This window comes from Macaca thibetana, chromosome 5 (assembly GCF_024542745.1).
Source record: "Macaca thibetana thibetana isolate TM-01 chromosome 5, ASM2454274v1, whole genome shotgun sequence".
NCBI classification, from domain to species: domain Eukaryota; kingdom Metazoa; phylum Chordata; class Mammalia; order Primates; family Cercopithecidae; genus Macaca; species Macaca thibetana.
In genome coordinates, this window is record NC_065582.1 from 87,989,935 (window position 1) to 88,062,023 (window position 72,089).

Genomic DNA, 72,089 nt, shown 5'->3' on the forward strand with positions numbered 1-72,089 from the left:
AAACACACAACCACAAACAATAATATATGTTTATTGTCAAGTATCAGAAAATATAATTTAAAAAAAGAATAATGGGGGCAGAGAAGAAAATAACTAATACAAGAAAATTTGGAAAGCAGTATCTATAAAGTCAAAGAATTGTATATAAATACTGTATATGAGTTTGTACCTTTTTTTTGCTTATAACAATATGGGTTAGCAATTCTGAAACTGCTTTTTGTGTATATTAGGATTGCACAAATAAGTAAAGCATGCTGTAGATAATGAGATCTAGGTTTCTTGCAGTTGGAGAGAAGGGTTACAAAAAAGGAAAAGGAAAAGACTAGAATGAACCCTGGGTCTTGGATTGATTGATATTGGAGGTATCAACATGAATTCATAATTTTTAATATATTTATATAGATAGATACAGAGATAAATGTAGATGTGTGTATATGTAGAATATATACCTGTAAATACTCTATATATTATATACATGTAGGTTAAATATATGTAGTTAAAATACATGTAGGTTGAAAATATATACATGTATATATTTTCTTTTTAAAATTTTTTAATTTTTTTATTTCAATAGGTTTTTAGGGAACAGGTGGTGTTTGATTACATGAATAACTTCTTTAGTGGTGATTCCTGACACTTTGGCGTACCCGTGACCTGTACAGTGTAAACTTTTTCCAATGTGTAGTCTTTTATCTCTTGCCACCCCAACCCTTTCTCCTGAGTCCCAAAGTCCAGTGTATCAGTCTTATGCCTTTACATCCTAATAGCTTAGCTTCCACATATGAGTGAGAACATATAATATTTGATTTTCCATTTTCTGAGTTACTTCAGTTAGAATAATAGTCTCCAGTTCCATCCGGGTTGCTGCGAATTCCATTTATTTCATTCCTTTTTATGGCTGAATAGTATTCCATTATATATACACTATTTACATTCCCACATATATATATGATAGAATATATACATTATATGTGATGGAATATATACATCATATATATGCTTATCTGCTCATTGATTGATGGGCATTTGGGCTGGTTCCATATTTCTGCAATTGCAAGTTGTGTTGCTATAAACATGCACGTGCAAGTATCTTTTGTGTAGGATGATTTTTTTTTCCTCTGGATAGATAACTGGTGTGGAATGTTTGGATCAAATGGTAGATCTACTTTTAGTTCTTTAAGGAATCTCCACACTGTTTTCCACAGTGGTTGTAGTAGTTTATATTCCCACCAACAATGTGCAAGTGTTCCCTTTTCATCAAATACCCACCAACATCTATTGTGTTTTTATTTTTTGATTATGACCATTCTTGCAGGACTGAGGTGGCATCATATTGTGGTTTTGATTTTCATTTCCCTGATAATTAGTGATGTTGAACATTTTTCTATATGCTTGTTGGCCATTTGTATATTGACTTTTGAGAATTGTCTATTCATGTCCTTAGCCCACTTTTTGATGGGATTGTATCAGAGATACATGTAGATTTGTGTATATGTAGGTTAGCATATATACATGTAAATACTCTATACATTTTGAGACCATTCTCAAAAGATAATATACAAATGTCCAACAAGTATATAGAAAAATGTTTGACATCACTAATTTTTCTTGCTGATTTGTTTCAGTACTTTGTAGATTCTGGATGTTAGTCCTTTGTCAGATGTATAAATTGTGAAGATTTTCTTCCACTCTGTGGGTTGTCTTTTAACTCTACTGATTATTTCTTTTGCTCTACAGAAGCTTTTTAGCTTGATTAAGTCCCATCTATCTGTCTTGTTTTTGTTGCATTTGCTTTTAGGTTCTTGGTCATGAAGTCTTTGCCTAAGCCAACGTCTAGAGGGGTTTTTCCCATGTTATCTTCTAGAATCTGTAAGGTTTCAGGTCTTAGATTTAAGTCTTAGATCCACTTTGAATTGATTTTTGTATAGGGTGAGAGATGAAGATCCAGGTCTTGGAGCCGTGGACACCAGCATCTGCTCTGGTGGAGGTAGCACGGGGGTGAAGTGGACTCTGTGAGGGTCCCTGGTTGTATTTTTGTTTAGTGCACTAGTTTTGTGTTGGTTGGCCTCCAGGCAGGAGGTGGCACTTTCAAGAGCGCAGCAGCTGTGGTCCTATAGGGAGGATTCAAACTTGCCCTACTTAACCTGGTTAAGTATTCAGGTTTTTCAGGCAGTGGGCAGGGCCTTATAACTCCCAGGAGATTATGACCTTTGTCTTTGACTGCTAAGTGGGTAGAGAAAGATCACCAGATGGGGGCAAAGATAGGCATATCTGAGCTCAGACTCTCCTTGGATGGGGCTTGCTACAGCTGCTTGGGGGATGGGGGTGTGGTTCCTGGTCCAGTGAAGTTATATTCCCAGGAGAATTAAGGTTGCCTCTGCTGAGTCATACAGGCCTCCGGGGAAGTGGGGGGAAAGCTGTCAGTTACAGGCCTCACCTGCTCCCATGCAGCCTGCAGTCCAAAAGGCTGGTCTCACTCCCACCGTGCCCTCCCAACAGCACTGAGTCTATTCCCAGGCAGTCAGTGACCAGGACTGAGAACTTGCCCCAGATCATGAGCCTCCCCCCTGAGAAAGCAAGCAGTCTCAGTTTTTCAGTGTCTCAGGGAGCCTGCAGGGGTGATCCAGCTCCTTCAAAGGGTCTGTGGATTCTCCTGGCTTTCCTGGTATGTTCCTGCAGTAGTTCTTGGAGCAAAAGTTCATAATGTGAGTCTCTACATGTTGCTCGGTCCATTTGAGCAGGAGCTGCAAGCTACTTCTGCCTTCTATCCGCCATCTTCTTCCTGATGCATATATTTTCTAACCCTGTACGCGGAGAGGGCCTAGAGGAAACATGAGTCCAGTAGCAGTGATCACACCTAATTTCCCTGTGGTTTCTGATTACTCAGATTTCTGGAGAAATGGTTGATTCTGAGGCCGAGTTAAGGAAAATATGATAAGATCCTAGAAAATATTTTGTATCATAAAATAAGAAAGTGAACACAAATTAGTAAAACGAACAAACAAACAAACAAAAAAACTGGTAAAATATGAATAATGTCTGTAGTTTAGCTAATAGTATGCCCCAGTATTAATTTTTTGGTTTTGAAATTGTACTAAAATTATGTAAGATAGGGAAAGCATAGAGAGGGATACGTGATAAGTCTGTCATCTTTTGGTAAGTTTTCTGCAAGTTTAAAATTATTCCAAATAAAAAATTTTAAAAACACAAAACCGTGTCAAATCCTACTTCTGAAAAAAATTTAACAGAATCCTTTTTGACTTTCTATGTGTATGTACCTATGTTTTTTAAACAAGAACAACAACAACAAAATATTGCTTGGTGTTTAAGAGCACAGATGCTGGAGTAAGAGGGACTGAGTTCAAACCCCAGTTCTTCTAACTACTAGCTTTGTTACCTTGGAAAAATGTTTCTCCAGTCTTTGCATCTGTAGCTCTTTTGAAAAATAGGAAAAGTAATAATAATAGCTTTCTCATCAAGCTGTTGCAGGGATTACATGAGTTACTACATTTACAGCAGTTAACACAATGTCTAGCTCATAGCAAGTTCTCAATAAATAATGGTAAAAATCACTTACTGTCTTGTAACCCTGGACTAGATAAGTATTTCAGGGCTCTGAATGTTTAATGTGTGTGAGTTACTTGGGTGGGTAAGAGAGACACTTTCAGACAGACGGAGCTAAAATCATAGGTGTGAAATCTAGAATCACACAATAAGACATTAATATAATTGTGCCTTTTAATTAATGGAAAGTATTGAATTGGAACCTCTGTGCTATCAGTTCGGACACTAAATGTACCTACACAGCTGCAGTTGATTTGTGTCTTACATGTTTATTTTCTTCTTTCATGAGTATTAGTTAAATAACTATATAGAGTAAGATTATATGGAAACTGTATAATAAAATACCAAATATGCTTGACTCCCACCAACTTCCTTCCCCAAAATTCAGAAACAACAAGGAATCAAAACAGAAACAGGGGAACAAACCTTACTGCTGCCAACAGTACTGGTTGCCAGAAGCCATAATCCAACCAGCCTGGAAATCTCTTGCCTAGATGCGACATGCTGAATTAGCCGATCCCCAAAGGAGATCTCTAATGAACTGAGTATATTTTAAGAATCTGGTCAGCATTCTTGGAAGTTAGTAAAACAGAGCCAATGCTAGAACCTCATCTAATTACCTTTTCCAAATCTTCAAGTAAACAGTGACTCACTGAAAGAAGGAAAAACAAGGCCATTTTCTTTCTGGCAAACATTGATACTCTACTCTGTGAGTTAAGATTGGTGGGAACATGAGAGCCACATACTTAAGCACTGTAAAGATTAAAACAGTAATTGCAGCATATTGCTGGCTTTTCTCCTTGTCATTCATTCCATCCATATTGTTCAGGCAAAAGCATTATTGAACAGATGGACTAAGTCCTGAAGGTTGGAGAAAAACATAATAACTCAGCTGACAGCCAGATTGGGAGAGAAACACCCTGTGGTGGGAACTCCTTACTTTGAGAGACACTTTATCAACAACATCCATTGGTATTTTAGGAACACAGCAGCTGATTTGACCCAAGTAGTCGCTCAGGGAAATGGGTGAATTTGAAGCTAACAACATAAACATCAGCTTATTCATAATAAATGCATGACCATGGAGTTTTTGTCAAAATAAATTGCCTTCTGTTGTTTTATCCCACTTAGACTTAAACATATTCATGAGTAATGCCAATATTGGAGATGTTTGAATCACCAAATTTTACTTTTAACTGTTGTCACTGAAACCTAGAAAACCCACCACAACCATTTTTTAATGAACTTTCCCAAAGTACAGGGAATGTGTTGTTTCTAGCTCTGAAATACCTGTTCGATTGCTCTCTTTATCTTTTACCAATGTCTTCATCTTCTCTCCTGTGCACTAGTGCAATGCTTCTCAACTAGTCTTTTATTCCCTTCCCTTAAATTCATAACTATGTCAAATCCCTTAATCAAATCCTTTGAAAGGCCTCCATTTTGCACAGACTGAAATTCAAGCTTCTTAGAATGACTTGCAACTATTTCACAATCTGGTCTCAACCTGCCTTTCCAATCTCAACTACCTTTTTTTTTTTTTTTTTGAGATGGAGTCTCACTCTGTCTCCCAGGCTGGAGTGCAGTGGCGTGATCTTGGCTCACTGCAACCTCCACCTCCCAGGTTCAAGTGATTCTTCTGCCTCAGCCTCCCTAGTAGCTGGGCATGCACCACCACACCCAGGTAATTTTTTTATTTTTAGTAGAGATAGGGTTTCACCATGTTGGCCAGGCTAGTCTCAGATTCCCGGCCTCTGGTGATCCACCTGCCTAAGCCTTCCAAAGTGCTGAGACTACAGGCGTGAGCCACTGTGCCCAACTCAACTACCAATTATTTTTTGTATCAATGTTATATAACGCACAGATGTCATATACTCTTACACCTCTGTGCCTTGCTTCTCATTTTTCCTTCTACTGGAATGGCTTTCTCCCTTACTTCTAAAATTGTAACTTGATGGCATTCTAATTATTCTTTCCATCTCAGCTCAAATATGTTTTCTCTGATGCTCTCCCCTCTCTACTCTCCTGGTTTGAATTAATTACTGGCTTATTGCTCTGCTTATACAACTACTACCAAATATATCATAAAGCATTGTATTTAGTTATGCATATACCTGCCTCTATAGATTATGAGTTGTTTGAGGCAGTTTCCATCTTACTCATGTTGGTTCATCTCTGCTTTTCTATACTTAGTAGAAGTGTAATAAATGTTAAGTGTATGTATGATCAAACGAATGAATGAAAAAATAAATATATAGCAAAATATTGCAACCTAGGGCCTTACATACTCCTCAGAGACTTAGGTAAATGCGACTAAATCTATTGATGTTTGGATGAACCTTCTTCAATCTATGGGACTGTCCCTTGCATTGTGGACATAAAGCATGTAAATGGTGCTCTGGAGTTATCGTGACAATCCAAAACATTGCCACACATTTCCAAATGCCCTCTAGCTGCTGTGAGGGTAATATCACCCAGGTTGTAAACAGTTGCCAGCTTAGCCTCTTCACTGTGCTTCATAAGAAATCCAAACAGACTTATGATCTTGTGAGTAGAAGTATAGAGTGGAATAATATTATGCATTACACAGCCTTCTCTTAACTTATTGACTCTACTTCTCTGGGTTTTTTTCCTCAAGGTTCTAAGTTCCAACACTTGACACTCCTGCTGCTTTTTGTTTCATAGGAACTATTATCCAGTCCCTACCTTGCCAATGCTTTTTTGTAGAGAAAATGGGCCAACTGGATGGTCTGGTTTTTCTTCCATGATTTTCTATTGGTTAAAGCCTTATCATTTTATTATTTAAAATATTACATATTATACTAATAGTTCTAAATTTCTTGTAGGCATTCTCAAATATTACTTATAAGTTCCTGAGACAGCTCATTCTAGTTAAAGGACTGTTATGAATGGAAATATTTATGTCCCCACAAAATTCATATATTGAATGAAGTCCTAACCCCTAGGCTGGCATATTTGGAGATAGGACCTCCAAATTTACTACTAAAGAAGCGATTCGAGGTTAAATGCATAAAGACGAGGCTCTGCTCTGAAAGGATTAGTGTTTTATAATAAGAGACAGCAGAGAGCTTTCTATCTCTGTACACACACACTAAGTAAAGGCCAGGTGAGCACCCAGTGAGATGGCAGTTGCCTACAGACCAAGAAAAGAGGCTTCAGGATGAATCCCATCTTGCCACCACCTTGATTTTGGACTTTTCAACTTCCAGAAAAGTAAGAAAGTAAATGTCTGTTGTTGAAGCCGTCCAGTCTATGGTATTTTGTTATGGCAGCTCAAGAAGACTATTGCAGGGCTCATGATTTGTTCTTTAGCTTTAGGCTTAAGAGAGCTGATTGATGAAGTTCTGAACTGACATCTGCTAATTAGAATGTAATATTATAGAACTACTGAACTATTACAGCAAAGTCTAAAGCACCTTCTATTCTCCACCAAGTCCTATTTGGACTCCCTTTCATGCCTTGGGTTTCTCTGTAGATCACTGCTTGGTCCATACAAATGCCCTTCCCATGGGGTTACTCTGCAGCATGTCTCTGCCCAGCCTCAGTCGAATGTTCTGATATTGATGTTTTCTTGCTTTACAAGGTTGTGATGATAGTTTTAATTTGCATAAGCTGAGACTCAGTCTGCAGAAGCCCTGCTCCCACAGGTATTTGCTGCCTTTCTTCTCATCTCTATCCCTAGGCATACAGGAGCACTTGATGGGAGTTTCTATATTGAAGTAGACAAAGTTAAAGCATGGCTACAAAGAGTGCTGGGCAGTCTTCTGGAATGAGTTCGCAATGACTGTGCTGCTGTTGGCCAAGAGAAAGCTCAGTGCATTGAGAAACATACCCAGCACCAGACAGTGAATGCTTCCTGTGTGGATTCCTTGACAGAATGTGTACTCCTGAGGCACAGATTGCCTGAGAATTTCATTATGCTGACATGGGAAAAAGCTAGATGACCAATCTCTGCAAATACGACCACATTTCTCTCTCTTCCTTGCGCCTTTCTCCTGGAGGGCCTGTGGATGATCTCTCACTGCCTGCTTGATCTTTTGATCACAAAAGAGAAAAACTCTGATGATCTGAAACTGAAGATAACTTAAGTATATTGGCATCATTAGATCTCTAGGTCTTCCAATCCATTTTTATAATTCTCATGCCAAGCCTTGCTAACTAACTGCATCTCTTCCCACCCTCAGAATTTTGTTTAATCTGCTTCATCGCCATGGAACCTTCCCAGGTGGACTCCATCCTGATTGTCAGTCACTTCACAGTCATCTCAATACTTGTGTTTAATTATACCTTGCTTATGTTTCTAACTGTGCTTTTATTTTCCTTTTGCTGTGTTCTTATGAATTGTGTGGATGTTTGCCTTTCCTTCGCTAACAACAGCAACAACAGTGACAATATGACAACACCATCATTTGTCGAGTCTAACTATGTCTCTGAGTTACACACTTTAGAAACAAATGGTATTTTGTTGAAACCTCATGATAATGCCCTTCGATATTTAAAAAATCATTTTATCTGAGAAGTGATATATTAATGCATGCACACTGTGAAATATTTAAACAAACAGAATTGTTTATAATGAAACTGAAAGTTCCCCTCCCACTCTCCTCCTCATGGTTACCATTCATAATGGTGGGATGTGATTCCTTCAAGATCCTGTGTGTGACTGTGTGTATATATGTGTGTTTATATGTGATTTCTTTGTTACTTAACAATATATCTTAGAAGTAGCATGAGGAAAGAATAATTTTTCTCATTCCATAGGCAAAGAAACACAGGCTTGGAGAGGTTAACGAACTTTATCTTATTAGCTAGTAGTTTCTATTGTCTGACAGGTTCTTTGAAGAGAGTATAATCTTTCTGTTGTATGTTCAGTTCCAGTGCCTTCTAATGTAGTTTTTATAGATACCTTATGGTATATCTTCAATGCATCCTTTATACTCTCATTCTTGAAGCTGGATCCTTGTTTCTGTCCACGTGCCTGAGTCTCATGATTTGGGTCATGCTTTACTTTTGTTTTGCCTTATTTAGGTAGTGCTCCCCCACTGGAAGGATCTTTCCATCTGCTGACAGGCTTCCTGATGCTGCCTCTCTGCTTCTAGAATGTTACTTGCTCCTGAATTTGCTGTATTTTTGGATTTGACATTTGACTTATTGGAGCTACTTTTTAAAATTGTCTTTCTGATCATCTGTGATATTGTATTAGTTGTGCTGGGCTTTTTGGAGTGCCTAAAGCTGAATCGACTTTCTTCACTCCTCTCCCATTTCCCTATATATGCCTTACTTCACAGGCTGAATCTTGTTACAGGTGCCTTGCAGTATGTTTGATCCCACCAAAATTCTGCCTGCTTTGCCTTGAGGTGAAATGCAACTTTAGGACAACATTAGATCTGTCTTCAACATGAACTGAGATGACAGTACATTTCATGGAGAGAAACAACACAGACAAGGTTCTGGAATAACATAAAACAGATAAAGCGAACTAACAATTGACATATTTACTTCTCATTTCTTTAACATTTATGGAATGATTACTGTACTCAGGCTAATCAGCAACATTTTCCTTCCCATCCTGAGCTTGATGGTTTATTTATTTATTTATTTTTTAGTAAAGAATAATACTTGTTTTTTTTCTTTTTTTTTTTCGAGATGGAGTCTTGCTCTGCCACCAGGCTGAAGTACAGTGGTGCGATCTCGGCTCACTGCATGCTCCTTGTCTTGTGCTGGCATTCAAGGGGATGCTTTCAGCTTTTCCCCAAGACATATTTCTTTATGAAATACAGTTTGTCTGTTTGTTTGTTTGTTGAAACGGAGTTTTGCTCTGTCGCCCAGGCTGAGTGCAGTGGCCTGATCTCAGCTCACTGCAGTCTCCACTTCCCGGGTTCAAGCAATTCTCCTATCTCAGCCTCCTAAGTAGTGGGATAACAGGCGTGTGCCACCATGCCCAGTTAATTTTTTTATTTTTAGTAGAGATGGGTTTCACTATGTTGACCAGGATGGTCTCGATCTCCTGACCTCATGGCATCCACCCTCCTAGGCCTCCCAAACTTCTGGGATTACAGGCATAAGCCACCACACCTGGCCAATACTTCTTTTTTTAAGAAATAAGTTTGTTATCCAGATATTGAAGGATTTTTTAAAAATAGACCTTCAAAACACTCAGGAGGCTTTTCTAGTTTAGTAAATAGTCTTTCTTCATTTCTCAGAAACTCTTATTAATCTTGCTTCCCTATTTTTTATTAGTGATATGCTGATTTCATAGTCACCTCAAACAGGAACAAGGGAATCATCATTGATGTTCCCTCTTCTTTACCCTCTATCACTGCCATCCACACCCTGGACAGGAGCTCATAAGTACACCCTTACTGATCTTCCAGACTCCAGTGTGCCATATCCTTCATTATCTCTCTGCCCCTATGTGATGTATGCTTCTCCTGTAAGCATTGCTTTTATTATATCATTTCTATAATAATACTCAAAAAGCATAAAATGCTTCCTTATTGTCTACCAGAGATAAGCTTAAATGGATAAGAATTACTTACTCTTTTCTCCCATGTGACCAGTCTGCTACCATTTAGTGTGTCAGATTTGATCAGAAAATTTTTGTTTCTGGCCTTCATTTGTAGTTCAAATAATTATTCTTAGAAACAAATCAGAGCCCCTGATTTCAAACTTCAATCTAGTTCCCTTGGAGAGTTGGCCTTCAATAATCCATAACCCTCAGTAATCGAACTCTATTCTAATATCCAATCTTAGTCCATCTATTCCCCAAATGAGAACCTTTTCAATGTCCTGTGAATACACAATGCATCTTTCTGCTGCCAAACCTTTGATCATGCTCTATCCTCCCCTGCAACACTTTCTTTTTCCTCCTGATAGATGGGAAGGTGATTGACTATAACATCTGTCATTCTTGGCTTCTACTAGCACTTCTTGCACCTTTGTGGGAATTGCAAAAGGATGCCCACATTGGATGGATCAATTATATAAAGGCACAGCTTTCCTCTAACTCTTACATTTCTCTACTGGGATGCTTGGCTTATTGTGCTAGTAAGGGTTGGATTTTAGCTCTCTCTCCCTCCCTCACCAGGTGCCTTTGTGTTGGATACACACTGCATGATAGTGTATAGCAGCCCTGTTCAATCCATCATCCCAGATCCAATTTTGTTGACCTGGCTGGTGAAGAGAATTTGCTTTTTTCCTCCAGTCTTTCGTTAGGGTATTGAAATTCAATTCAAGTTTCATGGACCAGCTTATAACTTAATTCCTGGATGAGGACACCAACCCTTGAAATGCTCTCTTTGCTGAAGAGCATGTACCTAATTGCTGTCATAAAATTTAATTCATGGTTATGGTATTGCTTAGTTTCTGAGTACGTCTTGGGTTGGATATATCTTTCGTGATTAGGAGATTTTCATAAGATTAAGAATAGGAGTTAGTCCTTTTCTCTAGTCAGTAACATATTAAACATAAAACTAAGCACATACATTATTTTGTTAAATCAAAGTTGCCATTTATCTTAGTCTATTTCCTGTTGCTTATAACAGAATACTTTAAACTGAAACAGGGTAATCATTTATAAAGAATAGATATTTGTTTCTTATAGCTATGGAGGCTGGAGATCCAAGGTAAAGGGGCTGCATCTAGTGAGAGCCTTCTTGTTGGGAGGGAGCCTCTGCAGAGTACTGACACAACAAAAGGCACCAAATGGTGCAGGGGCTCAGCATGTTAGCTCAGTTTCCTCTTCCTCTTGTTACAAAGCCAGTCTCACTCCCATATAACCAATTCATCCGTTAGTTAGTGAATGTATTAATCCATTCATGAAGGCACAGCACATATAACTAAATCAACTCTTCAAGGCTCTGCCTCTCAATAGTATGACATTGGGGATTAAATTTTAACATGAGTTTTAGAGGACAAATATTCCAACCATTGCATGACTAATTCTAAGTCATGCAATGGTAATATTAACCATCTATGATGGTTAATATTACAAGTCAACTGACTGGATTGAGGGATTCCTAGATGGCTGGTGAAGCATTGTTCCTCAGTATGTCTGTGAGGGTGTTGCCAGAGGAGATTGACTTTTTATTTATTTATTTATTTTTTTGTGAGACAGAGTCTCGTTCTGTCGCCCAGGCTGCAGTGCAGTGGCACAATCTCGGCTCACTGCAAGCTCTGCCTCCCAGGTTCACGCCATTCTCCTGCCTCAGCTTCACGAGTAGCTGGGACTACATGCTCCCACCACCACGCCCGGCTAATTTTTTGTGTCTAACATTTAAGTCTCCTTTCTAAACTTATGGCTAGCCAATTTTGCACCATTTATTTAGGGAATCCTTTACCCATTTCTTGTTTCTCTCAGGTTTGTCAAAGATCAAATGAGCTGTAAGATGGTGTGGCTTATTTTTTAGTAGAGACGGGGTTTCACCGTGTTACCCAGGATGGTCTCGATCTCCTGACCTCGTGATCTGCCTGCCTCGGTCTCCCAAAGTGCTGGGATTACGGGTGTGAGCCACCACGCCCAGTGAGATTGACATTTGAATCAGTGGACTAAGAAAGGAAAACCCACCCTTAATATGGGTGGGCATCATTCAAGCTCAGCTAGACCAAAGCAGGCAGAAGTAGGGGGGATAAGCTTGCTTGCTGAGCCTTCTGGATCTCTCTTTCTTTTCCTTCCTGATGCTTCCTTCTCCTACCTGATGCTTCCTTCCTTTTCCCCTGCCCTTGGACATCAGATCCTAGGATCTTCAGCCTCTGGACTCTGGGATTTGCATCAGCATCAACAGCCTCCCTGGAATTATCAGGTCTTTGGCTACAGACCACAGGCTGTACTGTTGGCTTCCCTGGTTTGGAAACTTTTGGAGTTCTGCTCTGATCTTAGTTATTTCTCCTGCCTTCTAGCTAGCTCTCTTCGAATGTGTTTGCTCTTGCTTCTCTTGTGGCATTTAGTGCTAATCTTTTAATTCCCAGAGTCCGGATGTTAATCTCTGTTCTTCTCATTTGGTTTCTAGAACATCTTTTTTTCTCCATTCATTTATTGTTACATTCTTCTAGCATTGTTCAGTTTCCTATGCTTATTTCTAGCTATTGATGCGCAATTCTGTGACTGAGATACTACTGGCTTCTTTCCCCAGCAGGCAGATGGCCTGTCATGGTATAATCATGTGGCCTATCATGGTGTAATCATGGCCTATCGTGGTGTAATCATGTGAGAGAATTCTCCTTAATAAACCCCTTTTTATGTATGCTTATATCCTATTGATTCTGTCTCTCTAGAGAACCCTAATATCATTGTTTTATGTACCATTAAAAAAATGCTGAAAATTGAACAATGATTTAGAATTTTTATTTTAAATTTGTTGAGATTTTGATTATCCAACATTCTTACACACATATACAATGGAATATATAAGGTAAATATATTGGTTAAGATATTCTTAAAGTTTCTTTACAGATTCTATTTTGAATAATATTCAACTCAGTTTTTAATGCCTGTGCTTTCCAACAATCTTGTTCTCTGTGCTTTTATGAGCAACAGTAATGCATTTTGTAGGCCACCCTTTTTACTAATCATACTTGCAGCTTTGTTCGTTTCTTTTTCTTCTTTTTTCTTTTGGTTTCTTCGCTTCATTTCATTCATTTTGATCCTCCAATCGCTGATACTCTTTCTTCCATTTGATCGACTCGTTACAGATCTTCTTTCCCTTCTTCCTTTTTTTCCTTCTCTCTTGCAGGCTTTGTTCGTTTCTTTTTCTTCTTTTTTCTTTTGGTTTCTCTTCCTTCTTCGGTTACTGAAGCTTGTGCTTCTTCATTCTCCGTCCAGCTTTTTGCGCTCCTTTGCCTCCTCCCCTGCCTCTGGTCTTTGATGATGGTGATGTACTGATGGGGTTTTGGTGTAGGTGTCCTTCCCCCCTCCCCCTCCCCCTGCGAGTGTACCTGTCTGATTCTTGCTTTGGAAGCTTCCTCTCAGGGGTGTACTCCCCTCTCCCTCCCCCCTTACTGTGCCCTCCTCCTGGCGGGCGCCCCCGCCTTGCCGGTAGATCACCTCCTCCGTGGGTGTGGGACCCTCCTGCTGGTGTGCCTGTTTCCTAAAGCTGCTCCCAGGTGAGGCTGCTTCTGCTGCAGCAGCTCTGCACTCTGCTGTACCTCTGCTGTCTTCTGCTCGCTGGCGCTCTTTTCTTCTTCTTCTTCTTCTTCTTCTTCTCTTCTTCTTCTTACTTCTTCAGTTTTTAATGCCTTCTCCAACAATCTTCTTCAGTAATGCAGCAGTTCTTCTTCTTTTTTTCTCTCTTCTTCCTTCTTTCTTCTTTTCTTCTTCTTCTCTTCCTCCTCCTCCGCCTCCTCCTCCTCCTCTTCTGCTTCTGCTTTCTTCTGCTCTTCTTCTCTTCTTCTTTCTTCTCTTCTTCTTCTTCTTCTTTCTTCTTCTTCTTCCTCCTCTTCTCCTCTTCTTCTCCTTCTTCTTCTTCTTCTTCTTCCTTTTTAATAGAGACACTGTCTCCCTTTGTTACCCAGTCTAGAGTGCAGCAGGTCGATCATAGCTCATTTCAGCCTTGAACACCTGGCCTCAAGCAATGCTCCTGCTTCAACCTCCTTGGACATCAGACTCCATGACAATAAACAATTATAATGAATAATAATTGTTATTCATTTATGTTGTTACTGACACCCAGCTAAAAGTAACAATAAGAACCATTGCTTCTTAGACTCATCTCTATTTTAGAAGAGGTACTAAGTGGAAAAATGTGTCTTAGTGTTGATGAAATATGGGTATTTGTTCAGTTGAGGTCAATTTCAGCTGAATTAAAAGTGAATATCAAAAATTTCAAAAATTAGAAAAATCATATGTATGAAACAACATTGTTAGGTAGAAAAATCATTGGACATATATTACCAGGGCTGTGGTACAGGTTTTGTCATTAAATCATTTGTGACATTTTAACTTCACCTAGTGTTTCATCGTTTGAAGAATGAGGGCTTTAGCCCTAAATGATTTCTAGTGGCTTTCCAACACTAACAGTCAAGGTACCCCAAAGCAATGAGATTGAAGTTTGAAATCTTTAGCCCAGATTCTTGTCCAAGAGAAAAATCCCTTGGACTGAAACTTTGTCCTACAGATTTGAATTTAATAAAATCTGGCAGAAGCCATGTGTGGTAAAGGATGGGCTCATGGGAGATGATAATATGTAATCCCTATCCATCTGAAGAGAATCATTCATATGCAAACTCTCTTGAGGATAGGAGAGAGAAAGTAATCAAGAAGATTATTGGGAGAGTTCATTTGTATGGAAAAAGCTAGACCCTTGGAGAGCTCCATATTTTTCTCTGAATATAGACAAAGAACCAGAGACATTCTGCTCGAAGAAAATTAGATTGCAAAATGGTTAATCCTCCCCAAATGGAAATCTGGTAAAAAATTTATGTGTGAAGCCTAAAATATACACAGCAGAGCCAAGTGACTCAGTCAATTTAGAAAAGATCACATTTTAATTAAATGCAACGGCAGAGAGAAAGAAGAAATATTATCCTGTTTTTCAAAGATACATAAAACTACTGTAAATATGATGGGTAAGTAATGTTATTTTATTATTCTACAGTCAAACCATGCAATACACAAATAAGAGCATTTATTTTTTATTATCATGATCCTTTAGCCCCTTTCATTGTAGTTAGGTCTCCTCAAAAAGCAAGCACCATTGTTTATTTGAATATATTATATTCAAAGAGTGCTGGCTTAAAAAATAAGGTACAGCTGCTAAGATGATTCAATGTTTTATTATCGTTTTTCTTTCACATTAAACAAACAACTTTAATGTTTGGGCTGGACTGTGACCTGGGTAAGAACATTTTTGTGTGATCTAAGGTGACAAATTTGTACCAACTTGTTTGTATCCACAGATTAGGATTTGTAATTGTACATGGTATATTTCACCTAAGAAGGGAAAAACAGATGGCTTAAGGGGATATTACAATGTTTCCAAGAATTTTCAAGTTTCAAAAATATACATTTTATTGAACTTTTAATAATCAGTCTCCTTAAATTCCACTGTTCTAGGTAAGTGTCTTTAATCGCTTTACTTCATTATATGAAGAATCAAAATCCTTAACACCTAGTACATTTAGTGTTTAATAAAAAAGAAACAGAGGAAAGAATATGTGTTTAAATTCAGACAAAACTGGGATCAGTCATACACAGACAGTGTGACCTCACTTAAGATAGTTAACTCCTCTGAGTTCTGATTTACTCACCTTTAGGATGAGATGTGTAGTCCAAATTTGTTGGGTGGCTTAAATATGATAATAGATGAGAAGTCACAAACACAGTTTCACACATTAAAAAATAAAAAACTCTCAACAAGTGGTAGCTACTGTAATAAGCAAACACATTGAGAATATATGGACCTGTATCTGAAGTGTGGATAGGAAAAGGAAAGTGGACAAATAGGTTTTGATTTCCAGCGATGTAATAAGCAGTAGTCGTATGTTATAGGTTTCTAATCCCATAAAAATTGCTAAGAAGTATATGTATATAATTTTTCTCTTGACATCATGAGAATACTTCAATAAAATTGGTCATATATGAAAGGGCACATATTATGTCAAAACATTCACTTGAGCAATTTTTAAAATAAGTAATTTGGCATCATGTGGACAAGCATAAAAGCATGCACAAGGCAAACTTGTCTGGGGAACAAGCTGATTTGTGTAGGTGATATATTTGTCCACAAACAATAACATTTGTTCCCATTTAGTTAAACTTCAGAGTGCCTTATTTTCCTTTTTAGGATTATACATAGAGGAAGAGAAAGTTATCTTCAGAAATCATCGTCTCAGACTTTGGACAGCATTTGAACTGAATAGTAATAGATTCTTTTTTTTTTTTTTTTGATCAATGAGCTTACAAGCACCACTACTAATGAATCTGTTATTCAGTGTAGGCCTTAAAGGAATGAAAAATCTAGTGGTTTGAAAGCATTGTAGAACTTAATCTTGCTACATTCCTCTTGCTTTTCTTGTGGCAGTTTCTCTGGTATTAAGAGAAAACTACATTTAAGACAAACCTCTTCCCCATTTAACTCATTTGGTTCTCACTTAAGTTTTAAACATCTTTGCATCCAGGCTATTGAAGACTTGAGATGCCATTTATAATATATTTACTAGAACAGTTCTCAAAAACAAGTCATTAGTCAGCTACTTTGATATGATTCTCTTAATCAAAGATTTATTGGGATAGTTAGAAATAGTCAGATAAATATTCTCTCTACTTGGGAGATGGGAGGCTTAAGCAGTGCTCTGTGGAAGATTTATGCTAAATTGCTTTATGCCATCTTGCATTTGATTAACTTTTATCAACCAGAACAAAAAGCCCTTTCTCAATGCATCATTTATGTGAACTTTATAAATGAACCATCTTTTATTGACTGTATAATTCACCATGATAAAGTCATTTTTAAAGCCTCTGAAGGGTAAGCAATTAACACAGAGAATTTTGGTATGGTGTTTCTGCAACAATTTTATATTGAAAAACCCAAGTACACTACTCTGCAATCTGAAATTGTAAAGGATTTACATGAAATGTTAAGCTTTCCTGAGAACAGGTAGAAAAGGTAAATGGTTCTATCCTATCTTCTTGTTGATGCCACAAACAGTTTTTGATGAGAGTAAGCCAAATCAAAGTTTGAATAAAACATTTGATTTATGAAGTGAGTTCCGTATGATCCAAAAGAATCCATACAGGTCTCCATCATTTGTACATACTTCCTCAGCCTGAGATTTCAAACAAATACGACAGTGGCATTTTTAGATCTGAATGGCAAAACTTAGGTAAATTGTGCTGAGTGCTCAAACTTGACACTCAGAATTGACGTTAGTTCAATTAGGAAAGACACTTTTAAATAAATGTAAAGGTGCTTTCTGGTGAATGTGAAAAAAATGTTACTTCTCTGAGCAATACAGATAGCAATGGAATCTTATTGTAACTCTACTTCATTAGCTATGCTTCTTAATAGTTTCTTACATAGACATGTATTTCATAGTTAAAATTTTGAAAAAGGTGAAATAAATGGATTATGAAAACAAAGTAGAGATAGTTTCCAAAATTGTCTTGTCTGTCCTCAAATAATAGATATTTTCAGTCTCCTTGATATTTCTGTGGCCACATAGTCTTTTCATATGCTTACGTAAAAGAAAATTTAGTAATGTTTCTTCTTGTTCCTCCAGGTCTATTGTATTATTTTCTTTTCCCTACTCTTCCCCAGAAGGCTGACTTCTATGAATTCGTTTGCCCTCTGGCTTCTCTAAACTCTTTCAGTTCTATCTACTTCCAATTGGGATCCTAACAGATATGCTTGGCATTTTACCTAGGGGCAGCTCATTAATATAGAACTGAGATATAATTAGAATTAAAAGATAATTTCTAAAAATTTTGTTTACAATTGACACATAATAATTGTGTTTATGGGGTACAGTGTACTATATCAATACATGTATATGTTGTATAATGACCAAATCAGGGTAGTTAGCATGCCCATCATCTCAAAATTTATCATGATTTTTGGTGATAAATTTCAAGATTCTCTTTTATAGCTATCTTGAAACATACAATACATTGATACCAGCTATAGTCACCCACTGTGTAGTAGAACACCAGAATTTCTTCTTCCTGTCTAACAGTATCTTTGTACTCATTGACCAACCTCTCTTCCTCTCATCTCCCCCAATCCCTGTCCTGCCTTTGGTATACATTACACTACTCTCTACTTCTATGAGACTGACATTTTTAGATTCAACATATGAGTAAGATCATGTAGTATTTGTTTTCATTTAACATGATGTTCTCCAGGTTCATCCAACCGTCACAAATGATAGGATTTTATTCATTTTTATAGGTGAATAGTATTCCATTTTGTATATATACCACATTTTCTTTATCCATTCATCTGCTGAGGGGCACAACACTTGATTCCATCTCTTGGCTATTGTGAATAGTGCTGCAATAAAAATAGGAGTGTAGGTATCTCTTTGATAAACTGATTTTAATACCTTTGGATATATAACCAGAATTGGAATTACTGGATTGTATGGTAGTTTTAATTTTTTGAAGAACCTCCATACTGCTTCTTATAATGACTATACTAATTTATATTTCCACCAACAGTATATAAGAGTTTCTCTTTTTTCTTATCTTTGCAAGCTTTTGTTATTTTTTGTCTTTTTGATAATAGTCATTTTAACTGAGGTGAGGTAATAGTTTATTGTGGTTTTGATTTGCATTTTCCTGATTATTAATGAAGTTGAGCATTTTGTCATATACCTGCTGACCATTTGTCTGTCTTCTTTTTAGAAATGTCTATTCAGGTCTTTTGCCCATTAAAAATTAGTTTTTCTTTCTATCGAGTTGTTCGAATTTCTTATATATTCTGGATATTAACTCCTGGTTGGAAGCATAGATTTCAAATATTTTTTCTCATTTTATAGGTTGTCTCTTTACTGTTGATTGTTTTCTTTGCTGTACAGCAGCTTTTTAGTTTGATGCAATCCCTTTTGCCTGTTTTTGCTGTTGCCTGTGTCTTTGAGGTCCTATCAAAAGAAGAAAAAATGATTGCCCAAATGTCATGAAGTGTTTCCCACGTTTTTATTTTCAGTAGTTTAACAGTTCCAGGTCTTATCTTTAAGTCTTTAATGTATTTTGAGTTGATTTTCATATATGGTGAGAGGTACGTGTCTAGTTTCATTCTTCTGAATGTGGATATCCAGCGTTCTCAGCACCATTTATAGAAGAGACTTCGTTTCTCAGTGTGTATCCTTGGTGCCGTGGTCAAAAAGAAGTTAGCTATAAATGTATGGATTTATTTCTGGCATCTTTATTCTATTTCATTGGTTATATGTCTGTTTCTATGCCAATATCATGTTCTGGTTATTATAGCTTTGTAGTGTATTTCGAAGTCAGGTAGTGTGATATCTGCAGTTTTGTTCCTTATGCTCAAGATTATTTTGGCTATTCAGGATCTTTTGTGGTTCTTTATGAATTTTAGATTTTTTATTACTGTGAAGAATGTCATTGCCATTTTGATAGGGGTAGCGTTGAATCTATACATTTCTTTGAGTAACATGAGATTTTTAAAGATATTAATTCTTCAAAATCATGAACATAGAGTATCTTTCCATTGGCTTGTGTATTCTTCAAGTTCTTTCATTAGTGTTTTTCAGTTTTCATTGTAGAGATCTTTCATCTCCTTGGTTAAATTTATTCCTAGATATTTTACTATTTTTTGTAGCTATTGTAAATCAGATTGCTTTCTTGATTTTTTTCAAGATCGTTTGCTATTGGAGTATAGAAAAGCTGTTTATTTTATATGTTGATTTTGTATGCTGCAACTTCATTGAAATGATTATTTAGTTCTAACAGTTTTTGGGTGGAGTCTTCAGGATTTTCGCTATATATGATCATCTACAAACAGGAACAATTTGACTTTCTCTTTTCTTAACCTGGAAGAGCTTTATTTCTTCCTCTTGCCTAATTGCTGTGGCCAGGACTTTCAGTACCATGTTGAATACAAGTGGAAAATGTGATCATCCTTGTTTTGTTCCAGGTGTTAGAGGAAAAGAGTTCCACTTTTCCTCATTCAGTATGATGTCACCTGTAGATTTGTCAATACAACCTTTCGGTGTCATTATGTGTTCTTTCTATCTTAATTTGTTGAGAGTTTTTATCAGGAACGGATGTTATAGTCTATCAGTCTATCAAATGCTTTCTCTGCATCTGTTAAAATGATCATATAGTTCTTATCCTTGATTCCATTAATATGATGCATCAGGTTTCTTGATTTGTGTATGTTGAAAATACTTGCATCTCTGAAATGAGTCCCACTTGATCATGGTGAATGATCATTTCAATGTGTTGTTAACTCTGTTTGCCAGTACTTTGTTGAGGATTTTTGCATCTATGTTCATTGGGGATATTGGTCTACAGTTTTCTTTTTTGTCTTGTACTTGGCTGACTGATATCAGGGTAATGCTGACTTTGTAGAATGAGTTTGGAAGTATTCCCTCCTCTTAAATTTTTGGAAATGTTTGAAAAAAATTTTATTAGCTCTTCTTTAAATATTTTGTAGAATTCAACAGTGAAGCCTTCACGCCCTTGGCTTTTCTTCGAATGAAGAGTCTTTATTACTGCTTCAAATTCATTACTCTTTATTGATTTATTCAGGTTTTCTATTTCTTCATGATGTAATCTTGGTAGGTTGTATGTGTCCAAGAGTTTATCCATTTCTTTTAGATTTTCCGATTTGTTGACGTACAGTTGTTTATAATAGCCTCCTATCATTCTTAGTTTCTTTTTTCTAAACTTTTATTTTGGGTTCAGGGGTACATGTGCAGGTTATATAGGTAAATTACATATCATGGGGGTTTTGTGTAGAGATTATTTCATCATTCAGGTAATAAATATAGTACCTGATAGGTAGTTTTTCAACCTCACCGTCCTCCCACCTTCCACCTTCAAGTAGGCCCTGGTATCTGTTGTTCTCTTCTTTGTGTCCATGTATACTCAATGTTTAGCTTCCACTTTTACATGGGAACATATGGTATTTGGTTTCTTATTTTCTATGTTAGTTTACTTAGGATAATGGTCTCTAGCTCCAAACACGTTCCTGCAAAATACATTATTGTGTTCTTTCTTATGGTGGCATGGTATTACATGGTGTATATGTACTACATTTTCCTTGTTGAGTTTACCATTGATGGACATTTAGGTTGATTCTATCTATATCTTTGCTATTGTGAATAGTGATGCAATGAACATATGGGGGCATGTGTCTTTATGGTAGAATGATTTATATTCCTTTGGGTATATTCCCAATAGTTGGATTACTGGCTCAAATGGTAATTGTGTTTTAAGTTCTTTGAAAAATTGCCATACTGCTTTCCAAAATGGCCGAACGAATTGACATTCCCACCAGTTGTATAAGTTTTCCCTTTTCTCTCCAGCATCTGTTATTTTTTGACTTTTTAATAAAAGTCATTCTGATTTGGGTGAGATAATATCTTACTGCTGTTTAGATTTGCACTTCTCTAATGATTAGTGAGGTTTAGCACATTTTTTCATACGCTCTTGGCTGTGTGTGTGTCTTCTTTTAAAAAGTATCTGTTTATTTCCTTTGCCCACATTTACTGGGAAAATTTGTTAATTTGTTCAAGTTCCTTATAGGTTCTGGATATTAAAACTTTGTTAGATGCAGAATTTGCAAGCATATTCTCCCGTTCTGTAGGTTGTCTATTTACTCTGTTAATAGTTTTTGTTGCTGTGCAGAAGCTCTTTAGTTTAACTGGGTCCCACATGTCAATTTTGGTTTTCGTTGCAATTGTTTTTGGCATCTTCATCATGAAATTTTTGCCCTAGCCCACGTTCAGGATGCTATTTCCAAGGTTATCTTCCCAGGTTTTTTAAAAAAATAGATTTAGGATTTACATTTAAGTCTTTAATTCACCTTGAGTTGATTTTTTGTATATAGTGTAAGGAAGGGGTCCAGTTCCAATCTTCTGCATATAGTAAGCAGGTTATCCCAACACCATATATTGAATAGAGTGTCCTTTCCCCATCTTGTTTTTGTTGCCTTTGTTGAAGATCATGTGATTGTAGGTGTGTGGCTGTCATTTCTGTGCTCTTTATTCTGTTCCACTGGTCTATGTGTCGGTTTTTGCCCTGTATCATGCTATTTTGGTTACTGATCCATTGTAGTGTAGTTTGAAGTCAGGTAATGTGGTGCCTGCAGTATTGTTCTTTAGCATAGGATTGCTTTGGCCATTTGGGTTCTTTTTTTGTTCCATATGAATTTTAAAATAGATTTTCTAGTTCTGTGAAGAATGTCATTGGTAATTTTATTGAAATAGGATTGAATCTACATTGCTTTGGACATTATGGCCATTGTTAACAATAATGATTCTTCCTATCCATGAGCATGGAATCGTTTTCCATTTATTTGTGTCATCTGTGATTTTTCTCAGTAGTGTTTTGTAGTTCTCCTTGTAGAAATCTTTCACCTCCCTGATTAGATGTATTCCTATGTGTTTTATTCTTTTTGTGGCTATTATGATTCATATTGGGTTCTTGATTTGGCTCTCAGCTTGTGCATTGTTGGGTGGGATTGCTGGTGCCTGTGCATGTGTTCACACTGGAGGCAGCAGCATTGGCCTAGCGGAGTGCTTGTGCATCAGTGGTTGGGAGGCAAATGGGGCATGCTTGGACTGGTGGGGCAGGTAAGGCCTGTCCGGTCCTATGTACTGGCAAGCAGTGGGGTGACAGTGTGGGTGAGTGCATGCTGGCAAAGTAGTGTGTGGAGTGTGCCATGAGGATAGGCTGCAGGTGGGCTGGTACATGTTGGTGGGAGCTGATCTGCTGGAGCTCTGTGATGGTGACATCAATAATTTGTATTTTTGTATTATCAGTTGTAATGGCTCTTTTTCCATCTCTGACTTTATCAGAGTCTTCTGTCTTTTCTTCTTAGTCTAGTTGAAGGTTTGCTGGTTTTGTTTATCTTTTCAAAAAACCAATGGTTTGTTTCACTGAAATTTTGTATGATTTTTAAAAGTCTCTATATTGTTTGTTTCTGGTGTAATCTTTGTTCCATTTAGTTCCAGTGTTTCTAGTTCCTTGAGGTGTAATATTAGGGTGTTCACTTAATACCTTTCTACTTTTTGATGTAGGCATTTATTACTATAAACTTCCATTTTAGAAGGGTTTTGCTGTATCTTTAAGGTTTTGGTATGTTGTGCTTTCATTTTCATTTGTCACAAGAAATTTTAAATTTCCTTTTAAATTTCTTCATTGACTCATTTGTTGTTGTCCAGGTGCATGTTGTTTATGTTCCATATATTTCTACCATTTCTAATATTTCTTCTGTTATTGATTCCTAGTTTTATTCCATTGTGGTCAGAAAAGATGCTTGATATGATTTTGATTTTAAAAAACTTGTTAGTACTTGTTTTGTGACCTAAGATTTGATCTATTCTGGAGAATGTTCCATGTGCTGTTGAGAAGAATGCGTATTTTGACATGGTTGGATGGAATGTTCTGTGAATGTCTATTAGGTCCATTTGATTTAGACTGCAGTTTAACTTCTAAGTTTCTTTGTTGATTTTCTACCTGAGTGATCTGTCCATTGCCAAAAATGGAATGTTGAAGTCTCTACTATTATTACATTGCATTCTTTAGACCTATTAATATTTGCTTTATATATTTGGGTTCACTAGTATTGGGGGTATATATACTTACAGTTATTATATCCTCTTGCTGCATTGACCCTTTTATCATGGTATGATGGCCGTCTTTATCTATTTTTTTAACCATTCTTGACTTAAAGTTTATTTTATCTGATATAACTATAATTACTTCTGCTCATTATTTGTTCCATTTGCATGGAATATCTCTTTCTATCTCCTCACCTTTATTTTTAGTGTGTCTTTATAGGTTAAGTAAATTTTCTTATAGAGAGCATATACTTGGATTTTCCTTGTATTTTTGTAATCTATTCAGCCACTCTGAATAATTGGTAAATGTAATCAATATATAATCAACTATATAATTGTTTAATAAGAGTTCAGTAGTGTCATTTTGTTACTTGTTTTCTGGTTGTTTTGTAGGTTTTTTCATCTCTTTTTCATCTCCTACCGTCTTCCTCTGTTGTTAAGTGATTTTCTCTGGTAATATGTTTTAATTCAGCACTATTTATTTTTAGTGTATCTATCACAGGTTTTTGTGTTGTGGTTACCACATGGTTTACAAAAAGTTTATAATCATAACAGGTTATTTAAAACTGATTACAACATAAATTTAGTAGCAAAGTGAAACAAAAAAGAAACAAAAACATACTCCACACTTTAACACCATTTCCCTGACACACATTTTGACTTTTCAATGTTTTAATTTATATCTTTTAGTATTATCTGTCTTTTAACCAATTGTCATTATTTTCCTTAAAAGTTTTTCTTGGCTGTGTATGGTGGCTCACACCCGTAATCCCAGTACGCTGGGAGGCCAAGACGGGTGGATCACAAGGTCAGGAGTTTGAGACCATCCTGACCAACATGGTGAAACCCTGCCTCTACTACAAATACAAAAAAAAAAAAAAAAAAAAAAAATTCCCTGGTGCCTGTAATCCCACTTATTCAGGAGGCCGAGGCAGGAGAATCACTTGAAACCAGGAGGCAGAGGTTGCAGTGAGCCGACATCACACCGCTGCACTCCAGCCTGGGTGACAGAGGGAGACTCCATCTCAAAAAAAAAAAAAAAAAAAAAGAATAGTTTTTCTTTGTCTTCATACTAAAGATATGTTATTTACAAGCAGAATTGCAGTGTTATTAATTTTTCTATGTACTCACCAGTGAGTTTTATACCTTCAGTTGTTTTCTTGTTACATGTTATCTTTCTTTTCTTTCAGAGGGATGAACTTTCATTAACATGTCTTATAAGACTGGTGTGGTGTTAATGAATTCCCTCAGCTTTTGTTTATCTTAGAAAGTTTTTCTCTCTCTTTCATGTTTGAAGGATAGCTTGCTGAGTACAGTATTCTTTGCTGGCAGTAATTTTTTTTTCTTCATCACTTTGACTATATCATTCCACTCTCTCCTGACCTGAAAGGTTTCTGCTGAGAAATCTGCTGAAAGCTATGTATATGTGATATATTTATTTATGTGATATGTATAACGTGATATGTTTATTTTTATCTTGATGCTTTCAGTATTCTTTGTCTTTGATTTTTGATAATTTGATTATGAGATGCCCTGGGAAATTCTTCTTTGTGTTGAATTTGGTGACTTCTCAGCTTCTTCCTGTTCCTGGATGCCCTCATCTTTCTCCAAATTTGAGAAATTTTCTAGGCCTTTTTCCTCTTGTATCTTTTGGGATACAAGATTAAATGGGGATTAATTTGCTTGATGTTGTTCCATAATTCCTGTAGGCTTACTTCACTCTGCTCTTTTTTTTTAATGTTTATCTCACATTTATTCTGTGCCAGGTCTTGTGAGAACTCTTGTGTGTGTGTGTGTGTGTATGTATATTAATATTTCAATACATATTTAATATTATATATTACATCCAATAATACATATATTTTTATTTGTTTTTTAAAATTTTAATTAAAAAATTATTTTATTTTATTTTATTTTAAGTTCTGGGATATGTATGCAGAATGTGCAAGTTTGTTACATAGGTGTACATATGACATGGTGATTTGCTGCACCTATCAACCTGTCATCTAGGTTTTAAGCCCTGCATGCATTAGGTGTTTGTCCTAATGGTCTCCCTCCCCTCGCCCCCAACCCTTCGACAGGCCTCTGTGTGTGATATTCCCCTCCCTGTGTCCATATGTTCTCATTGTTCAATTCCCATTTATGAGTGAGAACATGTAGTGATTGGTTTTCTGTTCCTGTGTTAGTTTGCTGAGAATGATGGTTTCTAGCTTCTTCCATGTCCCTGCAAAGGACATGAACTCATTCTTCTTTATAGTATCAGCATAATATTCCATGGTGTATATGTGCCACATTTCCTTTATCCAGTCTATAATTGATGGGTATTTGGATTGGTTCCAAGTCTTTGCTATTTTAAATAGTGCTGCAGTAAGCGTACATATGCATGTGTCTTTATAGTAGAATGATTTATAATCCTTTGGGTGTATACTCAGTAAAGGGATTGCTGGGTCAAATGGTATTTCTGGTTCTAGATCCTTGAGGAATCACCACACTGTCTTCCACAATGGTTGAACTAATATATACTCCTATGAACAGTGTAAAAGCATGACTATTTCTCCCCAGCCTTGCCAACATCTATTGTTTTCTGACTTTTTAATAATCACTATTCTAACTGGTATGAGATGGTATCTCATTGTGGTTTTGATTAGCATTTCTCTAATGACTAGTGATGATGAGCATTTTTTCATATGTTTGTTGGCCACATAAATAAATGTCTTCTTTTGAGAACTGTCTGTTCATATACTTTGCCCACTTTTTGATGGAGTTGTTTGTTTTTTCCTTGTGAGCTTGCTTAGGTTCCTTTTAGATTTGGGATATTAGACCTTTGTCAAATGGGTAGCTTGCAAAAATTTTCTCCAATTCTGTAGTTTGCCTTTTCACTCTGATGATAGTTTCTTTTGCTGTGCTGAAGCTCTCTCTCTCTCTCTCTTTTTTTAAATTAGATTCCATTTGTCATTTTGGCTTTGTCGAAATTGCTTTTGGTATTTTAGTCGTGAAGTCTTTGCCCATACCTATGTCCGGAATGGTATTGTCTAGGTTTTCTTCTAGGGTTTTTATGGTTTTGGGTTTTACACTTAAGTCTTTAATCCATCTTGAGTTAATTTTTGTATAAGTTGTAAGGAACGGGTCCAATTTCAGTTTTCTGTGTAAGCCTAGTCAGTTTTCCCAGCACCATTTATTAAATAGGGAATCCTTTCACCATTGCTTGTTTTTGTCAGGTTTGCTGAAGATCGGGTGGTTGTAGATGTGTGGTATTATTTCTAAGGTCTCTGTTCTGTTCCATTGGTCTATGTATCTTGTTTGGTACCAGTATCATGCTGTTTTGGTTACTGTATCCTTGTAGTATAGTTTGAAGTCAGGTAGCATGATTCCTGCAGCTTTGTTCCTTTTGTTTAGGATTGTCTTGACTATATAGGCTCTTTTTTGGTTCCATATGAAATTAAAAGTAGTTTTTTCTAATTCTGCAACTTCACTCTTTTATTCTTTTTTTTTTTTGCCCCTGTTTTTGAGAAATTTCATATGTTCTGTCTTTGAGCTTGCTAATTCCTTCCTATGTTTTTTCAAGTCTGCTATTGAGGCTTTCTAATGAGTTTTTCAGTTGACTTATTGTATTCTTTTTTCTATCATTTCTGTTTGGTTTCAAAAAATGGTTTCTATTTCTTTGTCAATTTTATTTCTGGATTATTTTCCAAACTTTATTCAATATTCTTGTGATACCCTGAACTTCTTTAAGATAATTATTCTGAATTCTTTGTCAGACATTTCACAGAACTTCAATTTCATCTGGGTCTACTACTAAAATTTTATTGGTTTCTTTTGATGGTGTCATATTTCCCTGAGTTTTCCCCATCCTCATGTCTTTATACTGATGCCTGTGCATTTGAGGAGGTGATATGATTTGGCTGTGTCACCATCCAAATCTCATCTTGAGTTGTAACTCTCATAAATCCCATGTGTTGTTGGAGGTTCCCAGTGGGAGATACTTGAATCATGGGGGCGATTTTCCCCATACTGTTATCATGGTAATGAATAAGTCTCATGAGATCTGATGGTTGTATAACGGGTTTCCCTTTTAGCTTGGCTCTCTTTCTCTCTTTCTCTCTTGTCTGCTACCATGTAAAACATGCCCATTGCCTTCTGCCATGATTATGAGGCCTTCCCAGCCACATGGAACTGTGAGTCCTCTTTTTCTTATAGAGGACTTTTTCTTATAAAGAAAAAGAGAAAAACCTCTTTTTCTTTATAAATTACCCTGTTTCAGGTATGTCTTTACCAACAGCATGTGAACAGACTAATCACAACCGCTTCCAGCTTTTCAGGGGTTCTTTGGTGGTGTTAGGCCTAACTACTTGATATCAGAATTTAATTACTTGCCTTCTGTTGCTTACCATTCTGGGGAACTTATGATGAGCAAAAGAACTAAAGCAGTGCACTGCAATGAATTCACTGCCCTATCATTTCTTCCCAGTCTGGGGAAGACTTATTGCAAATACTGGAATTTAAACACTGCAGCAGAACTTAAACTCAGGCCTGCAGTGATTTTCATATCTGGGGAAGACTTAAATGAGCACTAGAACTTAATTGCCAACCTTTTAGTTGTTTCTGGGTCAGGTGACAGCTCCACACAACCTCCTGGGATGTGTGGGAAATTTGGCACAGCGTTCAAGTCTTTCTATGTACTGTACTACCTGCAATGATATGGTATTGGCCAGGCTTCTTAGTATGGTATCCTGACTGACTCGTATGCAGAGTAGGTGGTAAGGGTCATGTGCCTGTTGCAGTCAGCACCCCAGCTTCTTGTCTCCAGTTCGCCCTAGGTGGTTCAGCCAATCTGGCAACCAAATGCTTCCCATGGGATGGGATCGAAGTGGGCATCTTGGGAAGATTTGCAGGCCAGTGAGAGATCAAATGTCCTCCTACAACTTCTTCCTCCCACCTTGAAAACCATGGATCTAGAGAAGTTAACTGTGTGTTACATTATGTCATCTTGGAGAAAGGGTGGCACAATATGAAATGAGCATTCCTCTTACTGGTTGAAGTTTTTCTCATTTCTGCAGGCCCAGGATTTTTTTTTTTTTTACTTCCCTCAAAGTTCTGGTGAATTCAGGGTGATAGTCTTATCTTTGAGTAGCTTATATTATAGTTGCATTTTTGTGTGTGTGTGGGTGAAGGATATGATGGGGTCTTCTACCATCTTACTGATGTCACCCAAAAGAGCATTTTTTGTAGAGAGAAAAAGTGCATTGGAAATTAGTACCTGGACTCTTTTCCAACCCTGTCAATAATTAGCTGTGCTACTTTGGAAAGATCTTGTAACTTTTATGAGTCTAATTATCTTTGTAAAACAAAGTATAAGGCTAGATAAATGTTCAACTTTCAGTAATCTAAATTTGTATATTAATTTTACAAAGACATTTTTTAATTTGAACTCATAGAAGGCAGGGATTGTTGTACCCTCTATAATGTTTAGCTCTGAACTTTAAGTAAATGGACACTAGGGACTTGATGAAGAGTATTATTATGAATATTCAAATGTATTCACTAGATTATGCTTATATATTGTCCTTTAGAGTTTATAGTACAAAAAAGAAGTAAACTCATAATTTTTTCTCCTGGTTAACTCTTCTGTATGGGCCTTGAGCTGATTTAATTGAGAAAAATAGAATTAAATTTCATTTTTTCCAGAACTGAAGTTACATATAGAAAAATGGTGGCAAACATGGATAAACAAAGACCAGATTCACCCTTACACCTGATACAACTGAAACACTGGGCAAATTTTATGAAGAAACAGTTCTTCAGGTATTGGACATCAGCAAGTAAAGGAGAGTGATTACTGAGTGACAGCAAACAAATGGAATGAGCACTGTGATTGCTCCTTCTAAGTAGTGTGAGTGAGTTTTTGAGTCACAGCACAGCAAGGGGACCTCAGGCAGAGCTAGTGGTCACACAACTGGAATCAGGAGGCTAAAACCAGGTAGAATTTGCAAATTAGAATATCAGAAAAAAAGAGAGACAGAAGGCTGATAACCCTGGTAATCCAGAGAATTGTTTCAGAAGTGGAACTAAATTAATTACAATTTTATAAAACTCATATCTCATAGATATTCTAGAATGCTGTTTTAAAAATGCATCAGCCATTGATCCTTAAGAGTCTTGATTTAAAGCTGTAAAAGCAAGACTTGAAAGGACCAAATTATTTCCAAGTAACGTAATTGCATCCTAGAATGCAGTTCCAGGATATTATTGGGAATACAAATATATCAACCACTCAAAAAGGTAAAATTCACAACATCTGATATCTAATAAAAAATTTAAAGATATGCAAAGAAGCAGGAAAATACAACTCATGTTGAGGGGAAAATATCAATCAATACTAACTGATCTAGAAATGACACACATGATAGAATTTGTAGAAAACCTGTGGTTATAACTATATTACATATGTTCAACAAGGTAGAGGAGAAATTGAACATGGTAAGAATTGGAACACATACAAATTTCCAAAATCAAACTTATAGAGAAGAAAATTTTAGACAGTTGAAACGAAGTTCGTGATGAAAAATGCTGTATATCCTTGCCATTCACAGTAGTTATGTCCATTAAATTAGTGGTTACTGAACAATTCCCCCTAGGGGAAAATATAAGGTCTCAGTCCATTTTTGCTGCTAAAATATAATATCTGATACTGCGTAATTTGTAAAGAACAGTTCACACCTTTAATCCCAGCACCCTGATAGACTGAAGTGAGAGGATTACTTTTGAGCCCAGGTGCTTGAGACCAACCTGAGCAACATAGGGAGACTCTGTCTCTACAAAAAATAAAAGAATTAGCTGAGCATGTTAGCATGTGCCTGTAGTCCAGCTTCTTGGGAAGCTGAAGTGGGAGGATCACTTGAACCCAAGAAGTCAAGGCTGCAGTAAGCCACGATCATGCTACTGTACTCCAGCCTGGGTGACAGAACAAGACCCTCTCTCAAAAGAAAAGAAAAAAATGAAAGAAAGAAACAAGAAGGAAGAAAAAAAGAAAGGAATCTAATTCTTCACAAATATGGAGGCTGGAAATTCCAAAGTTAGGATGTTGGCAGGTTCAATATCTGGTGAAGGCCCTGGTCTCTGCTTCCAAAAAGGCATTTTGAATGCTGTGTCCTCACATGGCAGAAGAGATAGAAGGACCAGAGAAGCTAAAATCACCCCTTAAATCTCTTGTATAAATGGACTCATATCATTCATGAAGGTAGAACACTCATGGCCTAATCACCTAATAAAGGTTCTGTCTCTTAATACTATCCCATTTGGCCTTAGGTTCCAACATATACATTTTGTGGGCCCATGTACCTTTAAATCATAGCATAGGATTAGATTCCTGTGAGCTTCTGGTCACAAAATTTTCCTCAATCAATCAATATAAGATTTTGTTTTATATTTGTGTCTGTTTAAAGACACTCTATTTAATATACATTGTTAATAGATTAACATTGAACTCATGGCCAATGGCACTATAACTCATGCTGACCAAAGCTTGTCTAACACATACATTTTCTCCACAAGGCATATCACAGTCTTCTGGTGTTAGGAACACTAAACAGCACTTTGGCACTATGTTTGGGGCTCATTTTGAACAGTGAAATTAAGATAAAAAGTACAAAAATGCGGCACCAAGTAGACCACAAAAACAGGCATTTATTTACCGTATGAGAGCTGAAACCAGAAGGCAGAGTGTTGTCTCGTTTGACCTCAGCTGGGAATAACTCAGATTCTTTTTGCTAGTTTACTAATGACCATGAACGACCTTAAAAGCACAGCAAGTATTGATTTGGGGCTACAAATGCATTTTAGCAATAGGTGAATTTACAAATAAAGAATCTGCAAATAATAAGGATTACCTGCAAGGAAAGATTAGGCTTTACTGAGGAAAACATAAGTGAACTTGAAGAAGTAGAAATAAGCATCATCCAAAATGAAGCAGCAAAAAATAAATGATCAACTTCAAATAAAGTAATAAACAGTGGGCTCTGTGTATCTGCAGGTTCTGCATCCATAGATTTAACCAACCACAGATTAAAAAATATTTTTTTAAAAAGGATGATTGTGTCTGTACTCAACATGCACAGACGTTTTTCCCTTGTGATTATTCCCTAGACCAGTGATCCCAAACCTTTTTGGCACCAGGGACCAGTTTTGTGGAAGACATTTTTTCCACAGACTGGGGGAGGTGGGATGGTTTCGGGATGAACTGTTCCACCGTCAGTTCATCAGGCATTAGATTCTCATAAGGAGTGTGCAAACTAGATCCCTTGCACGTGCAGTTCACAATAGTGTTTGCGCTCCTATGACAGTCTAATGCTGCCACTCATCTGTCCAGCTCAGGCGGTAATGCTTGCTGGCCTGCCACTCACCTCCTGCTGTGCAGCCCACTTCCTGTTTCTGGCCTGGGGGTTGGCGACCATTGCCCTAGAGAATCAAGTATAACAAGTATTTACATAGCATTTACATTGCATTAGGTATTACAATAAATCTGGAGATGATTTAAAGTATACAAGACAGCAATATGCAAATACTTCACTTTTTAATATAAGAGACTTGAGCATTGTAGGAGCTGGGTGTCTGAGGGAGTTCTGGAACCAATCCCCCAGGGATATCAAAGGACAACTGTGCAGGTAATTGGAATCCATGAAGGTAGAGAGCAGAAACATTATTTGAGAAAATCATGGTTGAAATATTTCTAAATTTGCTCTCCACAGGTACATGGAGCTAAAAAAAAAAAAAAAAAAAAAAAAAAAAAAAAAAAAAAAATCCTAAGCCAGAAATATGGCAATATGGATAAATGTACACTAAGGTTTCTTATAATCACATCACTCAAAACCAGCAATGAAGATAAAATCATAAAAGCAGCCAGAAGGAAGAGGGGTGGTGGTGGAATAAGTTATATACAGAAGAACAAAAATAAGGATGACAGCAGATTTCTCATCAGAAACAATTCAATCAGACGATAGTACAGCAAGGTCTTTAAAGTAATGAAAAAACTATTAACCTAGAATTCTATACCCAGGGAGTTCTTTCCTGAAAATGATGGTAACATAGAGACATTTAAGTCAGAAATACTAAAAGAATTCACCACTAGAAGGCATGCATTACAAGAAATGTTAAAATAAGTCCCTGCAGCAGAAGGGAAATGATAGCCAGTGGGAATTTGTGTCTACATAAAGGTGAATAAAGTATAAATGTTAAGTACATGGGTAAACAGAAAATATTTTCTCTTATTTAAATATCTTTAAAAATGACTGTTTACATTAAAACTAATGGTAATTGTGAGATTTATAATATATGTAGACATATGACAATAATAACAGACAGGTCAAGAGGAGAGAAATATTTTAAGACTCTTAGAGTATATGAGGTGTAATATTACTTGAGCACTGACTATTGTAAGTTCAAGATGTGTACTCTAAATTCGAATGCAACCACTAAAACAAACAAAAAGAATTATAGCTGATTAGCCAAGAAGACAGTAAAATGGAATCACAATAAGTAATTAATCTAAAGGAAGAAGGAAAAAAACAGAACAAAGAACAGGTATGATAAATGAAGTGGGCAAACTTCTATAAAAGACCAGATAGCACATATCTTAGACTTTGTGGGCCACATATAATCTCTGTTGCATTTTCTTCTTTGTTCTTTCTACAAACTCTTTAAAAGATAAAAATCTATTTTTAGTTCATAGGCCATAGGAATACATACCACTGCCAGATTTAGCCAGTTGGCTAGAGTTTATTGACCCCTACTTTAAATACCAACCAAAATGTAGAGATTATCAGATTGGATAAAAAAGCTAGACCAAATCATACGCTGCCTGTAGGAAACCCACTTTAAATATAAAACCACAAGTAAGTTTTTTTTCCCAGGTTTTATTTTAAGTTCAGGGGTACATGTGCAGGATGTGCAGGTTAGTTACATAGGTAAATGTGTGCCACTGCAGTTTGCTGCACAGATCATCCCATCACCTAGGTATTAAGCCCAGCATCCATTAGCGATTCTTCCTGATGCTATTCCTCCTCCCACCCGCCAACCTCTTACAGGCCTCAGTGTGTGTTGTTTCCCGCTTTATGTCCATGTGTTCTCATTATTCATCTCCCGCTTACAAGTGAGAACATGTGATGTTTAAACCACAAATAGTTTCAAGGTGAAAGGATGGTAAAAGATATAATAAGTTAACACTTATAAAAAGAAAACTGGGATAGGTATATTAATATCAAACAAAATATATTTCAGAGAAAACAACATCATTAATGAAACAGAAGCTTATTTCATAACGACTAAGGTGTCAACTCGTTAAGATGACCTAACAATCTTAAGTGTTTATCTACCTAGTAAAAGAGTTTTGAAACCCAGCAAGCAAAAACTGGTACAATTGAAATAGAAATAATAGACAATTCCACGGCAATAATCAAAGATTTCTATATTCATTTCTCAATAATTGATAAAATAAGGAGATGGAAAACCAGTAAGGATATAGAAGACTTGAATAACACTGTCAACCAACTTGACATAGTTGACATTTATAGAACACTCTTCTCAACAATAACAAAATGCACATTCTTTTCCAGTGTACATGGAATATTTACCAAGATTTGGGCCGTGAAATAAGTTCTTTAAAAATGACTGTTTACATTAAAATTAATGGCAATTTTGAGATTTATAATATATGTAGACATATGACAATAATAACAAACAGGTCAAGAGGAGAGAAATATTTTAAGACTCTTGGAATATATGAAGTGTAATATTACTTGAGCACTGACTATTGTAAGTTCAAGATGTATATTCTAAATTTTAATGTGAATGTTTTTAACTTATTTTTAAAATTATCAAATGGAGGTAGGGCTATTTGTATTACATATTTATTCTTCAGTAAGAAGAATACTATTGTAAGTTTAATATTGATACTATTGATACTATTGTAAGGTCAATATGTATATTCTAAATTTGGGCCATAAAATAAGTCTCAATATAACTTTAAAGGATTCAAGTCATACAAAGTATGTCCTCTGACCACAATGGAATTGATATGAAATCAATAATAGAAAAATATCTGAAAAATCTCCAAATGCCTGAAAACTAAATAAAACAATTGTAAGTAAATTATGGGTCAAAAAATAAATCAAAAAGGAAATCAAAGCATTTTAATGGAGGGAAAAAAGGGCATGTCAATATATTTGCAATGCAGCATTACTTAGCAGAAAATTTATGGAACAAAATGCCTATATAAAAAATAAAGGTCTTAAATAACCTTACTTCTATCTTTAGAAAATAGTAAGACAAAATCAAATGGAACCCAAAGTAGGCAGGAGAAAATAAATAATAATAATTAGCATTGAAATGAATGAAATAGTAAATAGTAAAACAACAGAGAAAATTAATGGAATCAAAAGCTGACCCTTTGAGAAGCTTTAAAAAAAGACAAACCTCAGTCAGACTAATCAGGAAAAAATAAGAATACCTATATCACTAATATCATAAATGAGAGAGGTGACATCATTACAGATTTTACAGATATTCAGTGGCTAATAAGAAATCAAATGAAATATATATATATATATATATTCTACAACTTGTATCAAATGAGTAAATTTATTGAAAGACACAAGTCATTAAGGCTTACTGAAGAATAAATATGTAATACAAATAGCCCTACCTCCATTTTATAATTTAAAAAATAAGTTAAAAACCTTCACATTAAAACCTCCAGCCCTAGATATCTTCAATGATGAATTCTGCCAAACATTTAAGAAAGAAATAATACTAATTATGCAAATTTTATTTTAGAAAATTGAGTAGGAAGCAATATTTCCCAGCTTATTCTATGAAGCCAGTGTTACCCTAATACTAAGATGAGAAAAATGTATTTCAATAAAAGTAAAGAATAATATATTTCACAAGATGTAAAATTTCTTAACAAAATGTCAGCAAATCAAGTCCAGTAATATATAGAAAAGATAATACATTATAATCAAATTGAGTTTATCCTAGAAATGCAAGGTTAGTTTAATATTTGTAGCTCACCATTCACTAACAGGCACACACACACACACACACACACACAAAATCTCATCACATTAGGAATAGAAAGAAAATCCTTCAATCTGATAAGGAGCATTTAAGAAAAACCGACATCTAATGTCCTAATTAAGAAAAAAAAAAAAACCTGCTGTTTCCTTCTAAGGATGTTTGCTCTCATCGTTTATAGCTATCATTGTATTGGAGGATCTAGTCACTAAGGCATGTAAAACAAAAGGACATTCATATTAGATACAAAGATACAAAATGATCTTTATTCAAAGACCACGTGTTGTCAATATAGAAAATCCTATGGAATTTTTTTAAAAGGTACTGGAACTAATTAGTTTATTATCACTGAAAGATAAAAGATAAATGTTCAAAAGTCAGTTGTGCTTCTGTATGCTAGCAATAAAATCAGAAATTTGAACTTTAAAACATGTCATATATAGTAGCATTAAAATGTAAAGTACATAGTCATGCATGTAACAAAAGATGTGTAAGATCTATAAAGCAAAAGCTATAAAACATTACTAAAAGAAATGAATGTATTCTTACATAAATGGAGAGATGTGTTGTGTCCCTGTATCACAAGACTGAATACTGTCAAGATGTCAATTCTACTCAAAGCAATCTATATAATGGATGCAATCATAATCAAAATACCAAAACAATATTTTTAAAGGTTCTTCTATAGGCCGATTCTAAAATTCATATGGAAATGCAAAAGACTAGGATAGCCTAACAAATTTAAGAGGAACAAAGTTGGAGGACTTATAATATTGAGTCCCAAGACTAATAATGCTACAGTAAACTGAACAATATACCATTCATGTGAATATAGACAAATAGGTTATTTGAACAGAATACAGAGAATTCAGGAATACACTTGCACATATATGGTCAGTTGACTTTCAACCAAAGTACAGAAGAATTTCTATGAAGAAAATTAGTGTTTAAAAAAATGATGCTAGAAAAATTGGATATTCATATCTGCTTCCCCCAACAAAACTCTTCAGTTCATATCTCACATAACATATAATAATTAGCCCAACATGAGTCATACACTGACGTGCAAATTCTAAAAGTAACAAATGTCTAGTGAAAAACATAGGAAAAAAATATCTGTGACCTTGGATTTAGCAAATATTTCTTAGATACAATGCTAAAATTATAATTCTTAAAAGAAAAGAGTGAATCAATTGGACTTCATCAAAATTAAGAACTATATGACCCTTTGAAAGACATTGTTGAAAATCAAGTCACACACTGCAAGAAAATATTTGCAAATTACATATGAGATAAAGGACTTGCATACAGAATGCTTTAAGAACACTAAATGCTTTCAATAAGAAATCAAACAATTTGATAAAGAAGTCATAAAAGATTTGAATAGACACTTCACCCAAGAAGATATATATATGGAAAATAAACATAGGAAAAGATGTACTAACACCAAAAGTTAGTACAGAAATGCAAATTAAAGTGACAGTGTCTAAAATTAAAATATCTGATCATATCAATTGTTGCGGAGCAGAGATTGAGGAACTGGAACTCTCATACACTAATGGTTGGAATATGAAATGATACAACCCCTTTGGAAAACAATTTGTGGTTTCTTAAAAGATAAATACATACCTACAATCTGACCCAGTCATTTTACTCCAACCCATTTCACTCCAATGAAAGCAAAAGAATATATCCACATAAAAACTTGTACAATAATGTTCATTACAGCTTTATTGGTAATAGCCCACATCTGTTAACAATCCAAATAAATATCAATTGGTCAGTGGACAAATCATGATATGTCTGTATAATGGAATACTACTCAGCAATGAAAAAGAATGAACAATGGCATGCATGAATCTCAAAACAATTATGCTGAATAAAATAAGACAGACAAAAAGGTTTCATATTATATATTCTATTTTCATAAAATTCTAGAAAATGCAAAATCATTTACAATGACAGAAAGTAAATAGATGATCCCCTGTTGATAGGCAGGGGCTGGGAGAAGGAAGTATTACAAATAGGCATGAGAAAATTTGGGGGAGTGGTGGATATATCTATCAATTTTATTGTGATGGTCTCATGAGTGTATACATAAATTCAAAAGTCACCAGATTGTACATTTGAAGAATGTGTGATTCATTGCATGTCAGTTATATCTCAGAAAAGCTATATATGTGTGTTGACAGACAGATAGATATAAGAGAGAAAGAAAGAGACAGAAAGAGAGACAGAGAGATCAAGAGAGAGCATGAGAATGCCGTGGATACTGGAATGAAGTCTCGCCCTTGATCAAAAGCAGGAAACAGCAAATCATCCTGTTAGCCTTTATTTTAAGGGTATTTTCCTAAATTCAGTCTGTAAGTTACCGCAGAATGATAGATGCTTTCTTTATACCACATTCTGTAATCCTTATAGTCATCTTGTGGTTTGGGCATCATTATGTGTTTTTTATAGATTAGTTGCCTGAGGCAATGAGCTATTAATTAACTTGCACAAGGTCACTACCAATAGGACTGGAAACCAAGTATCTCTTGCTCCATAGCACATACTCATTCCGCTGCCACAAGCCCACCTCAGTAATCAGGTTGTCTTAAAGCATGGTGTTTTGGTGTCCCCTTTTCCTCAGCAATCTCCTGCAGTTCAATAAGACTTCTGTTTTTCCTAAAACCCAGTTAATATATATGAATGCAAAAATGCACTGCCAGGTCACTATCTTTGACCAATGAAACAGGCCCTCCCTGTTTTTTTTTGTTTTTTTTGTTTTTTTTTTTTTGCCAGGTGAACAGACTCAATTTATTGTCTTTTCTTTAACTTGTGGGAGAGTGCGGAATGCTTTTCCTGTTGAGTGAGGTAAGATGTCACCAAATCTGGAAGTGTGGCTGGAGGCAAAATGCAGCCACACTTCCGGATATTGACACCTGCTGGTCAAAAGCATGAACATCCAGAGAGAACATGTAGAAAGACTAATAAAACATCACCAATCTTTTTGGATTTCAGATTTTCCTCAGCAAAAATGTTTATACTTTCACCTATAATATATGTATATTTATATGTAATGTACAAATACTAATATATATGCCATAAAACATACAGGAATGAATTTTAAACATAAAATAAAGATGGAATAAACATTAAAGATAATATATTTCATGATTGGTGCCAAAAACAATATTTTGAGAATGATGTGAATGAATATTCTTCGCTATTAAAAAAGTCCTGGTTTAACCCATTGTGAATAGGAAAAGTGATTATTTGGTTTAGTTTATTTAGTTTATTTCAATAATATTTCAAATGGCTTTCATAGCTGAAGACGTTACTGCAGAGAAAAGCATAAATGCAAATGCAAGTGGTTTGCACTGGTTTTGCTTACTAACAATAGCTTCTACTCATGGATTATGCAAAATTTTGATTTCTAAAACACTACTAGCAAATTTCCATTTCCTTGATGTAAGTCAGTTGTTCTTGCAAGCGAATGGAAGAGGTGTTGCATTTTTTATTATTTTTTAAACAAGATTCTGTTAACAGTTTTTTAAGAGTATAGAAGGAGTTTTTATATGACATTCATTATTTTCAGGAAAAGAAATAATGAGGAAAAAGATTTCAAATACTCATTTTCAATGTTCTTTCCATTGCTCAGTTTTCTTTCATAAAACAATCACTTTCTCATTTATTGTAAAAATGTTACCTTTACCTATAAAGGACAAAATAAATGTGTTGTTTTAAATATCTGTATTATATCAATAGTCTCTCTAAATTACAGAAGGAAGCAAAATTGGAACACTTCTGTTTTTTAAAGAAAAAAATATATGTTGTCTTGAAGTTCTGCAACTCTTTTTTTTATTATAATTAGGGATGAAATTGCATCTAAGTTCTTTAGTATTAGATTTTAAATCTTAGTCCACGAAATTTTAATTTGCTTTATATCAGTACTTTTTTTCTTAATTTTTATTTTATTTTATTATACTTTAAGTTCTGGGATACATGTGCAGAATGTATAGGTTTGTTACATAGGTATACACATGCCATGATGGTTTGCGGCACCCATCAACCCATCATCTACGTTAGGTATTTCTCCTAATGGTATCCATCTCCTAGTCCCCCCACCCCAACAAGCCCTGGTATGTGATGTTCCCCTCCCTGTGTCCATGTGTTCTCATTGTTCAACTTCCAGTTATAAGTGAGAACATGTAGTGATTGGTTTTCTGTTTCTGTGTTAGTTTGCTGAGAATGATGGCTTCCAGCTTCACCCACGTCCCTGCAAGGGGTATGAACTTATCCTTTTCATGGCTGCATAGTTTTCCATGGTGTATATGTGCCACATTTTCTTTATCCAGTCTATCCTTGGGGATTTGGGTTGGTTCCAAGTCTTTGCTATTGTAAATAGTGCTGTAATAAATATGCATGTGCATGTGTCTTTAAAGTAGAATGATTTATAATCCTTTAAAGTAGTTTTTTTCTAATTGTGTGAAGAAATTCAATGGTAGCTTAATGGGAATAGCATGAATCCATAAATTACTTTGGGCAATATGGCCATTTTCACAAAACTGATTCTTTCTATCCATGAGCATGGAATGTTTTTCCATTTGTTTGTGTCCTCTTTTATTTCTTGAGCAGTGGTTTGTAGTTCTCCTTGAAGAGGTCCTTCACATTTCTTGTAAGTTGTATTCCTAGGTATTTTATTCTCTTTGTAGCAATTGTGAATGGGAATTCACTCATGATTTGGCTCTCTGTTTGTCTATTATTGGTGTATAGGAATGTTTGTGATTTTCGTCCACTGATTTTGTATCCTGAGACTTGCTGAAGTTGCTTATCAGCTTAAGTAGATTTTGGGCTGAGAGATGATGGGGTTTTCTAAATATACAATCATGAAATCTGCAGAGACAATTTGCCTTCCTCTCTTCTGATTTGACTACTCTTTATTTCTTTCTCTTTCCTGATTGCCATGGCCAGAACTTCCAATACTATATTGAATAGGAGTGGCAAGAGAAGGCATCCTTATCTTGTGCCGGTTTACAAAGGAAATGCTTCCAGTTTTTGCCCATTCAGTATGATATCGGCTCTGTTTTGGGTTTTTCATAAATAACTCATTATTTTGAGATACGTTCCATCAATACCTAGGTTTTTGAGAGTTTTTAGCATGATGGGGTGTTGAATTTTATTGAAGGCCTTTTTTTGCATCTGTTGCGATAATCATGTGGTTTTTGTCATTGGTTCTATTTATGTGATGGATTATGTTTACTGATTTGCATATGGTGAACCAGCCTTGCATCCCAGTGATGAAGCCGACTTGATTGTGGTGGAGAAGCTTTTTGATGTGCCGCTATATTTGGTTTGCTAGTATTTTATTGAGGATTTTCGCATTGATGTTCATCAGAGATATTGGAATGAAATTTTCCTTTTTGTTGGGTCTCTGCTAGGTTTTGGTATCAGGATGTGGCTGGCCTCATAAAATGAGTCAAGGAGGAGTCCCTCTTTTTCTGTTGTTTGGAACAGTTTCAGAAGGAATGGTACCAGCTCCTCCTTTTACCTCTGGTAGAATTTGGCTGTGAATCCATCTGGTCCTGGGCTTTTTTTGGTTGGTAGGCTATTAATTACTGCCTCAATTTCAGAACTTGTTATTGGTCTATTCAATGATTTGACTTCTTCCTGGTTTAGCTTTGGGAGGGTGTATATTTCCAGGAATTTATCCGTTTCTTCTAATTATCTACTTTAATTGCTTAGAGGTATTTATAGTATTCTCTGTTCATAGTTTGTATTTCTGTGGGATCGGTGGTGATATCTCTTTTATCACTTTTTATTGTGTCTGTTGGATTCTTCTCTCTTTTCTTCTTTATTACTCTGGTTAGCCATCTATCTATCTTGTTAATCTTTTCAAAAAAGCAGCACCTGGATTCACTAATTTTTTTGAAGGTTTTTTTTGTGTCTCTATCTTGTTGAGTTCTGCTCTGATCTTAGTTATTTCTTGCCTTCTGCTAGCTTTTGAATTTGTTTCCTCTTGCTTCTCTAGTTCTTTTAATTATGATGTTAGGCTGTCAATTTTAGATCTTTCTGCTTTTCCCTGTGGGCATTCAGCGCTGTAAATTTCCCTCAAACAGTACTTTAGCTGTGTCCCAGAGATTCTAGTACGTTATGTCTTTGTTCTCATCACTTTCAAAGAACTTCTTTATTTCTACCTTCATTTTGTTACTTACCTAGTAGTCATTCAAGATCAGGTTGTTCAGTTTCCATGTAGTTGAGCAGTTTTGAGTGAGTTTCTTAATCCTGAGTTCTAGTTTGAGTGCACTGTGGTTTGAGAGACTGTTTGCTATGATTTCTGTTCTTTTGCATTTGCTGACGAGTGTTTTACTTCCAATTATGGGTGATCAATTTTCGAATAAGTGTGATATGGTGCTGAGACAAATGTATATTCTGTCAATTTGGGGTGGAGAGTTCTGTAGATGTCTATTAGGTCCACTCGGTCCAGAGCTGAGTTCAAGTCCTGAATATCCTTGTTACATTTCTGTCTTGTTGATCTGTCTAATATTGACAGTGGGGTGTTAACGTCTCCCACTGTTATTGTGTGGGAGTGTAAGTCTCTTTGTAGGTCTCTAAGAACTTGCTTTATAAATCTGGGTGCTCCTGTATTGGGTGCATATATATTTAGGATAGTTAGCTCTTGTTGTTGCATTGATCCCTTTACTATTATGTAATACCCTTCTTTGTCTTTGTTTCATCTTTGTTGGTTTAAAGCCTGTTTTATCAGAGTCTAAGATTGCAACCCCTGCTTTTTTTTTTTTTTTTTTTTTTTTTTTTGCTTTCCATTTGCTTGGTAAATGTTCCTCCATCCCTTTATTTTGAGCCTATCTGTATCTTTTCACGTGATATGGGTCTCCTGAATACAGCACTCTGATGGGTCTTGATTCTTTATCCAATTTGCCGGTCTGTGTCTTTTAATTGGGGCATTTGGTCCATTTACATTTAAGGTTAATATTTTTATGTGTGAATATGACCCCGTGATTATTATGCTAGTTGGTTTTTTTGCCCGTTAGTTGATGCAGTTTCTTCATAGTGTCAATGGTCTTTACAATTTGTATATTTTTGCAGTGGCTGGTACTAGTTTTTCCTTTCCATATTTAGTGCTTCCTTCAGGATCTCTTGTAAGGCAGGCCTGGAGGTGACAAAAACTCTCAGCATTTGCTTGTCTGTAAAATATTTTATTTCTCCTTCTCTTATAAAACTTAATTTGACTGGATTTGAAATTCTGGGTTGAAAATTCTTTTCTTTAAGAATGTTGAGGCCGGGCGCGGTGGTTCAAGCCTGTAATCCCAGCACTTTGGGAGGCCGAGACGAGCGGATCACGAGGTTAGGAGATTGAGACCATCCTGGCTAACATGGTGAAACCTCGTCTCTACTAAAAAAAATACAAAAAACTAGCCAGGCGAGGTGGTGGGCGCCTGTAGTCCCAGCTACTCGGGAGGCTGAGGCAGGAGAATGGCCTAAACCTGGGAGGCGGAGCTTGCAGTGAGCTGAGATCTGGCCACTGCACTCCAGCCTGGGCAACAGAGCTAGACTCCATCTCAAAAAAAAAAAAAAAAAAAAAAAAAAGAATGTTGAATATTGGCCCCACTCTCTTCTGGCTTGTAGGGTTTCTGCCAAGAGATCCACTGTTAGTCCGATGGGCTTCTCTTTGTGAGTAACCCGACCTTTTTCTCCGGCTGCCCTTAACATTTTTTTCTTCATTTCAACCTTGGTGAATCTGATGATTATGTGTCTTGGGGTTGCTCTCCTTGAGGAGTACCTTTGTGGTGTTCTCTGTATTTCCTGAATTTGAATGTTGGCCTGTCTTGCTAGGTTGGGGAAGTTCTCCTGGATAATATCCTGAAGAGTGTTTTTCAACTTGGTTCCATTCTCCCCGTTACTTTCAGGTACACCAATCAAATGTAGGTTTGGTCTTTTCCCATAGTCTCATATTCCTTGGAGGCTTTGTTCGTTTCTTGTCATTCTTTTTTCTCTAATCTTGTCTTCACCCTTTATTTCATTAAGTTGATACTCAGTCTCTGATATCCTTTCTTCCAATTGATTGATTCAGTTATGGATACTTGTGTATGCTTCATTAAGTTCTCGTGCTGTGTTTTTCAGCACCATCAGGTTATTTATGTTCTTCTCTAAACTGGTTATTCTAGTTAGCAATTCCTCTAACCTTTTTTCAAGGTTCTTAGTTTCCTTGCATTGGGTTAGAACAATGCTCCTTTAGCTTGGAGGCGTTTATTATCCACCTTCTGAAGCCTACTTCTGTCAATTAATCAAAGTCATTCTCCATCCAGTTTTCTTCCCTTGCTGTTGAGGAGTTGTGATCCTTTGGAGGATAAGAGACTTTTTAGCCTTTTTTGCTGGTTTTTCATCTTCATGGATTTATCTACCTTTGGTTTGTGATGTTGGTGACCTTCAGATGGGGTTTCTGTGTGGATGTACTTTTTGTTGATGTTGATCCTATTCCTTTCTGTTGATTAGTTTTCCTTCTAATAATCAGGCCGCTCTGCTGCAGGTCTGCTGGAGTTTGCTGGAAGTACACTCCAGACTGTTATTGCCTGGGTACCACCAGTGGAGGCTGCAGAACAGCAAATATTGCTGCCTGTTCCTTCCTCTGGAAGCTTCTTCCCAGAGGGGCACCTGCCAGATACCAGTCCAAGCTCTCCTGTATAAGCTGTCTGTTGACTCCTGCTGGGAGGTGTCTCCCAGTCAGGAGGCATGGGGATTAGGAACCTACTTGAGGAGGCAGTCTGTCCCTTAGCAGAGCTCAAGCACTGTGCTGGGAGATCTGCTGCTGTCTTCAGAGCCAACAGGCAGGAACATTTAAGTCTGCTGAAGCTGTGTCCACAACTGCCCCTTCCCCAGGTGCTCTGTCCCAGAAAGATGAGAGTTTTATCTGTAAGCACCTTATTGGGGCTGCTGCCTTTCTTTCAAAGATGCCCTGCCCAGAGAGGAGAAATCTAGAGAGATAGTCTGGCTATAACGGCTTTGCTGAGGTGTGGTGGGCTCTGCCCAGTTTGAACTTCCAGGTGGCTTTGTTTACACTGTGAAGGGAAAACCACCTACTCAAGCCTCAGTAAAGGTGGACACCCCTCCCCCCACCAAACTGGAGCATCCCAGGTTAACTTCAGACTCCTGTGCTGGCAGTAAGCATTTCAAGCCAGTGGATCTTAGCTTGTTGGGCTCCGTGGGGGTGGGATCCACTGCACTAGGCCACTTGGCTCCCTGGCTTCAGCCCCCTTTCCAGGCCAGTGAACGGCTCTGTCTTGCAGGTGTTCCAGGTGCCACTGGGGTATGAAAAAGAATTTCTGCAGCTATGTCAGTGTCTGCCCAAACAGCCTCCCAGTTTTGTGCTTAAAACCCACAGCCCTGGTGGTGTAGGCACCAGAGGGAATCTCCTGGTCTGCAGGTTGCACAGACAGTGGGAAAAATGTAGTATTTGGGCTGGAGTGCTCTGTTCCTCACGGCACAGTCCCTCATGGCTTCCCTTAGCTAGGTGAGGGAGTTTCTCCACCAGTTGCGCTTCCTGTGTGAGATGACGCCCTACCCTGCTCTGGTTGCACCACTGTGTAACTGGTCCCAATGAGATAAGCTGGGTACCTCAGTTGGAAATGCAGAAATCACCCGCCTTCTGTGTTGATCTTGCAGATTGGAGCTGCCCACCGAAGCTGTTCCTATTCGGCCATCTTGCCAACTATCGGCAAGTCTTATATTTGCTTTGCCACATGTCAAAAGATGTAGCTCTTTGGAACAAAAGATTTTCATAGTCCTTCCACATTTCATTACATCTATTATAAAGATGCATTCTTATTTGAAGGTGTCATTAAAAAATAAGCTTAATCTGATGAATGACACACTGTAGTACTTTGTGCAATTTTGCTTCAATTCGTTTTTGCAATGACTTGCATTGTTCAACAAATGATGCAGTGATTGAATTGCGTATATTTGACTATTTCTGTGACCTATTCCCAGAATTCTAGACACAGTATCTACTATACTAGGGGTTAATTTATATAGCACTTTTTTGTTCCATAAATTACAGTGATATAAAAATAAGTCGGAAGGGCGCAGTGGCTCAAGCCTGTAATCCCAGCACTTTGGGAGGCCAAGACGGGCAGATCACGAGGTCAGGAGATCGAGACCATCCTGGCTAACACAGAGAAACCCTGTCTCTACTAAAAAATACAAAAAAAAACTAGCAGGGCGAGGTGGCAGGCGCCTGTAGTCCCAGCTACTGGGGAGGCTGAGGCAGGAGAATGGCGTAAACCCGGGAGGCGGAGCTTGCAGTGAGCTGAGATCCGGCCACTGCACTCCAGCCTGGGCGACAGAGCAAGACTCCATCTCAAAAATAATAATAATAATAATAAGTCATTTCCTTTGAGAGCATATCTTCTGCAGGACATCTGTCCTTTAATGACTCACAAATTACAGTTGTATGTATATTTTATCATTAAAAAAAATCTAGTAAATACTATAAGCTGAGCATGGTAGAAACGTTTGTGCCTTGACCCAACTGTATAACAAACATCCCATACTGCATAACAATACCTGTTTTTTTAAACCTTTAACTAAGTTTCTCTGCATTTTCAAATGGCATTTGCTAGCAGAAGAATGAATGTTGACTGCCAATATTAATTTACGTTTCTTGTTTTGATCATTTTGACCACAGCAGAAAGATGTTTCTCAGTGGTATGTAGATTATTGTGCTTTAACGATAAGCAAGGAATCTCAAAAGATGTATTTAAAAATATATCATTATGGTGAGTGGATATTTACAGATTACTGGATTAAGATGCATGATTGTAAAGATTGCAAAAAAATTGTCAAGATGTGTTTCATGTTAGAAAAGTTTGCAATATTAGTGTTTAATCAACTGTTTCTTTGCAAGAATCTTTTTTTGGAGGGACTTGGTCTCTTTTTAACTTTTATTTTGGATTTCGGTGTACATGTGAAGGTTTGTTACATAGGTAAACTCATGTCACAGGGGTTTCTTGTACAGATTATTTATCATGTAGGTATTAAGTCCTGTACCCAATAGTTATCTTTTTAAAGCACTCATTTATTGTGCAAGCGTTCGTTTTGTTTAAACTAGGCAGGATCTGTAAATACACCTTTCTGAGCACTTGCTGTGGAACATATGAGAGCACTATGGTCAACCCTCCATCCCTGGCTCTACCACTCTCCAGTCTGTTCTCTGGACTGAGTGAGGAGGTGCTATTACTAATACTGAATATACTACATATTATTTTCAAAAGAAGGTCTTGATACTTTCTTTTGATATTTCCAGTATAACTCTGTACACACACATTTGTTGTGTACATATCACTTTTGAGACTACTCTTATATAGTAGTCTTTGATAATGTGAAAATAAACAGAATAAAAATCAGGATTTCTGATCTTTGGAATGAATAAATGCATTGTAAATGTTCAAGCATGGACAAAGATTTCACTGTGATTATTAAAAGAGATTTTTGAGATAATGAAGGGCAATTTGTGCAATTTGTAGTGGACAATAGGATTATAAAGATTTCTTGAAGCTACCTGGTTTTCACTCAGCTTCATTCATTTAGGTCCAAGATAATACAATTGAAACATTTCATATTTAGATAATTTAGGGAAAGTCGGAAAAAATGCTGAGCTCTTTATAGATTACCTCTACTCAAAAAAATCACTCAATTAAAACAACCTTTATTTGCACCCAAATAAAAATGCAGTAGTGCTTTAAAATGTCAGAATACTTCCCATGGGAGACTACTAAACTTGTTTTGATAAGTCTAATAAGTGTTAAACAATAATGAAATAGATTGGGAGGAGGAATCTTCATTCTATATCTGCTAAAAGATTAGGTTCTTTGTTGTGGTTAGTACTGATTGTCAGGAATTTCATCAACTACAATATTCAGCTCGTACTTGGTGATTGGAGATTGTATATCAGAAGGAGTAATGCAATCTTAAAATGGTGGACAAATACAAAATATTGCATGAAATGTGAGAAGCTGTATACAAAAGTTTTTGCCTTAATGTTTTATAGCAGAATTTCAGTTTGATTTGCTTATATATTAAGTAATTTTTGCATAAAATAGAGCCTTCAAGCAAAAAGTGAGAAATCCAATATGGCGGTCTTTTTTAGATTCCATGTAATATACATCAGGGTCAGCTAACCCAAGGCATCCCTAGTTTATCTTCCTTGATTAAGAGGGAAGCTTCTGGACTTGGACATTGTGATGAATACTTAAAGACTAAAAATTCACGTTATAAAATTGCTGCATTCCCAAGACTCTAATTGAGCATGCTTTTGAAAAACCCACGGTGAATGGTTTGATGAATTAATTGAAAGAGATCCAAGAATTAGTTTGAGAGTCGGATGCAAAAAGCTCTAAGATGTGAATGCTTTTCTTTGCCACCCAAATCCCTATTTAAGACTGAAGGATTTTCCTCCGTCTGCTGGGAAACCAGTTGACACCTCTCAACCATTAGTATTCTCTGGGAATTATCTCTAAAGAGAGCCACTTTATACAGATTTAAACTCTCCTTCTGGGGTAGCACGCATCCAAACCTGTGTCAATGTGCTAGTTCAAAGTCTTGTCTGAGGTCTGGTTGTGAATGCATCACTGTTCATCTCCCCCAGTCTCCTTCCCTAATACTAATTTTGTTGATTCTGAGAGTGTTACCTAATAATTTTCATGGTCACTAATCTCCATCCTGTAACGGACTTCCTGGAGGACCCAGCTAGGGACACAAGGCCAACTATTTGTACTTAAGTACAAAGTGGTGCAGTGAAAAAAGTACTGAACTTAGAATGCCTTTTGGAGCCCTGTATTTACATCTTGGTTTTAGCATGAGCTGGTGGCATGATCTTGGGCAACTTATTTCATATATCTGATTATTCATTTCTTCATTTGTGAAATGGAAGTTATTAATATCAAGACAATATGAAAATAAGTATGATAGTGGATGTGAAATTTCCTAGAGAAATGCCTGGAGAACAGTAAGTGCTCACAAAAGCCTGGAAAAAACTGTAAAGAAGGCACTAGTGTTCTTTGAAAATTGGCCCTCTGAAAAATACCTAAACATCAGGAAGGGAGGAGGTTATCCAGAAGTTTTGCACTGTCCTATAGAGGCATTATGTCACATTATATGGTAGTAGGTATTATTAGTCCTAGTGGAGGAAGGAAAGTCAGGACAGGGATCAGAAACACTGGTGGATAGAAAAGCAATCTATTTCCTGCATGACTTTAACAGTCATGATGATTCCTTTGTGTTGGTTTTTAATTCAGATTATATACTTATTAAAGACGAAGGACCTGTCATCTTCCCTCTTCTTTTTTCCCCCTGTTTTCAAGTAGTGGTTAGTGTAGTGACTTGAAAACAGTAGCTGCTCATTTATCATTTTGTGATGAATTACAACTCTTTCAATAGAAGCAAAGAATTTCATAGGGAGATGCAGAAAACAGCATAATCCCTTTCTCATTTTTTCCTCAGAGAAAATCTAAATCTGAATTTCCTTGAACTTGTTTTGGAAAACAAAATAGGAATACATATTATGAATAGTTCATAGAGTTCATAATTTTATGATAGATGATGTTATTGTAAAATGTCTTATGAGAAAAGTATTTAAGAAACATAACTCCACAGCAGTTAGAAACATCTAGATAGGAAACACATTAGTGGCCCCCTTTATCATCATAAGATGACAACAAAGTTACAATAAATAAATGTCTGAAAATTTAGCCCCATCATCTATTTTCTTATATTTTAAAAGCTTATTTTCCATCTTCTCCTGTTCTTTAGGAGGATGGTAAGTAAATACTGTGATATCTGAGTGTGTGTGTGTGAATTATTCCCTGAAGAAACACATTCATTTTTTAATTATCTTGTTTCCTTCTTAAACAGAATGTAGGCTGGGCACAGTTGCTCACACCTGTAATCCCAACACTTTGGGAGGCCAAGGAAAGAGGATCTCTTGAGCCCAGGGATTTGTGACCACCCTGGGCAATATAACAAGATCCTGTCTCTACAAAAAGTTCAAAAAATCAACCGGGCATGCTGGCATGCACCTGTAGTCCAAGCTACTCAGGAGACTGAGGCAGGAGGATTGCCTGAGCCCAGGAGGTTGAGGCTGCAGTGAGCCATGATTGTACAACTACACTCCAACCTAGGCACCAGAGTAAAATCCTGTCTCAAAAAAAACAAACCAAAACAAATGCCCAGAATGTAGATGTCTTTTTTGTTAGTGAGTTTCTTGTTCTTGGGGGAGGAAACAAGATAGGATGGAGAGAAGTTGAGTTTTCAAGTTACATGGACCTGGGTTTCCTTGCCTCTGACTTGAATGAGCCATAAATCCATAAAGAGGACATTTAATCCCTATAAACTTCACTTTCCTTATCTGTATAAAAGACATAATGATAGATGATGTTATTATAAAATATCTTATGAGAAAAATATTTAAGAAACATAACTCCACAGCAGTTAGAAACATCTAGATAGGAAACATGTTAGTGGCCCCCTTTATCATCTATTGATGAACCACTTGGCACAAAGCAGATAATCCCTTTGATCACATAATCATCTTTAAATTCCACAAAACCAGATGATTTTGAGTCAATGACAGCATTTGTAGAAGAAGCTGGTCTTTTTTTTCCAGAGAAGTACTCTTGGTTACATTGCCAGCCACAAAATCAGTTTTGCAAACATTTTTATGTAGCACTCTTCTTTGCATCCGTCCTTAACAAATCATTTTGGCCTCCACTCCCAAGTTATAATAAATAATTCCCAGTCCCAGGGGCATTGTACTTCCTGGATGTAATTGTTCACCTTGACTGGTTAAAGTATCTCCTTTTTACTTCAATACTCGTATCTACTGACTGATGTTTCTAGGGTTGACTCTAAGCAATTTTCATCAAAAGAAGTTCAATAGGAATAGTTACCATTTATTTATAACTTATTTGTGGGAACAGTCGTATTTTATTCAATATTTTCAACAATGTTATGATACAGTTTTTTAAAATCCCATGCTACTGATAAAACTATGGTTCAGTGAGTTTGGGTTACATGCCCAATGTCACACAATATGTTCACATCAAAGCAAGTGTTAAATCTACATCTTGCTGGTGCCAAAACTATGGCAGTTCCCATTGGGCCAGTCTGCTTCTTCTCCTTTCAGGCCTCCTTAATTCTGATGATGAGTAAGATGTTGAACACTTCTTGTGCCTCTGTGTCCTCATTTTTAAGTGGATATACAAGATCAACTTTCTGTCTTTACAGGCTATGGTGAATGTCAATATAGGTATAAATGTTTTATAGGAAATAGGCTGGGGCCTTAAACCTAAAACCTATTAATGCAAAGAGAAGAGAGAAATGGTTTTTGAATGTCATTTTATGTATGATGACATTGCCTGTGGTTGATAACAGATCTGAGAATCAATCTGTTTCTTAACTTTTCTGTTCATAATTACCATCTTATTCTAAGCACTTTGATGGAGAAAGGCTAGTTAATAATTGCTAGCCAATTTACAGGCTCTTATAACAGGTGGCTGCACAACATGCTTATGTGGCCTCAGAAGGGGGCCAGCTCCCTGTCAAAAGCAGTGGGCTCACTTTTCTTCAGTAATAATGGAACTGAATATGCTCAGTTTAATTGGTACTAAGTGCAGAGAGGCCTGGTGATTTTCTTTGTTTGGAAAAAGTAAGACTTTGCACAGCACCATAAAACAACTGCAATGCAACATGAAACAGGAGTGCTGTATTCTCAATTGCTCTTTATGAACTCTGTTTTCAATAACCAAATAAACTCGAAATTTTACTTTTCCAACTAGTTTTTTAGTTAAAAAAAGTACATAAAGTTATTATGCACTATTTTCATGGTATTTTTCTAAGCAGAGGCTCCTATTCATCTATATGGAACACAAAGAGGATCAGGAGAAATGAATACTGCGCAGTAGTCATGATTTCTAAAAGAGATGCAGTGTTCCATTACAGTCTCAGGGTCAGTTTGACTGGGGCATTAGCCAAGTTATGAAAATTAGGATTAGGATGGGCTATACTATGTGGGGCAGTCTGCCCAGGAGACAGTCAGAATCTCTAAGGAAGAGCTATAAAGCTAACCTCAGTGAGACCAATTACAGACACCAAGTCTAAATTGCCAGAGGTGGGATCAAACACAGGCTGCCAAGAGTTTAGGGTCAAATGGGATGGAGTAAGATTAAGAACAGGTTAGAAACTATGAGAGAAGGGTCCAGGGAAAAGTACAAGAATACCCTTGGAATGTTACTATACATGTTTATCTCTATCCATCAGTCTGTGCATAGCATATGAGGTGTCAGTCTGGCTGAAAGAAAATCAGAATGCATATATTGCTCATATTTTTTCTCTTGAAAATAACTATATTTAAGCAGCTTCTTGCAAGACACAGCTGAAAGAACATGTGTACACTTTCTATAAGGACCCTTTAAGTGCCTTTGATTCCCCCTGTGTTGTTACTACATAATGCTAGGCACAGAACAGTTACCCAACAAGCACCCCCTATGGACTAAATACATCTTCACCTTAAGTAAAGCCCCTTTGAAATAGGTCTAGCAGCAAAAGACACATATATTAATATTTAGAATATATACCATAAAAGCATTATACTAAGAGATAGAGAAAAATGCTTAATCTTCAAAGATTAATTTTTAACAGTAAGTCACCAGAGAAGCTCTAGATGGATGATTTTACTGACCAATGCAATGCACCTTCTAAATGGTTAATTTATACCTAATACTGTCACTGCATTGTTAGGAAGACTCAAAGTCAAGTGAAATTGGCTCTATCTACCATATATTTGCTCTACTCTAATATATTGTCAACATATTATTTAATGTAAGAAATGCCCTTGGAGAGAGAAAATATTGGTAAGATATATAAATATAAAACAAGCCAGTTGAACTGTATCCTAAGTGGTTTATGGACAAGTGGAAAATAAACTTTGGTTAGCCACTTTTCAAAGAGAAACAAGCAGACTGAAGGGTAGTTCTTGAGATTTACAATACTCAAAGCTATGAAGGAATTGTAATTAAAACAATTTAATCTATTTTTGCACATGTGGTCACTAATTAGCAATGTTTCATTGGCCACTGAAAGTTTTTCTTTTATGCCTGTTTATTCATATATATCCCATTCTAGGCTACAGAAACTATATAAGTCAACATGTTGACACTACCTCATAGTGATGATTTTGAAAGTAATCTACATTTTCCCTTTTATTCTTTCTGGATCTCCCCAGTTGTCTTCAGTGAACAAGCATTACTATTGTAACCAGAACAAAAATATGTGCCATAAAAATATTACTTTGCAAGGGAAATGAGATTTTATGTGGATTTACTGCCATAGGTGTATCATTTTGCAACACACCTCCTCCTACTAAATACGAGAGAATATAAACAAGTAATATGAGTGGCGTTGGGGTGGAGGGAGCTGTAAGAAACAGCATTTCAAAATGGTCTGCTGAGGAAGGAGCTTGTGTTTTTAGAGCTGGTCAGACAAGGAGTATGTTTATCAGGGACATGGTGAAATGGATTTTCTGCATTTGTGGGAGTAGAAAATTACTAGCAATTCTTCTAACTCTACAATTAAGAGTTAGAGATACACAAAAATATTTCTATATTTTAGAAGTCCAAAAAGTGGCATTTATCTCATATGTGGCATAGCTAGATGGATCTTGTAGACAAAACATCTGTGTTCTGACAGTTATCTCTCTACAGGCCAGCCTCTAGGAAATGTGAGGAGTGGAAGAGTGGGTTCTTTCTTGACTGTGCTTTGTGAGTGTATGCAAGAGTGTGTGTGTAAGAGACAGTGGGAGTCATGTATGTAGTGTTCTGGTTGAGAGTGCTGGCTCTGGAGTCAGAATGCGCCGTTTGACCTCGGGCAAATTACACAACATTTGTTTAAGTTTAAGTTTTCTCATTTGTAGAACAGGAAAAACTATAGTTCCTTCTTTATAGAATTATTCAGAGGATTAAATTAAATATTGCATGTCAAACTTTTATACAGCATCTGGCACATAATAGTTTCTTAATTATTATCATCATTGTTATTAAATGAAGATATTTATGAACACAAAAACACAATGAGTCAACTATTGATCACAAGCTGTACCGAAAGGAAACTACAATAATAGGAAATAAGTAACTGGAAAGGGATACTTTATATTTTTTATTACCTTCCTTTGACATTATGTATTTTTAATGTGTTATTCTTTTTCTAACTTATTGATGACTGATATTTAACATTCCTCATTTTCTAGTAATTTAAAAATATAAATTCCCCATTAAATGTACTTTAGGCTATATTCTAAAAGTTTTTCTATGTTGTATTTTGAAGTGTATTTAATTTAAAATATTTTGTAATATCCAATTGTGATTTCTTCTTTGACTCATGTTATTTACAAGTATGTTACTTTTTGCCTTAAAGTCTACTTTATTTAATATTTCTTTGGAGAAAAAGACAATTGGTGTGACAAAACATTTAATTAACAAGGAAATCAATACAATATTCAACTTAATTCTAATTTCAACCAAAGGCAATAAAATTATAATACATGAGGAAAGAATTAACAGAACCATGAGAGGAGACAGACAAACCTAAAATCATACTGGAAGATTTTATCACTATATTTCCAATTTGTTCTTTCTCATTAGTGATATAACAAGAGAAAAAAGTCAAGAATATGCAGAATATTTTTAAAGTATGACAAAATTGACTTAATTAACATATTAATTAACTGTCCAACAGTTGTAGAATATGCATTTCTTTCAAATATACATAGAACATTAAACAAATTCTATTATATACTGAGCAATAAAGCAGCTCTCAAAAAATGTGATAGGATTAAAGCTATAAAATGGATGTTTCTGGATCACTGTTGAATTCAGGTAGAATTAATAACAAAAAGTGAATAAGCATAGTTAAAATTTGTGTTTGATAATATAATCTCTGGAGATTCCATAGATCTGTTTATATTGTCTGTTGTTTCTACTGGATTTTGTTTATAATGTCTTTTCTTGTATACATTATTTTGAATATGTGCTGCACAGTGTATTGAAAACATTTATAGAAAGACTTTTTAGCTTATATTCAAGTATCAGATTACCTTTGTTATGCTGTGGTAACAACCTCAATATCAGTAGGTTAACATGCAAGGGGTACCAGATAATGCTCCAGTGTTGCTATATTTCACGTGTTGATTTAATGATTCAGCTTGCTCTAATCTTATGATAACTTCATATTAACAGTTGCTTCCACAGTTGCCAAGATAGGGGAAAAAGTGTAAAATTGTATTATAAATACTTCTACCTGCAAATATACATATCACTTCTATTTGCATTTTATTAGCTAAAGCAAGGGGACAGGCAAATGCAATTGTTCCACAGGCCTAGAAGGGGAGGAAAGGAGGAAAACTGGTGGAGAGTAGGACTAATGAGGACTAATGTCTACTGCAGACTACTGTTCTGGTTACCAGATGTTAGGTTCAGTCTCTTTTCTACATGTCAAATACACACACTCTTAACTTAAAGGTGACTAACTTGAAATCCTCTCCAAACATCACTGAGCTGAAAATCCAGGATTTTTTGGTGATGCATGGTAGTCTGTCCATTAGGGTGTGATGGATAGTAATATTTACATCAAATCCAGATGTGGATCTACTGATCCAGAGATCAATGAACTAAAAAGATAAAGTCATCTTCTACTCCATACCAATATACAGTGGTGAAATGGGGATCGGATCATTACAAAAAACACTCTCATTTTGAAAGAAAAAGAGTGGGAGACCCACAGAAGTAATTGAGTCATAGTAATACTGAAGTCATCCTGAAAATACATTTCAACAGGTCCCTATTTGGATAATTTTTTATTTAGACAATTTTGTTACCTGGGAAGGCTTCCCCAGTCCACTATTCTCCGTGGTCTCTGGCTACTCCCTTTGAGAGTTTTTTCCCCCCGATTTTATCTTTCTTGGCCATATATATGGCTAGGAAGAGAAACTGAAGAATTGTGTACCAGTTTTAAATACTTCATTGCCTAGACAAGTCACATGGCTACTTCCAAATTTGAATGGATGGGGAAGAGCAAGTTTCTCCTGTTCATAAAAGATAATTAAAAATATGAGCAAGTAGCACTAATACTCTACCAAAGATGGTGTTCTCTTTTATTAAAAAGGATTTTCATTTGCCTCCGCAGCTTTGAGGTTGCCTCTGCAAGCAACCTAGGGTCACTTTAATCTAGTTTCTGAAACTGAGATTTCCTGGGCTACTCAGATGAGATAATACAGGGCTGCAGTCTTTTCAAAAGTTGGTTCTCATTCAACACAGCCTAAGAGTGGATTGAAAGGTTAGGGATCTAGAAAAAGAAACTATGTTAACTAACATGGAAGTGTAGGCTATAAAATTAGTTTAGAAAGAGGACCATGGTATCAGCAAGGAGAGACATTGATGCCACACTGAAAGTTGCCATTTTCTCACTTTTCTATATAGAAGTCTCACTTATTTTAGCCATGCCAGTGGGAGAGGATATGCATTAAGAGAAATTAAAGGCTATAGCATCGAGAGTCCTTGCAGCTCAGGATTGTCAGGCGAAATATAGACGTCTAGTAAAATCTGAATTTCAGATAAACAACAAATAATTTTGAGTATAAGAAGTATGTCCTATGCAATATATAAGTTATATTTATGGTAAAAGAGCTTATCTGTTATTCAAATTTAACTGGGTGTCTTGTATTTTTATTAGCTGAATTTGGCATCTCTATCTAAGTGGGAAGATGTCTGGGGGAAAAGCTGCTGAATTGTTTGGACTCATGGTGTGAACATTTGAGAGAGATGTTTAACATTAGAAAGATTATGCCCTGTTCGAAGAACGGAAACATTTCAATGTGGCTGGAGCTTACTTTGAATAGGAGAAGCCATACTGACAAGACAAAAGTTAGGATGAAAAGGGACAAAATCTTATTGTAATTCCCTCCAGACTAAAGATTTGAATATTGTAATTACTCAAAAATTCACATGGCATAAGTGATAAAGTGAGAGTTAAAGGAAGGCAAATAGCATTCAGGAATGAGTAGAAATAACTGAATAAGGATTGCTTACTTATTGATATGGGGTTCTTTGCTTAGGTGTGATTTAAAATTATGGATCCATAATGTTTAAGTCGAAATGTTCCAGTTGTTATAACAACATTATAATACCTTATTATGTCACTTTTCAGCACATTGTTTAGAATATGACTACATTACTTTAAACTACAGTTGCCAGGAGAACCAAGACACTTCTCACATTTAGTTAATGCAGTAGTTGCTCAGACAAAACACAAAATCATTTGTAACTGCCACATAAATTTGTGACATGATGAAAAACGTCACAAGCATAAATGGGTATTATTAAATTAAAACTCTGAAATTATCTGAAATTTAAAAAACTTGCTATGAGAAAAATTTCTGTGGGTTTGATTGATAGTTCCCAAACATTTTACTTCTCTGTAGAACTGCTCTGGCATCTTTTCTCCCTTTTGCCAGTTTCCCTCTGTGGCCTATGCCTGTCTGAGAGCACTTCTTTTTTTTTTTTTTTTTTTTTTAATCTTTCCTTGCATTATGGCTAGTTGTATTCCAATTGTTTCTCAAACTTAAAGATATGAGCATCACTTTTAGAAGCGAAATTCTTTCTCTTCCCATATTAGCAAATTATTTTAATAAAAACATCACTTAAACATATTCAGATGTGAATCAATATCTTAAAAAAGACACATTTGTAAATTATAAATACTTCAAAAATACTATATTTTAAAATTAGCATCATTAATTTAACACTGTAGATTGTATTATCTTGATGAAATTATTATATTCTTACTCAAGAGCTGAATTTAGTAAGGACTGCTAAGACAAGAGCCCTTTAAATTGCATGGTTGCTCTACTACTATGGTAGTTATGGCAACTCATTTTCTCAACTAGTTTTCTGTTTTCAAACTGCTGGGAAACACTTATTTGTTTAGGGCATTGTGATCTCACTTGTACTTAGCTGGCACAAATTCATCATCATGAATTATGTTCAGTTCCATTTCTCCCATCCCTTTTCATAACAAAAAAGCAGTAATCTTTGGTGATAACATGAGTGTAAATTGGACAGTAAAATCACACGAATAACACCTAGTACAAAGTTGTCATCCAAACAATCTTAAAATAAAGACTATGTAAATTACAACAACTTTTCAAGACACAGAGAGTACAGCATGATATAAATAGAAACAAAATGTTAGTTAAAAAGTGTGGGGATGAAGTTAGGGTGTAGACTTTTTATCAGTTTTCTTTTTATTTGTTTATGTAAACAGTGTTAAGCTGTTATCAGCTTAAAATAATGGGTTATGATAGCGTTTGCAAGCTTCATGGTAAACTCAATAAAAAGTATACATTTGATACACAAAAAATAAAGAGTAAGAAATTAAATCTTACCACGAGAGAAAAGCATATTCACTAAAAGGAAGACAGGAAGGAAGGAAAGAAAGAAGAGAAGACTTCAAAACCACCAGAAAACAAAAACCAAAAAGTCCTTACTTACCAATAATAACATTGAATGTAAATGTAAACAGACTAAACTTTCCAATCAAAAGACACAGACTGGCTGAATGGATTTAAAAAAAAAACACAATACTCAATGATCTGTTGCCTATGAGAAACTCTTCACCTATAAAGAAACACAAACTGAAAACAAAGGGATGGAAAAGATATTCCATGCCAGTGGAAATCAAAAAAGAGCAGGAGTCACTATACTTATATCAGACAAAATAGGTTCTAAGACAAAAACTATAAGAAAAGATAAAGTAAGTTAGCATACAATGATAAAGGGGTCAATTCAGCAAGAGGATATAATAGTAAATATATATGCACCGAACACTGGAGCACAGATATATAAAGCAAATATTATTAGAGCTAAAGAGAGAGATAGGGCCCAATACAACACTAGCTGTAGACTTCAACACTCTATTTTCGGCATTGGACAGATCTCCCAGACAGAAAGTCAGCAAAGAAACAACAGACTCAATCTGCAATATAGACCAAATGGACCTAATAGATATTTATTGAACATTTGAACATTGCATCCAATGGCTGGAGGTTGCAAATTCTTTTCCTCAGCACATGGATCATTATCAAGGATAAATCATATGTTAGGTCACAAAACAAGTCTTCAAACATTTAAAAATAGTGAAATAATATGAAGCATCTTCTCTGACCACAATGGAATAAAACTAGAAATCAATAACAAGAAGAATTGTGGAAACTACACAAACACATTGAAGTTAAACAATATGTTCCTGAATAATCGGTAAGTCAATCAAAAATTTATAAAATTTCTTGAAACAAATGATAATGGAAACACAGCATACCAAAACCTATGGAATACAGCAAAAACAGTACTAAGAGGCAAATTTAGAGCTGTAAGTGCCTACATCAAAAAAGAAGAAAAACTTCAAATGAACAACCTAACAACGCATCTTAAGTAACTAGAAAAGCAAGAGCAAAGCAAACTCCAATATAGTAGAAGAAAAGAAATAATAAATATCAGAGCAGAGATAACTTAATTTGAAATGAATAAAACAATACAAACAATCAATATAATGAAGTTTGTTTTTCAGAAAGATAAACAAAATTGACAAACCTGTAGACGGACTAAGAAAAAAAGAGAGAAGACTCATCTAGACAAAATCAGAGATGAATATGGAGACATTATGACTGGTATTACAGAAATTCAACAGATCATTAGTGGCTACTATGAGCAACATATATGCCAATAAATTAGAACATCTAGAAAAAAATGGAGAAATTCCTAGACAAACACAACCTACCCAGATTGAAATATGAAGAAATCCAAAACCTGAACAGACCAATAACAAGTAGTGAGCTCAAAGCTGTAATTAAAAAGTCTTCTATCACAGAATAGCCCAGAACCTGAGTGCTTCACTGCTGAATTCTACCAAACATCGAGAGAACTAATACGAATCGTATTCAAACCATTCTGAAAAATAGAGGAGGGGGAAACTCATTAAATGGGGACAGTATTACCTGGATACCAAAACCAGACAAAGACACAGCAATAAAAAGAAAACTATAGGCCAATATCACTGATGAATATTGATGCAAAAATCCTCAAGAAATACTAGCAAACAGAATTCAACAACACATTTAGAAGATCAGTCATCATGACCAAATGGAATTTATCCCAGGGATGCAAGGATGGTTTAATATATGCAAATCAATTAATGTATACCTCATATCAATGGTATGAAGGACAAAAACCATATGATCTTTTTAATTGATGCCAAAAAAGCATTTGATAAAATTCCACATCCCTTCATGATAAAAACCCCCCCAAAACTAGGGATAGATGAATATATCTCAACATAATAAAAGCCATATATGACAGACAGACCCATAGGTAGTATTGTACTGAATGGGAAAAATCGTAAAGCCTTTTTTATCTAAGATCTGGAACAGGAAAAGGATGCCTACTTTCAATGCTGTTATTCAACATAGTGCTGGAAGTCCTAGGTAGAGCAATCAGACAAGAGAAAGAATTCAAGAATATCCAAATTGTAAAGAAGGAGGTCAAATTATCTTTGCTGATAATATGATCTTATATTTGGAAAAACCTGATGACCTAAACAAAAAATAATTAGAACTGATAAACAATTCGGTAAAGTTGCAGGATACAAAAATCAACACATAAAAATCGGTAGCATTTCTATAAGTTAACAGTGAACAAATCTGAAAAAATCAAGAAAGTAATCCACTTACCGCAACTACAAATAAAATACCTAGGAATTAACCAAAGAAGTGAAAAATCTCTACAATGAAAACTATAAAACATTAATGCAAGAAATTAAAGAGGACACAAAAAAAGTGGACAGATATTCCATGTTCATGGATTGGAAGAGTAAATATTGTTAAAATGTTCACACTATCCAAAGCAATTTACAGATTCAATACAATCTCTATCAAAATACCAATTACATTTTTCATAGAAAAAAAATCCTAAAACTGATATAGAACCACAAAAGACCTCAAAATAGACAAAGCTATCCTAAGCAAAAAGAACAAAATTGGAAGAATCACACTACCTGACTTTAAATTAGTAGTATAGAGCTTTAAATTATAGTACAGAGTTATAGTAACCAGAATGGCATGGTGCTGGCATAAAAATAGAATTGATCAATGGAACAGAATAGAGAACCCAGAGACAAATCCATACATCCACAGTGAACTCATTTTTGACAAAGTTTCCAAGAACATATACTGTGGAAAGGACAGTCTCTGCAATAAATGGTTCTAGGAAAACTGGATATTTATATATAAAAGAATGAAGCTAGACCCCTGTCTCTCTTCATATACAAAAATCAAAATGGATTAAAAACTTAAATCTAAGACTTCAAATGATGAAACCACTAAAAGAAAACATTGGGGAAAATATTCAGGACATTGGACTGGGCAACCTTTTCTTCAGTAATCCCCTATAAACACAGGGAACCAACCAAATAAAACATGGGCAAATAGGATCAAATAAAGTTAAAACTTTCTGCTCAGCAAAGAAAGCAATCAACAAAGTGAAGGGACAACTCACAGAATGGCAGAAAATATTTGAAAACTATCTGACAAGGGATTTATAAACAGAATATATAAACAACAACTCTACAGGAAAAAAAGTGAATAATTCAATCAAAAATGGGCAAAAGATTTAAACAGACATTTCTCAAAAGAAGACACACAAGTGGCAAACAGGTGTATGAAAATGTGTGCAACATCATTGATCATCAGAGAGATGAAAATCAAAACTACAATGAGATATCATCTCACCCCAGTTAAAATGGCTTTTATCAAAAAATCAGACAATAACAAATGCTGCCAAGGATATGGAGAAAAGGGAATCCTTGTACACTGCTGATGGGAATGTAAATGACTATGACCACTATGGAGAATAGTTTGGAGGTTCCTCAATGAATTAAAAATATAGCTACTGTAAGACCCAACAATCCCACTGTAGGTATATACCCACAAGAAAGGAAATAAGTATATCAAAGAGATATCTGAACTTCCATGTTTGTTGCAGCCTATTCACAATAGCTGTGATTTGGAAGCAACCTATGGATGAATGTATAAAGCAAATGTGGTAAATTCTCTCAATGGAGTTTAATTCAGTGGTAAAGAAAGTGAGATGCTGTTATATGCAACAACACGGATGGAAACGGAAGTCATTATGTTAAGGGAAATAATCTAGGCACAGAAAGAAAAATAGCACATGTTCTGACTTATCTATGGAAGCTAAAAATTAAAACAATTAACTCACAGAGTTGGAGAATTGAAGAATGATTACCAGAGGCTGGGAAGGGTATTTGGTGGGTGAGGACTGGGTGGGAATAGAGAATGGTTAATGGGTAGCAAAACATTAAATGAATGAATCAGACTTAGAATTTGCTAGAACAACGGTGACTAAAGTAAAAATTAATGTAATTGTACATTTAAAAATAACTAAAAGAGTATAGTTGAATTGTTTGTAACACAAAGGATAAATGCTTGAGGTGATGGATACCCATTTAGCCTGATGTGATTATTATGCATTGCTTGTCTGTATCAAAATATCTCATGTAACACACAAATATATACACCTACTATATACCCACAAAAATTTGAAAAATAATAAAAATAAAGAGTATGTAGACCTGTTTAGTAAAGATGTTGCAATTTAAAAAACAACAGCCATTAGCCCTAAAGTAATTAAAGTTCTTTGGTCTTTAAATAGCCTCTCGATGAAGTGCATAAAATGAGAACATTGTCCATACACAACTAAAATGTTGCCTCTACTTTTGCTGCTTTGAGGATCCTGAAGCAGATAGCAGTTTTTCCCTAAAACATTCAATTTTCCATTTTGGACTCCAAATTCTCAAAATCATTTCCCAACATTTAGCCCACCTTATTTTTCTGTTTTACTCTTCAAGCTCATTATGATGTACATTAACTTCACTTCCTCATTTTATGTGGTGTTCTCTGGGCTTTACTCATTACCAACTCCTGTATGAAAAGGAGAATCTGGGCAAGTGTGAAAAAATCATTCCCCATTTGAAGGGAAGAGGAGCAAAATATGAAATATTCAGGTACTAGTAATTTTTACTTTTGTTGAAAACATCTTGAGTTTTAAACCTACACTTCCACTTGGCCAGGCATTTAAACTCATTATATCCAGCATGGAACTCTTTATAGTCCCATAGATCTGCTCAGATTCTAAATTTCCGGTGAGCCCCAGACACCATGGATGAGCAGTCCCCACATCAGCTATGGCTTTGTGATCCCTGTTTTATCTCTGCTCCTAGTCCTGGCCCCAGTCTCTTATCTGCCCCCAAGAGAAAGGTAGGTGTTTACCAAACTGATGAAAAAAACTAAGGGCTTTTGGAGTTGGGCTTCTAACAGACCAAAATTAATAAGAATAGCAGAATGAAAAGCTGTTAGGAGATGAAGATAATAATATTTGATTGTATGCCATGAAATGATTGTATTTTCCCAAGTCTCTGCCTTTATTAGCATTCCATCCTTCCTGTGGTCTACCTAGTAGTGTTCCTGAGGGCCAGTATCAGGTATGCAATTATCACAGCTTTGCTTTCCCATTCACTTGAGCTTATCTTATTTTCCAGCACAATTTGCTCTATTTCTTCTCCTTTGTGTTGGCCTTTTTGGAACTCTTCCGCTACCCCCATCAAATATGCTTGTCCCAAGGTATCAAGACGATTTTTCTCAGTCCTAGCTCCCTAGCACTGTAAGTCAGCCCATTTCATGGCAAATTCAAACCTGAAATTCCCAGAACCCCTCTGGTTGCTAGGGGAAAGTCCTAGTCTCTCTCACAACCATCTTAGCTCTTGAGATTCCAGTCCCATTCTGAGATCTGCTACCCCTAATTCTGGCTTGCCCAGCTTAAGCAATTCTATATTCAAACCAAACAGGTTCCGGAGTAAACCATTATATTCCCCTTTCAAATTTCAAAAGCCTAATGGCTTTCCATATCGATTTTTAATCTTGATTAATGATACTAACACACATTTAATCAAACAAACTAGTGACTTGGATCTTTTTCTTTTCTTTCCTTTACAATCCACATTCAAAGTCACTTTTCTGCTTGCTGTCATAACAAATCTGCTTGAACCCACTCAGTCAGGCCTTTATTCCCATGTTTTCTTTGAAATTGCTCCTATAGCTTCCATATTGACCAGCACTCCTGCATTCAAGGTTTTGAGAGTGCCATTAAGCTTTGCCACTCCCCACATACAAACTAGTATTTTTAAAATTTACTCTTTCCTGAGGAAGTGATACAGAGGCTTTCACTTGGTTCTCTCTATTGAAATAACTGTCATATCACAGACTTGTGAACCAGTGTTATAGTTCTCCTAATGAGAAAGCATTCCAATATACATAGGAACCTGGGTTATGATCATCAGATGTTGTCCATGAATCCTGTGGACACACTATGAACCACTCATTAACTACTGCTTAGAACTCCATTTACCACTAACCTCCATTTGTTCCCCACTCTAAAAGAGAGCTCTGGTAGCATTTTGCATCTCCAGAAATTAGTGTCGATTTAGACTCTGTGTTCAAAAGTCCCTGAAAGGTCCAGGTATTTCACTTTTCCTAGCATATGATTTGCTGAATAAATAGCTGTAGGACCCTTTGGTAGTAAAAAAAAAAAAAAAAAAAAAAAAAAAAAAAAAAATGGGGGAATTAACAATTTTTATGCTTGTTGTGGTCTTGCTGCAGTGTTCTTTTATCATAGGGAACTAATGTTTCCTTTGGTCAGTGAGTTCAGGATATCTCTGAGAACTGGCCGTATCTAAAAGCTGGGCAAGGGATTATGACTCTTTACTAGGGCAATTACCTTTGGTCTCATAATCATCAATTCTGGATTTCTTTTGATGATATAAATCAAGCAAATTTTTGTTGAATTCCTAATCTTGCCTCTAGGACCAATATTCTATAAATTATCCCAAAAGTTATTTGTGTATCAGGGCTCCTGACTACCACTCTGACTTTGCTGTTAATTGTGATAATTGACTCACCTTGTTTACTGACAGTTCAGTGATACCATGTAGTTTCCATTATTCTGGGTCCCGTCACCCTCATTATTATGAAGTAGCCCAGTCCTGCAATAGCATCTCCTACCATGAGTCTTGGTCTATTAATAACAACCACACTCAGCTTCTCAGTGAGTCTGGTGCCCCTTTCACCAGCGTGTTGTCTATTTTGTTACATGGAGTGTCCTCCAGGTCCTTCAAAGGAGCATAAGTATCTGCTGGGTTTTCTAATCTAGCATGACCATTTTTCTGAGCCTTGGGAGCCTTTGCTCCATGAACTGTCACCATAGTAGTTCTCACATTTCTACTCCATTAGCTGTGTCCATCACTTTTTCCAAGCTTCTAAGTGTCACTTTTGCAGCACATTTGCACTTTCTCTTGAGACCTTCACCATAGTGTTAAATTCTGTACCATGAGAATGTGCTGCTCCAGATAAACTCTCCATTCAGTATCCAGAACACTTGGGGACCAGTTCCTTGTACATTATCAGGCACCCCTCGCAGCCAGGTCCACATACAGTATCAAACACCCTTAGGATCTAGTATTGCCCCACTCCCAGCAGGGTCCAGTCTATGTAAAATATCCAGCCCTTGGCAATGCAGATTAGTCAAATTCCTATAGCTCCTTTCCTCCCTTAGCAGGCACAGCACATCTGTGCCAGGGTTTGACAACTAAACATTAATTCTCAGTGAGGATGGTAGATGCTGAGAAAAAGGAGCATCGTATTATGTCACCTGCCTCATACGAAGCTTCTTTATAACCTTTAGTAAGGAGGAGTCACAATCTCCTAAGAAAGGTGAGTGGCCTCTACTTCAGGCCTAGTGGGTTCAGGGTATTTGCCACTGCACTTTCATAGATTTTCCAAGTTTTAATGTCTTACTATTTCCAGAATAGGGTCCTGGCCTTGAAGCAAAAATTCTACCAGGGCTGAGAATCCTCCCTCCACTGAAGCTCTGCAATACTTTGGTTAAGTCCAGCACCTGATCTTCAGCTTTGTTTTGCCTCTGGCTTTAGGAATTGAGGAACTTTAAATGCAATCTACAAGACACCATGACTTTTACGATAAGTCTTGAATTGATGGTTAATCATATTGAGTCTGTCTTTATTTCTCTCTGATGAATCAGTGGTGTTCAGCAAGTCACCCTATCCCATTGTCCTCACAGTGAGTGTGTCTCTCATACCTCTCAAGTGCCAATTTCTTCAGCTAGTGTGACCCCTTCCACCCGTGTCTTGTCACATATTACTTCTGGTGATAGTTTTGTTAATTGCACCATTATAGTAGGCCAGGGACTATCCATACTCCATCTATCTCTAGCAATGGGATTCTCATTGCCATGTTCTGACAAGTGATCAATTTTCCAAGAGTCTGCTTTCTAAGACCACTCCTGGCACTGACTATCTTCAACTGAGTTCCCTGAAAATATACTTTTAGCTGAAGGATTGTGTGCAGATGTTTATTGGTGACTGCTTCCGAGAGATACATGTGTAAGGGAGTTAGAAAGGTAGGATTGGGTAAAGAGATACATAGATCTGTAATGTTGTTGTTGCAGGGGAGGCCACAGCCAATTTTATAGTGGCTCTGAAGCTTTGGCATTGTCCCAAATTGAAATAAAGGAGTAGCGCTGGACTCTTACATGCTTTCATCAGCTAGACATAGGTTATAGACATTCCCTGGGATAAGCCTTAATCTTGGATAAAGACAATTCACAGTGAGGGCCTGCTGAAGTAGGCCATCAGCAGCCAATATTCTGAGAAGCTGGGTTTGGATGAGTAGGCCCTGAAGAATGGAGCTAAGAGAATCTCACAGAACTCACCATATCTTTTATCCTTTAGATTATGAGCTCTGCAAGATCAGAGAATGACAGTTTTGTCAAGTTTCTTCTCTGTTTTATCCTGAGTCTAGAATAGTGTCTGGCACATAGTTGAAAATAATATAAAATCATTAAACACTAACTATACTCCCCTTTAATTGTCTTTCAAATTTGTATACATTTTCTATTTCTACTGTTGCCTTAACACATATCCCATCATGTATTGACAAATTAATGCCAGAATTTTCTAATTAGTCTCCTTCTTTTGCTACTTTCTAACAAAACCATTTAATGTAAAAGTCATCTGTTAATCCTACAATATTGATCTTGTTAAAAGCGTTCTATGGCTTCCAATTACCTATAAGATGAAAGTGTGTGTGGTGTGAGATACAAAGCACTTTACCATTTGGTCTTGGGTTGGCTCACCTGAATGCTCTCCTGTTATTCTTCCCCCACATTACTACCCTGTGAAATAAACATCAGGTATTGTATGAGCCTTAGAAACTCTTATATTATTAAGACTTATTGAGTATATTGTTTCTTCTGTCTGTTATATCCTTCTCATTCTTCTCCATCTGATAAATTTCAGTTATTCTTTAGGATCAATTTTATGTCATATTCTGATACGGTTTGGCTCTGTGTCTCCACCCAAATCTCACCTTGAATTGGAATCCCCATATGTCAAGAAAGGGTCCTAGTGCGAGGTGATTGGATTATTGGGGCAGTTTCCTCCATGCTGTTCTCATGATAGTGAGTGAATTCTCCTGAGGCCTGATGGTTTAAAAGTGTTTGGCAGTTTTGGCCTCACTTTCTCTCTCTTCTGCCACCATGTAAGATATGCATTGTTTTCCCTTCACCTTCTGCCATGAATGTAAGTTTCCTGAGGCCTCCCCAGCCATGTGGAACTGAGTCAATTAAACATCTTTTGTTTATAATTACCCAGTCTCAGGTAGTATCTTAATAGTGATATGAAAACGACTAATACATCCTTTGTGTATGTTTTCTAACTCTTTGGGGCAGAATTAATGGCTCCTTTCTCAGTGTTCTAATAACATTTAGGACATAACTCCACTATAAGAGGCTATTCTAATTGCTTACTTTGTATTTCTTTTCTTGCCCTGTTCCCTCTCACTAAAGTGGTGATAGCCCTCATGATGTGTAACCTACCTTTCTCTCATGCCTAGAACAGACTAAATGTTTGTTAAATGAATGAGTGAAAGAGTCAATGACTATTGATTAAGGGTCAAGTATGTGTTTCTAGTAAGCTAAATGCTTTCCCTAAAATAGAGGATAAAAGGCAGGTACCTACCTTACAGAGCCCATGTTCTTGGGATGAGTATTATTATGAGTTGAGAAAATTAAAGCAGAAAGACTTTAATGACTGGCAGCTCAGGGAATTGACTCAAAGACTAATGCTTAGTTGACAGAATCATGACTGGCCAGAGAAAGTTTCTCTGTAGATTAATTTGTTATTTTCATGAAATAAGGCTGTAAGGATCATAGGTGAACTATCTTCTATTCATTTTTTCCTATTATGTCTTTCCTCTGTGTTCTGCCATGGCATGTACTTAACCCAGTTACAACAGAACACTGTATTCTCACATGACAAAAGTGATTATCCTTTCAGTTGCCTCTGAGATAATTATAACAGTGACTGGAGCAGATGCTGTTTAAATTATTTTTGTGCATAATATTTTCCCTGATGGTCTTTTGAAACTAAAATACAGACATTTCATATTAGAGCATGATAGCTGAGATGATTGTTCACCTCTAAATCCAATGGATCACAATTTACATACCCTGATGAAATATTTAATGCATAGCTCCAAATTCATCCTCCTGGGATGTAAACTGATGACATTACAGAGGGTTAGTCCAAAAAGAATATGATACCAGTTGTTAGCTAACACTAAGGAAAGTTACAGGGAATAGTCAGATTGTGGAAGGAGAATATTAGGTTGATGTAGGATTGCTATGTGGTTATATTTTATGCATGACTTCAGATATTGCTATATAGATATAGAATTTAGTTGAGGTTTCCAGTAGAGGGAAACAAAAGAAAAATAAAGAAAGAAGACGTGTGAGAATGAAATGCCTTTTTTCTGATACAACTTTCATGTTTCAGGGAGGAAGGAAGCCTGCACATTACTTGCATATAGATTTGGTTTACGTGAGCTCAACAACAAAGTTCTGCCTGAACTCACACAGAGAGTGTCTGTGTGAAGATGTCATACGAGGCAACTTTGCTGTATCACTTTCCTAGTAAAAGGCAAGTCTAAGCTTATTAATAATTAAAAGATAACAAAAACTAGAATGATACATGATTAGATGTGGTAATGTTTTCTAAGAGTGCCATTTTAAATTGTGCATAATAATTGTTGGAGTTATGTTTCGAAATAATGCTTTGTTTGCATCTTCTTATCTGGCTTCCCCCAACTTCTTACTAAAGTGGAAAAATTTACGCCATACCCTAAAACTAAGGCTATCATTAAAATCTCTGAGAAATTTTCTATGAAAAATAAAGCCAATTCATCAGGATAAAGAAAAGCATGACATTTATGCTTCTCCCGCTAGTTACCTTGTGATTCTGTGACCCAGGATCTTTCTTGACCCAGAACACAAGGAGATCTGTCTTCTCCTCCAAGGGTACTATTACTCCTTCATATTTCTACATTCATTTGGATTTTGTGCCTTTATGAAGTCCTTGAAGAAAGGAATGTATGCTGGGGACATAGTTTTAATGTGCTCCAGTCTTTCAGAGGATCAGGGAGTGCGAAGAGAGGATTCTTAGTATGAAAAATAAACTAAATTGATGCCTGCTAAACATAATAATTCAGTAGTCGTATATAACTCCAACTCTCCCTCCAGATCTAGATCAAGGGAGATTCAGCTGTCTCTAGATGGAGAAGTGTGCTATAATAAAAAATTAATCTAGTCTTTGTTCCTTGTTCCTGGGAGAGAAACTAAATCCTTGGAACTCCCAGAGTGATGGAGCTCTTTTTCATTTGTAGTAGGCCCTGATAGTTAATGCTAATGAGGTGACTCCTGATGGACCCTAGATAGCTTATGCTAGCGAGATAGCTCAGGATAGGGGTTGGCCATCCCAGGAAGAACAATTATGTGATTAGAGGAGTTGAAGATGTTGAGTCATTTGATATCAGCTGACCTTCAAAACTTCAGGGAAGGCATGAAGACTAGAGATTAAATCCAATCTCATGGACACAAACAATCATGTCTATGTTGAAACCTTGATAAAAACTCTGGACACTGAAGTTCAGTGGAGTAAACATTTATATTCTGGGAGGGTGTCAAGTCCTGACTTACTGGGAGAGTGTATGGAAGTTCCGTATCAGATATCACTCTATGTGTATCCTTTATAATAAAATGTATTCATGAATATAGCACTTTCCTGAGTTCTATGAGTCACTCTAGTGAACTACCAAAACTGAAGAGGTTAAGGGAACCCCTGAATGTATAGATAGTCAGTAGTATGGGTGGTATGAGGACCCCAAAGTTGTGGGTGGTATCTGAAGTAGTCTTGTGGATGACCGAGCCTTTAACTGTGAAGTCCAATGCTAACTCAAGGTGGTTAACCTTAGAATTACATTTCAGCACACCAAATTGGGGATTAAACAAAATAACAGGTCAAAAGAACCAAGAGACATCCACACTTCTTGAGTATTGGCAAAAAAAAAAGGCTTTGTAGAAGACCCACTGTCCTACCAACATCTTCCAGGACTGGACAGATCTCTAACTACCAATATGTGCATTTATTTACCTCACAGTTTTCACCTAAGGTGGGATAATTCTCAAGTATGTAATATACACTGGTTCCTAGAGTTTTCCCATAGATTTACCTACAGTGTTATCTGGCCCAACAATATACCCTTTATATGTTGTCTTCCTTTACCTTTATCATTCCATGTCTTCTATTGGTGTTTCCTATACCTTCTAAATAAACTACAAGGCTTAGAATATTTTCCCCCAGAATCTGCTTCTGGGAGAATCAAAACTAGAGAAACTTCTGGACTGAGGGTGAGTGAGAGGGAAAAATAACACAGGGCTCTCTTAAAAAAATGATTATGTTACATTGGAATGGAAACAATATCCTAAACAGGGAATGAATGAGCATAATTATGAAAAATTATGAAAAATGTTTTACTATAGAAACCTAAAGAGAAGTTTGAAAACTGCTTGACAGTGTCAATACAAAAAAAGCTATGTAATGTGAATAGGCAACCGTAGAAGGTACCAAATCATGAAAGAAAGACAAAATGTAAAGGGAGTTCAGTGAAATAAGAATAGATACCATATTTAATAAAAATCCTGTAGCAGAAAACTAAGTGATTTAGAGCTCAAACTTAAAAAGATCATTTGGAAGACAGAAAAAAATGATAGAGAAAAGTAATGTGAGATGAAATTTAAAAGTTAGATATGATAACTCTCAAATATTTGTGTTAGCTTTGATATCTCTTGACCTTTGAGCAACCAGCCATTGGACATTTCTTTTTGACTTTTACAGGGGATCTCCAAATTCTGAATTCATCAGCTTTCTTTCTGTGTTGCATATTTAAAGTTGGCTAGAAATAGAAACCAATTATCTTTAACATCTCTGTTATCTTCCAACACCCCACTCTAGGCTTCAACAATGAAGCAATCTAAGTTCTTCTGAGCCTATTGCTAACTATCTCTCAAATGTGTCCAGTTTTGCTTATGTCCACAGCCCCTAATCTAACTAATCCAGCCCTCTATCCCCTCATGCCTGGACCATTGCAAACTTCTAATAAATTTACTGATACCAACCTTTTCATCCTCTAGTCTAAACTCTACACTGTAGCCAGGTGACTCTCCCAAAATATAGTTGTATGATTTCAGTGCTTAGGAGCATTGTTGAGTTCCATTGTCTTTGAGATTATACCTGCCATGCATAACTTGAATTGATCCTAAGTGACCTAGTCACTATCCTGCTCTTATCTTCATTAATAGAGTTTCCTATAACACGAATCTCTATAATTCCTCAAATATGTTACACATTTTGTTGTTTACTGCCAAAGCCTTTTGGCATGCTGTTTTCTCTGCCTGGGACACTTTTTCTTGCCTCTTTTACCTGACTAATTTTTACCTAATGCTATCTTTGACTCACTGACCTAGTTTGAGCCCTCCTGATTTGTTTCCTAGTACTCTCTAAATACTCTAGTATATCACATTTTATTGGAATGATGTCTTTAATTACCTGTCATTCTTGCT